Source organism: Bos indicus, chromosome 18, assembly GCF_029378745.1.
Source record: "Bos indicus isolate NIAB-ARS_2022 breed Sahiwal x Tharparkar chromosome 18, NIAB-ARS_B.indTharparkar_mat_pri_1.0, whole genome shotgun sequence".
In the NCBI taxonomy this organism is placed as follows: Eukaryota; Metazoa; Chordata; class Mammalia; order Artiodactyla; family Bovidae; genus Bos; species Bos indicus.
This window is the reverse complement of record NC_091777.1, coordinates 43,418,325-43,479,272: the sequence shown is the minus strand read 5'-3', so window position 1 is coordinate 43,479,272 and position 60,948 is coordinate 43,418,325. Positions and strand designations below refer to the sequence as shown.

Genomic DNA, 60,948 nt, shown 5'->3' with positions numbered 1-60,948 from the left:
GTCTTACATTCAGGTTTGCAACTGTCCCAAATGGTTCCTTTACTATCTGGATTAAGTGACACAACTGGTGTAAATGTAGTTGAGTTAGGAAGCAAAACAATACCAACATCTGATGGTTTTTTTCTATAATGGTAAGAATTTATATTAGATGCCTAAAATTAAGCTTTAATTCAAAGGATGATCTACTATAATCAACTTTTTTTTAAGGCAAACAATTTAAACAGGACTTACTCATACTGGAAAAGTAAGAGATAAAAATCAATGTCATAGCATTTTATGGTTCAACTGAGAAAACTGGATACAGTATATTAATATATCACCAGAAAAATGAGGTCTACAGTTCCCCAACACAACACACACTGGATTCTGCTGCACATTTAGGACTCTGGAAATGGTTTAAGCATCTTAGTCATTTGGATTCTATGATATAAATCAAAACATACTATCTATTGTGTGGCACCAATTAAAAACAGAAACGTCTCTAAGAATTTACAGGGCCAAGAATGTTTATTTTACATCTTTGCTGCTTGATACAGAAGAATCTATGTAGGTGAACACTGTGACTTTTTCTTAGGTCTGCCAGTTTAATCAACAGTTCTACATCAAGGCCAACCACAACCATACCCGACCTGAATCTGGTTCTAGGCTCAGAGAAGCTATTCATTATAAAGAAGTGTATCTGAGGCTCTTCTTTATATCCTGGATTATGCAAGTCAACTGGTCACCATGGTTGAGTGGATTAGCTGCCACAGTTAACTCCCACCACAGTGACATCACTGAAGGGGTGAAGTAGGGAAGGTACATCAGCACCATAAGGTTGTCAGGAGGAAAAGGGTACTTTTTAAAATGGCATTATTATTTAATTATGTTATTTTAAACAAATGATGTTTGGCTTTAAGTAGGGATGATGAAACACTTAGGTTGAAGTTGTAAAGTATGGGTAGGGCTGTAGAAGACTATAAATATTATAGAGGGAGAGATAATATCATTATAAAATAGTGCTATATAATAATGTTTTCTTTATAAGAAGCCTTTTTTCTTTTTCAGAGCTTTAAAGCACAGATCATACCACAGTTCTATGTCAGAGGTCAGCAAACTCTGCCAAATGATTTACTATTAAACAGATCGTAAGTTGGGTTTCATGGTGCATGTATTTTCTAACAACTATTTAGTGCTGCTGTTGTACCTCAAAATTAGCCGTATACAATATGCAAATGACTGGGTATGGCTGTGTTCCAATAAAACTTTATTTTTACAAATATGGGTGTCAGGCCAGATTCCAAGCAAGAGCTGTCAGTTTACTAATCCCTCTTCTAAATAAATTACCACAGAAAAACAAGGTGAGCCCCATGTGCAATTTAAAATTTTATGGCAGCTACACAAAAAAATAAGCAGGTGAAATTCATTTTAATATTTTATTTAATCCAAAATATCCCAAATATCATTTCAACAAGTAATCAATATAAAAAGCTATCAATGAGATACATTAAAAAAATACGTCTTCAGAGCTGTTGTATATTGTACACTTAGCATCCTCGTCATTACAAGTGCTCAGCAGCCACATGTGGCTGGTGGCTACCAAACTGCACCGTATGTTCTGGATCTTCTGTGCTGGGATTTCTACAGCTATCTGGAGGTTGGCAACAGAACTGGGATTTGGCTCTTGAAAAGACAGGGGATATAATTATGCTGCCTCTGGGAGACAGGACAAGGGATTAAAGCTTTTGGGAAGAAATATGTGGCCTCGGACACTAGCAGCTGAGGTAGCCCGTGATTCTAGGGCCATGTAACTAGACCAATGATACAGTCAGAGTAGCTCCACCGCCAGTGCAGTGAGTCAATGCACATGCAAAATGCAACTGCCGTTAAGAGAGCTAGTCTTTAGCACTTAGACTGTATCCGAATTTAAAGCATATATGGATGTGAAAGATAGCTGGGTAGCAAGGAAAAAAAAGCCTCAAAAATTAAATTGAATTTTTAAAAAGATTAAAACAATCTAAATGCTTTTTCAGTTACCTCTGTCCAACACAGTATAATGCTAGTCACCAATAGTTTAACATGTTACTAAGAGGCAATCATAACCCTTATTTTAAGCCTGGGGAAATTCTTCATTATTTAAGCCCAAATTTCTAAGTGATTAAATCAACATTTCCAAATTAAGAATGGACATAACTTTTTGTTAATAAAACTTAGAGGCAAGTGTTTTTAACAAAAAATTTATTACCAAAATACAATATTAAAGTCAATACATGACAAACTCCTGTAAAGCAAAATAAATTATTCTAACATTGTACAGTATTTCCAAAGGTAGTTAAAGAAGCGCTAAGACCTTGCTTCGCTGTTTATTGAACAGATAAACTGTTCTACCATGAACACAATCCTAGAGTTTTAGGCGTTAAGGCATGCAGCTTGATGTGCAGGATAATTTTACAAAATGCAAATCATCCTATTTTAATGAGATACAGTGTCAGAATTAACTGTAGTCTTTACATGTCAGTGTTTCGGAAATTTTCAGACTTTGGCTATAGAAGCAATGCCGTAGTGTTACACAATACTTATTTCTTAAAAAAATACATGTATTCATGTCCATGAATATCAAACTCAAATTTCTATTAAATATATTTTATAGAATATTACTTAGAGCACCTTGCTGTACAATAAAAAAAGATTAAATAAGTGTCTATGAAAACTAAAAATATAGTAAGTCTCAAAGAGAAGCCTGCTTGTCTCTGTCAAGCCAAGTACATTGCAGGAAGATACAATGTAAACGTAGGTGCCCACCATTCGCTTTGTGAGAAGAGACAAAAAAAAAAGAAATAGTAGCAAAGCCACTGATAGCTACCTCGAAGGACCAAAGATCTAGAATAAAGGCTTCAGTCAGTGTCACTACACTGCGCTGGTTGGACTCAGAGCTTGAAGTCTACAGGTCAACTGGAATACAGGCATGGTACTGTTAGAACACTGGGGATACCAACCATATTCGGGATTACTAGAGAAAGAGAAAATGATAGAGCCCTGATAAAATATTATTTATAATGATCAGAATGCATCATCTTCCCCCTCCCCACCTTTGCCTTATCCAGTAAGTTTGTTTTAAAAACTATGCTCACTACCAAATCTTAGAATTTAAGTGTTCAGCATGGAAAACACATACTGAGTTTTCTATAACAAAAGATCGAGTACCAGTAAATGTTATTCCTATACAAAGAGAATTCCTGCTGATTATTTTAATACCTATCTCTTCTAGAATTAAAATTGCATATTTAGTCTTCATCAGTACTTTTAGAAATACTCAATTGTTCTTGGTGGAGACAGTTAACTTAAGGCTTGTCACAAAACCATTATGGGAAAGTACAAAACATTTTTGGTGTATGGTTCCTCCTACAGGCCAGGAGAAAGCTTTTGGAGATATTTTAGGCTAGAGTCAGATGAATATTTAAGACTTTTGAACTTCTGGGTTAATTTTTTTCCCATGAGCTAGGTAAAATTTAAATTTGTGATTCCAAATGGAAAATTTAACAACCAATGGAAGTGGTTTAAGGAAATGAAGAAAGTTAATTCAAAAATTCATTGTTGAAATTTTGGGAACGTTTTTTAGTTATTAATATTTTCCAAATGATTATGTAAAATTAAAGCCAAGGAAAATTTATGAAACAAAAAAACTCTTCTAAGGTTGTCAGTTTTCAGAGTAATAGATTTTTATACAGAAACACTGAGCCAGAGCCACCAGTAATGAAAAATCTGAGTGAAAACAATATAATAATAATGGAACCATTTAAAATGTATCATTTGAATTTGAAATAAAATTTCACTGTGTTTTAATCCTGAAAACAGGAGAAAATGAGAAAACCGACTGTATGGGGTCTTTTTTTTTTTTTTTTCAGAGGCCTTCCTCAGGAAGCTCTGAGGGAGACCTCTTTATGGGGGAAGAAGAGGGAAACTTGGATGGCCTGTATGGGGTCTTGAGTAATGCAGTTTAGTATATAAGAATTCATCTTCTCTTTAAAAACCAGATATCAGAAATGGATTAACTTTCACAAATAAATTAAAGCTACCTAAATTAAACAGCTGCAAAGTTACAATCAATTCTGTTTGTTCAAATATCACCATCAAATGAGATTTAAAAAAAAAAAAAAATCAGACAATATTTCAAGTGCCTGGCCCCGCTTAAGTAGTTCCTAAGGCTATCTGAAAAATGTTAATTCATTTGACTCAAACCTGGACTTTGGGAAGAGAATTCTTTCCTAAAATGTGTCCATTGAGTATCCTACTCAAAAACTTCCGTTTCACTGTTTTCTAAGCTTATGAGAGTCACAGCCTTAGCTCTAGAGGATGAAGAGTCAGGTTCAGAAAGAGCACCATGAAGATGGCTCAGGGCATGGTGCACCGCCGCTTTCTGATTTGTAGGCAGAACTGACATTAGCAGAACAATGCACACACAATGATCAGGGCTACAAGAGCAAACCAACAACTGCTATCTTCACCCTTTGAAATACGCTCGAATACAAAATGTGTAATTAATGAGAAGATTTCATCTATCTGATGGCGCGTTTTCACTGGCTTCCCATGTGTCCTATTGCACAACAAAAAAAAAATGCAATTTCCTGGATAGGAGAAACCCAAATGTTTTTTGTTATTAAAAGTTTTAGAAAAACTTGGATTTTTTTACTATATTTTAGCCACATTTGGTTATACTTCGTATGCTAAGTGTAACTAAATAAAAAACTAAAGGAAATAAAATCTCAATAGTATTACTCATTTGAAGGGGCTTCTGAATTTCATCCCACTTCCCCTAAATGATTTTTATTTAACAGTTTAAACTATTTCCAAGGTCTCATGGCTAGACGCAGTTGCCTACTTCGTTGTTTTAACAGACTTTTTTAGACAGCAAGCTTGGCCTAGTTTAGAAGAGCGGATTAGAAGGCCTAGGTAACTACTGAGGAAACTGGGGTTTCTATCCACACTCTGAAAAGAATCTCTGAGAAGTGCACTGTGCTCCACGTTTTTATGAACCTTGAGTTTTGATTTGAGGTCGGTAGGAATTCACCTTTCTCCTCTTTTGCTCACAAGACATTCACTGTAAATTTAAGACAATAATTTACTTTGTAAATGGTTACTTATAATCTAGATTTGGATTTAGAGATCTCTTTTCTTTCTAAAGAGTAAAGTATTAATATATCTCAGGTTGAGTGTAGATTTATTCCTATCAATCTGGCGAAAGATTTGGATCGATCATCTCAAAGCCCTGTAATAATCTTTTTTTTCTTGTTGATACCACAAACCCTCAGACACTTGCCTCCCATTTCTCACAAGAGGCCTGTCATTCATGTTAAAATTGAGAATAAAGAAAACTAAGGTCTGCTTAAGACTGTGACACTTTAGTTAACAGTATGTTTTGGAATAGTTCCTGAAAAGCCCCTTCTTAACTCTTTTGCTTGCATTTCTACACTATAATAAGCTTTTAATAATAAATACACTCAAACTAAGAGGTAACAGAAGGTTATTATAAGGTTATATCTTTGCTGCCTCCTCAACCCACTTCCCCTCACTCAAATGCTTAAATATTATTACCCCTTATCTATTTGGAATTTCTTTTATTACATTACAAATTTGGTTCCAAAGTACCATCTGTCATTTCCTCAAGAATCACACCAACTATTTCTTCTGTGTCTAGTAAGTTGCTGGACAGCACGAAGGGCAGACTGCAGTTTAAAGGAGTCTTCCTCGGCTGGTTTCCTCTTTGGATAACAATTCCATCTAATTTGTGTTTAGAGTTGTGTTGTGGTCCTTATTCAGGATGATGTTTACAATTTCACCCTCATGCTCTTTCATATGATCCAAGAGATTCTCTTTGCTGGTAGATTCAAAACCACATATACAACAACAGAAGAGTAGAACACAGTACTCCACGCCAGGAGGGGCCAGACTGGAGTTTTTTGAGGTATTACTTGCAGGGCTTAGCTTCTCATTCTCGTTGGGACCTCTGACTTCATTGGGAGCCTGGGGAATCAGCTCTGAGGATGACACCAAATTTTCTGAACTTCCAGAAGTGAGAGAATCGGCTCTTTCTTCATTGCTGTTTAATACCATCTTTCCAGAGGATTTCCCCCGAATCCTTAAAACACATCAAACACTGAGTTGGTTATAATGTAGACTAGTAGATTTAACTCTAACTTTACAGAAAATATATAGATATGCAACAGTAATTTATTTATATGTAACAGTAAGATCAAATACCTGCCACTTTGTGAAATTGCATCATTAATAGCCTTGTTCACTTGTTCGTAGTTGTAATTTTGGTCACTGGCATGCTTCCACATGTGAGACTTCAAAGAAGGAGGATGGCTGCACACATACCCACACAATGAGCATCTGAAAAACCGAGAAGGAAATCAGATGACCCCACAATTTCATAACAACTGTTAAATTTGTTCTCCTGAGGACTTACTAGATGTCACATTTCACTGAATCTAAGATGCCACTGATTATAAGAGACATATTGATATCAGAGGCTAAAATGTCCTAGTGCAGATCTCTCAGAATCAATGAAATAAAAGTATTTTACATTATAAAGAAATGATAAGAGTCAGGACACAAACATCTCAAATTACTTTAGCTATTAAGTATTTGGAAAGATTTTCTAACATACTAACATGCTAAATCTTTGCACTAAATTATTTAACCACACACATACACAAAATCAATTCTCTATACCACTTTATTTCTTAAGAAAGCAAAAAGGAATTAAATAATTTTCAACATTAACTCTGTGCTTACTTATAAATTCACAGGAAATGTAAGCAGTAGTCCTGAAATGCTTCAACAATGTAGATTTCATAAGTAAAACAGATACTTATCTTAAAGTTTCTAGTCCAAGTAACAACTGTTTGACATAATTGGGCACATTCAGTAAAATCTGAACTGAATAAACTCCTCTTTTCCTTCTGTACCCAGTTCCTATCATTGACATCTCGCATCAGTATGGAATATTTGCTACAACTGATGAACCAATATTGATACATTATTATTAACTAGTGTCTACAGTTTATATTAGGGTTCTCTATGTTGTACAGTTCGATGTATTTTGATAAATGCATAATGCCATGAATCCATCATAACATCACGCTGAATAACTTCTCAACCTTAAACACCTTCTGGCACTCCGCCTACTTAGCCCTCCCGCCCTAACCACTGGCAGTCACCAATCCTTTTATTGTCTCCACAGTTCTGCCTTTTCAAGCATGTTGCACATTTGGAATCATACTGTATGCAGCCTCTTCAGACTGGTTTCTCTCCCTTAGCCATTTGCATGTAAGTTCTTCCATGTCTTTTCAGAGCTTGAGAGGCCCCTCTCTCCATCGATGAATAATATTCCACCAAGCTACCACATTTGTTACTGTTTTCCATTTGTTGTTCTTGTTCTATTATTTCCTTCTACTCTTTTTCTGCCTTTTGTGGTTTTCACTCAGCATACTATATGATTCAATTTTTCTCCTTTCTTAACATGTCAGTTATACTTATTTTTTTACTTTATATTATTGGTTTCCCTAGTGTTTGGCAAATACATTTACAGCTAACCCAAATCCACCTTCAAGTAACACTATACTGGCTTCATGGATAGCTCAGGTACATTATGATCAAATAAAGACATCTAGTTGCTCCCAAGTTTTGTCAATTATGAAAAAAGCTTTTATTAAACATTCATGTGCAGGGTTTTCTGTGAATATTAGTTTTCATCATTTGTGTAAATAGTTAAGAGCAGAATGTTTATCTTTTTAGGAAACTGCAAACATACTTTTAAACAGTCATTTTTATTAAACACTTAATTACCAATCTAACAAATCAGGTAACTTACCTGAACTCTTCACCACCACAACAAGAGAGTCAGCAGAGGGGTAACAGGACCACTTTGAGACATGCCAGAACATTCTGTTCTTAACAAGGTCTGCTCTCAGGATAAATTATTTAACCAGAGCCTAACCTACTGGAGTTTTATCAGAGCATAACTGACCTGAGGGAAAGAAATACTCAACTCCAGGACATTCCAGCTATCTTGTCAACCAGGGGCTGGGGAGGGAGGGGGCTGAGAAGCACAGTTGACAGCCCAGAGGCACAGGCTCACTAAAAAACTGAGACCTAGGCATGGACTACAGAACATTTTCCCTCCCTTTACTTTTAACCATCACATTCCTACTGACAGCAGAGCCTTTTACCCAGTACATCATGCCTGATTATCACGAAAAAATTATAAGACATACTAAAAGGCAAAAACCAAAGCTGAAGAGACAGAGCAAGCACATGAACAAGAGTCAGATATAGCAGGATGCTGGAATTATTAGACTGCTGATTTAAAACAACTATGATGAATAATTCTAAGAGCGCCAATGAATAAAATACACAGCATGGGAAAACAGATGAGTAACAAAGATGAGAGACGGAAATTCCAAAAAAGAACCAGAGGGAAATCAAAGAGGTCAGAACCCTATAAAATGAGAGAAAAAAAATAGATAATAGAAATTCGGAGTCCTATAATGGGCTTATTAGTGGACTGGATACACTTGAGGAAAGAATCTCTGAGCCTGAGGATATCACAACAGATAGAAACCTCCAAACCAAAAAGCAAAAAATAAATAAATAAATAAAAGGACTGGAAAAAACAGAATACACAACTACAAAAGGTGTAATCTATGTGTAATGGGAATACTAGAAGAGAGAAAGGAACAGAAGAAATTTATTTTAAACAGTAATGACTGAGAAGTTCCCTAAATTAACATCAGATATCAAACCACAGATACAAGCCTCTCAGAGAACACCAAACAGGATAAACGGCAGAAAGACTACACGTAAGCCTGTCAGTTTTGAACTACAGAAAATAAAAGAAAAAGAAAAAAGGAGCCAGAGGGAAACATAAGCAAAGAAGAATTAAACTTCTCAGAAACAATGCAAGAAAGTAGAGTGAACTATTCAAAGTGTTGAGAGAAAAATCAACCAAGGTAGAGTTATGTACCAGCAAACTTACTCTTCAAAAGTGAGCAGAAATAAAGACTTTCTCCAACAAACAAAGTTGAAGTAATCTGTTGCTGGTAAATCTGTCTTGCAAGAAAGGTTAAAGAAGTTCTTTAGAAAGAAGGAAAATGATCAAGTTCAGAAATGTGGATCTACACAAACAAAGGAGAAACGTCACACTGCCGCTGCTGTTCAGTTGCTAAGTTGAGTCTGAATTTTTGCCATGCCGTGAACTGTAGCCCGCCAGGCTCCTCCGTCCATGAAATTCCCTAGGCAAGAATACTGGAGAGGGTTGTCCTTGCTCCCTCCTGGGGATCTTCCTGATCCAGGGATCAAACCAGTGTTTCCTGCATAGGGAGGAGGATTCTTTACCACTGAGCCACCAGGGGAAGTCCCAGATAAGGTGTAAGAGAGGGTAAAATAAAAGTTTTTAATTTTAATTGATCTGAGAGATAACAGTTTGTTTAAAATAATAATAGCAACAATATATTCGATTATGTATGCTTATGTATGTGTGCACCACGTGCGTGCACGCGCACACACACACACACACTCTCTATGTATAAGTGAAATGAAAGAAGTAATGCAGATAATGGAACAGAAGAATGAGGTTATTTTATTATAATGTACCTGGGATACCCATGAAGCCAGTAATGTTACTTGAAGGTGGATTTGGATTAGCTGTAAATGTGTATGCCAAACCCTAGGAATCCATTAATGAAAAGTAAAAAAAATTAAGTACAACTGATATGCTAAGAAAGGAGAAAATGGAATCACATAACATGCTCAATGAAAACCACAAAAGGCAGAAAAAGCATAAAAGAAAAAAATAGAACAAGCACAGCAAACAGAAAACGGTAACAAATATGCAACTATAATTTCAACTATTATCAATCATCATTTAAACGTCAATGGTCTAAATACACCAATTAAAAAATGGAGATTGGGACTTTCCTAGTGGCTCTAAGTCACTTCAGTCGTGTCCGACTCTGTGCGACCCCATAGACGGAAGCCCACCAGGCTCCCCAGTCCCTGGGATTCTCCAGCCAAGAACACTGGAGTGGGTTGCCATTTCCTTCTCCAATGCATGAAAGTGAAAAGTGAAAGTGAAGTCGCTCAGTCTTGTCCGACTTTTAGCGACCCCATGGACTGCAGCCTACCAGGCTCCTCCGTCCATGGGATTTTCCAGGTAAGAGTACTGGAGTGGGGTGCCACTGCCTTCTCTGTCCTAGTGGCTCAGGGGATAAGAATTGCCTGCCAATGCAGAGGACAAGGGTTCAATCCCTGTTCTGTGAAGAGACTCCACTACAACGAGAAGCCCACACCACACAATGAAGAGTAGCTCCCACTTGGTGCAACTAGAGAAAGCCCGCATGCAGTCCCAGTGCAGAGCCCAGCGAAGACCCAGCACAACTAAAAATACAGAAAAAGACAGAGATTGTCAGGCTGGATCAAAAACAAGACCCAACTATATGTTGTCTATAAGAAACTCTCTTTATAAAGACACACATCAAATGCATAAAGAATATCTACAGTAAGCCTATAGGTAACATCATACTTAATAAGAAACTAAAAGCTTTCCTGGTAAGTTTAAGAACAAAGCACAGATGTCTTGTCTCACCATGCCTGTTCAGCATCATAACTGAAGTCCTAGTTAATGCAATACATGTGCGTGTGTGTATACATGTATACAGTTTGTTCATGTGTCATCTGATTGTCTACACAGAAAATCTTAAAGCACATGCCAAAAAACTCCTAGAGCTAGGAAGTAATTATATCAAGATTGCAGGAAACAAGGTTAATATATAAAAAAAGTCAATTGCTTTCCTATATTCCAGCCATAAACAAGCAGCATTTGAAATTAAGAACATTTAATCCCACTTACCTTAGCAGTACTGAAGACAAAATACTTAGGTATAAAACTAACAAAATATGTACAAGGTCTGCCTTTATGAAGAAAACTACAAAACTCTGATAAATCAAAGAGTTATAAATGTAGAGAGTGTCTATATTCATGGATAGGAAGATTCAATACTGTCAAGATGTTAGTTCTTCCCAACTTGATCTACAGATTCAATATTATTCCAATAAAAACCCCAGCAAGTTATTTTGTGGATACTGACAAACTGACTCTAAAGTTGACATGGAAGGCAAAAGATCCAGAAGAGCCAACACAATGTGGAAGGAGAAGGACAAAGTTGGGAGTGTGCCACCCACATCCATGGAATCAATAAAAGATGAGTAGTCACCAAGGTCTGAGTCACTGAGGGGGAATAGATAGGTGGGGTTCAGCTGACTTTTTTAGGGCAGTGAAACTCCTCTGTATGATACTGTAATGGTAGATACATGTCATTATACATTTGCTCAAATGCACAGAGTGTGCAGTATCAAGAGTGAACCCAATTATAAACTGCAGACAGCATTACAATGACGGGTCAATATCGGCTCATCAATTCTCACAAATATACTACTCTGGTGGGGGATGCTGATAACGGGGGAAGCTATGAATGTGTGGGGCACAGAGTATATGGGAAATCTTTGTGCTTCTGCTTGATACTGCAGTGAACCAAAACTGCCTCTAAAAATTAACCTATTAAAAATAAGCTGACAGTGGGGCTTCCCTGACGGTCCAGTGGTTAAAGCTCTGCATTTCCACTGCAGGGGGCATCAGTTTAGTTCAGTCGCTTAGTTGTGTCCAACTCTTTGCAATCCCATGAACTGCAGCACGCCAGGCCTCCCTGTCCATCACCAACTCCCGGAGTCCACCCAAACCCATGTCCATCGAGTCGGTGATGCCATCCAATCATCTCATCCTCTGTCGTCCCCTTCTCCTCCTGCCCTCAATCTTTCCAGCATCAAGGTCTTTTCAAATGAGTCAGCTCTTCGCATCAGGTGGCCAAAGTACTGGATTTTCAGCTTCAACATCAGTCCTTTCAATGAACACCCGGACTGACCTCCTTTAGGGTGGACTGGTTGGATCTCCTTGCAGTCCAAGGTGGAGAAGGCAATGGCACCCCACTCCAGTACTCTTGCCTGGAAAATCCCATGGACGGAGGAGCCTGGTAGGCTGCAGTCCACGGGGTTGCTAGGAGTCGGACACGACTGAGTGACTTCACTTTCATGCATTGGAGAAGGAAATGGCAACCCACTCCAGTGTCCTTGCCTGGAGAATCCCAAGGACAGGGGAGCCTGGTGGGCTGCCGTCTCTGGGGTCGCATAGAGTCGGACACAACTGAAGCGACTTAGCAGCAGCAGCAGCAGTCCAAGGGACTCTCAAGAGTCTTCTCCAACACCACAGTTCAAAAGCATCAATTTTTCGGCACTCAGCCTTCTTCACAGTCCAACTCTCACATCCATACATGACCAGTGGAAAAACCATAGCCTTGACTAGACGGACCTTTGTTAACAAAGTAATGTCTCTGCTTTTCAATATGCTGTCTAGGTTGGTCATAACTTTCCAAGGAGTAAGTGTCTTTTAATTTCATGTCTGCAATCACCATCTACAGTGATTCTGGAGCCCAGAAAAATAAAGTCAGCCACCGTTTCTCCATCTATTTGCCATGAAGTGATGGGACCAGATGCCATGATCTTAGTTTTCTGAATGTTGAGCTTTAAGGAGAGCTTTTCACTCTCCTCTTTCACTTTCATCAAGAAGCTCTTTAGTTCTTCTTCACTTTCTGCCATAAGGGTGGTGTCATCTGCATATCTGAGGTTATTGATATTTCTCCCGGCAATCTTGATTCCAGCTTGTGCTTCCTTCAGTCCAGCGTTTCTCATGATGTCCTCTGCATGTGAGTTAAATAAGCAGGGTGACAATATACAGCCTTGACATACTCCTTTTCCTATTTGGAACCAGTCTGTTGTTCCATGTCCAGTTCTAACTGCTGCTTCCTGACCTGCATACAGGTTTCTCAAGAGGTAGGTCAGGTGGTCTGGTATTCCCATCTCTTTCAGAATTTTCCACAGTTTATTGTGATCCACACAGTCAAAGGCTTTGGCACAGTCAATAAAGCAGAAATGATGAGATATTAATTTTTTTCCCTAAAGGCTTACTATTCCAGTGACTAAATAGCCTAGCCAGCTTCTTCGTATTTAACTTAGTTTGTACCTTTAAAGTTCCAAAGACCTTTATATAAAAGTTTTTTTTAAATATGAAGTTTTTATAAAAATAATATACATGGCATTATTTACTATTATTCTTTTAATCTACTATAGAAGTCTGTTTTCCAGCACTTTATTCAGTATTCCTGCACTGATAGTCCTAAGTGAGATTGGTGTATATATATAGTTTTCTGTTGCCCTTGCCAAAATTTAGTATCAATATTATTCTAATTTTATAAAAAGACTTTGAAAGCCTTTTTATAAAGGCTTTATATTAAAGAAAAAAGAAAAAAACTTCTATAAAAAGGTGAAGGGCTTCCCAGGTGGCACTAGTGGTAAAGAACCCGCCTTCCAATGCAGGAGACATACGAGGCACAGGTTCAATCCCTGGGTCGGGAAGATCCTCTGGAGGAGGGCATGGCAACCCACTCCAGTATTCTTAGCTAGAGAATCCCATGGACAGAGGAGACTGGAGGGCTACAGTCCATAGGGTCTCTCAAGAGTCGGACATAACTAAAGTGACTTAGCAGGCATTGCCATGTTCTTCATGGGAGGTTTATTTTAGGAACACAGAGAACTTAGTATTAGGAAATATATTATAATAAATCATTATTTGAAAGGATCAGAAAGAGACAAGTCATTTTCACTGATGTTACTGTAACTTAATCCAAAGAAGTTCAATATCCATCTTAAGAAAAATTTTTATTATGGACAACTGAAGCAAAAACTAAGTAGGAAAGTATAATGAATCTCCATTTCTCAACTCCAGTAATTACTGACATTTTGCTCATCTTGTTTCATGTAATCCCTCAAATTTGCCTGATTTCTGCAGAAATGGTTTATTTGAATGAGGATCCAAATAAGATCTATAGAGTTATCCCTGGGTATATGCAGGGAACTGGTTCTAGGACCTCCCATAGATATCGAAATCTGAAGATGCTCAAGTCGCTCATGTGAAATGGTTTGGTTGGCACACATCTTGAACTCTTTTAATATGTAATAATTCTTTCTTTTCCCCATCCCCCTCATGCCATTCGTATGCTGAAGACTCCAGGTCATCTGGCTCCTAGAACATTTCACAAGCTGTACTGATTACTTTCTGTTAGTGTCATGTTTCTATATTCCCCACATCTTTTTTTTTTTTTGTAAGCAGTCAGAAGGCAATGGCACCCCACTCCAGTACTCTTGCCTGGAAAATCCCATAGATGGAGGAGCCTGGTGGGCTACAGTCCATGGGGTCGCTAAGAGTCGGACACGGCCGAGCGACTTCACTTTCACCCATTGGAGAAGGAAATGGCAACCCACTCCAGTGTTCTTGCCTGGAGAATCCCAGGGACGGGGGAGCCTGGTGGGCTGCAGTCTATGGGGTCGCACAGAGTTGGACATGACTGAAGCGACTTAGCAGCAGTAGCAGTGAGAGATCTAGAAAAGTTTCTAAGCCTTTGCACTTGACATTTGGGCTAGACAATTCTTTATTGTGGGGGCTGCTCTGAGCACTGAGTGCATCAGTGCATCAGAGCATCACTTTCCTCTACCCACTAGGTGCTGCTAGCATCTTCTCTTCCTCTTGTGAAAACCAACAATATCTCCAGACACTGCCAAATGTCTCATCTGGGAACTATGATGTAGAGGTTTTATCAGATTCAGGGTTAGTTTTTTCCATTTCTATTCTTTTTCAAACATAACTTGATGGGTACAGTTGTGTTCCCTACCACATTTTAGGAGGCACTTGAATCAGGCTGATAACACCTGAACCCAATTAACACTCAATAAAATTTCTCACCAAAATATGCTAGGCAAATAATGCTTCAACATGAAAAAATATATCTACCTAAACCCCCAAAACTAGCATAAAGCTTAAAGCAGAAACATCAGAAACTTTCCCATTAAGCCCAAGAACAAAGTAAGGATGGTCACTATCCCCACTGTTATTTAGAATTGTGGAGGTACTCTGTTGCTGTTGTTTGGTCACTCAGTCATGTCTGACTCTCTGCAACCCCATGGACTGCAGCACGCCAGGCTTCCCTGTCCATCACAATCTCCAGGCGTTTGCTCAAAGTCAGGTCCATTGAGTCGATGATGCCATCCAATCATCTTATCCTCTGTTGGCCCCTTATCCTCTGTTGGCTCCTCTTGCCTTCAATCTTTCCCAGAATCAGGGTCTTTTCCAATGGGTCAGTTCTTCGCATCAGGTAGCCAAAGTATTGGAGATTCAGCTTCAGCATCAGTCTTTCCAATAGAATACTTAGGGTTGGTTTTCTTTAGGATTGACCGGTTTGATCTCCTTGCTGTCCAAGGGAACTCTCTAAAATCTTCTCCAGCACCACAGTTGGAAAGTATCAACTGTTTGGCACTCAGCCTTCTTTATAGCGCAACTCTCACATCCGTATGTGACTACTGGAAAAACCATAGCTCTGCCCATATGGACTCTGGTCGGCAAAGGGACGTCTCTACTTTTCAATATGTTGTTTAGGTTTGTCATAGTTTTTCTTCTAAGCACCTAGTGTCTTTTAATTTTATGGCTGCAGTCACTGTCCGCAGTGACTCTGGAGCCCAAGAAAATTGTCACTGTTTTCATCTTTTCCCCTTCTATTTGCCACGAAGTGATGGGACCAGAGGCCATGATCTTAGTGTTTTGAAAGCTGAATTCTAAGCCAGTTTTTCCTCTTTCACCTTCATCAAGAGGCTCTTCAGTTCCTCTTTGTTTTTTGCCATTAGTGTGATGTCATCTGCATAACTGAGGTTACTGATATTTCTCCCGGCAATCTTGATTCCAGCTTGTGCTTCATCCAGCTGGGCATTTCACATGATGTACTCTGCATAGAAGTTAAACAAGCAGGGTGACAATACACAGCCTTGACATACTCCTTTCCCAATTTTGAACCAGTCCATTGTTTCATGTCCGGTTCTGTTACTTCTTGACCTGCATACAGGTTTCTCAGGAGGGAGGTAAGATGGCCTGGTATTCCCATCTCTTGAAGAATTTTCCACAGTTTGTTGTGATCCACATAGTCAATGAAGCAGAAGTAGTATTTTTCTGGAATTCCCTTGCTTTTTCTATGATTCAACAGATGTTGGCAATTTGACCTCTGGTTCCTCTGCCTCTTCGAATCCAGCTTATACCTCTGGAAGATCTCAGCACTGACATACTGAGTGCAGCACTTTAACAGCATCATCTTTTAGGATTTAAAATAGCTTAGCTGGAATTCCATCACCTGCACTAGCTTTGTTCGTAGTAACGCTTCTTAAGGCACACTTGACTTCACACTCCAGGATGTCTGGCTCTAGGTGAGTGATCACACCATCATGGTTATCCGGGTCATTAAGACCTTTTTTATACAGTTCTTCTGTGTATTCTTGCCACTTCTTCTTTATCTCTTCTGCTTCTTTGGGTTCATACCACTTCTGCCCTTTATTGTGTCCATCTTTGTAAGAAATGTTTCCTTGATATTTATAATTTTCTTGAAGAGATTTCTAGTCTTTCCCATTCTATTGTTTTCCTCTATTTCTTTGTTCACTTAAAAAGGCTTTCTTATTTCTCCTTGATATTCTTTGGAACTCTGCATACAGATGGGTTTATCTTTCCTTTATTCCTTTGCCTTTTGCTTCTCTTCTCAGCTATTTGTAAGACAACCATCTTGCTTTCTTGCATTTCTTTTTCTTGGTGATGGTTTTAGTCACCACCTCCTGTACAATACTATGAACCTCTGTTGATAGTTCTTTAGGCACTCCATCAGATCTAATCCCTTGAATTTATTTGTCACTTCCACTGTATGACCATTAGGTTATACTGAATGGTCAAGTGGTTTTCCCTACTTTAAGTCTGAATTTGGCAATAAGGAGTTTATCATCTGATCAGCTCCTGGTCTTGTTTTTGCTGACTGTATAGAGCTTCTCCATCTTCAGCTGCAAAGAATATAACCAATCTGATTTCAATATTGACCATCTGGTGATGTTCATGTGTAGAGTTGTCTCTTGTGTTGTTGGAAAAGAGTGTTTGCTATGACCAGTGTGTTCTCTTGGCAAATTCTGTTAGTTTTTGCCTGCTTCATTTTGTACTCCAAGGCCAAACTTGCCTGTTACTCCAGGTATTCCTTGACTTCCTACTTTTGCATTCCAACCCTCTATGATGCAAACGACATCTTTTTTTGGTGTTAGTTCTAGAAGGCCTTGTAGGTCTTTACAGAACTGTTCAACTTCATCTTCTTTGGTATTAGTGGTTGGGGCATAGACTTGGATCATTGTGATACTGAATGGTCGGCCTTGGAAACGAACTGAGATCATTCTGTCCTTTTTGAGACTGCACCCAAGTACTTCATTTCGGACTCTGGTTGACTATGAGGACGACTCCATTTCTTCTAAGGGATTCTTGCCCATAGTAATAGATAATATGGTCATCTGAATTAAATTTGCCCATTCCCGTCCAATTTATTTCACTGATTCCTAAGATGTTGATGTTCATTCTTTCCATCTCCTGTTTGACCACTTCCAATTTACCTTGATTTATGGACCTAACATTCCAAGAATATTGCAATATTGTTCTTTATAGCATATGACTTTCCTTTCAGTTACTAGTCAGTACAATTAGATAACAGAAAGAATATGTGTAAATATCATAAAGGTATAGTTGAGAAAAGTATTTGCAGATAATACAATTATGAACCTGGCAATCCAACAGGAAATTAATTACAAGTAATAAGATAATTCAATAAGCGTATAAAGCTAACATGCTGTATACATCAAGTTTCCCCACATAACAATACTGAAAACTAGGAAAGGATCCAAGTTATGAGAGCAATAGAAAAAAAAAAAAAAAAAAAAGGAAAAAGCCTAACAGCAAGTGTGTGTGTAAGCAGTCCTTGCCCTGAGTATTTCTGACATGAATGGATTTTCGTTACTATGGCATATAGTTAGATGAGTCTCCTAACACCACTGTTCAAATTTCAAAGTATTATTAACTGTGAGTAACTGTAGTGTACAAACTTCACCAGGAGCTCTTTGGTCCACTCTGAAAACAATAAAACAAAATATAATCAGCGACTAATTTATGTGATTTCTTTCAAAGTCTGTCAGTGATTAGTCAGTTGCTTCTATTAATTCAGTCACAGACAGCAAAGCGTGTAGTTATGTCGCCTCCTTGTATCCCAGTGATAAATTCATGTAACAATTTACAAAAATTGATGATCCAAAAAGAGAACTGGCCAACAAAATGGAAGAACACACAGCAAGAAACCCAAAAGTGGTAATGCTGGAAGTGAAATTAGACACAAACGTAAATGGACTTAGAGAACAAACAGCTGACCAGAGGAAAGCTGATGCTGCCACTGCTGAAGCAGCTCTAGGTATGCAGCCAGAGGATCTCCATGACATAAATAAGGAAAGCTGTTCCCAGGGAAAGTTACGCCAGAGAAAAACTTCATATAACAGAAACTCTTGGAGATGTTTCATGACATTTAAAGAGCAAAGGATAAAATGTTCAAAGTTGATCCCTACTTAGAAAGGAGTATGGCCATTGGCCAGGGCACAGAAAAACCGCTCACCCTGTGCTGTAAGGCAAACAGTGAGAACACAAGCACTGTGCAAACTATGCTTGAGTAGAACACTCATTTTCAGTGTTTCTAAGTTTTAAGCTACCGTGTACTAAGTTAATATTACTTTTACTATTTTTCATTTCCTTATACATCTGTAACTAACAGTAAAAGAGCTTAATTTTTAATTTAAAAAATCACAGAACTGTAGGTTTCACAATTAAGATGGCTTTACATAATTTCAGCTTGCCAATCATGTTTACGGTCCCATACTATTGCACAAACTGAGAACTACCTGTATACTTAATGCATACATATATGTATGCATGGATATGTGCACATACAAAACAAGAAATGTTCACAATAACACAAATGGAGAAAACTCTGCATGCTTATGAAGGACAACAGATGACTTGAAAAAAATGGAAGAGCTCAAACCTTGTTTGCATAAAGTTGTCAATTCCTTCTAAATTAATCTAGAAGCTTACCACGATCCCAATACAAATAGCAACAGAATTATTTTTAAGAGGAAACTATGACAAGCTGATTCTAAAGTTCGTCTGTGCACGTATGTATTACCCAATCAAAACCTCAAACAAGAAACTGAATTATCCACAAAATCTACATACTTCACTTCCTTATCACCATTTCTCCCAAAGAATTTGGAATAGTTTGCATATACAATTGGAAAAATGATTTTTTGTTTTGCGAAATGAAAAAGAGTGGTATAAAGTGTCCATTCAATTTTACAAAATGATAAACCCTGGGTTCACAATAATTGCTTAAGGAGAAGACTACCTTTATCTTAAGACCTCTTTGTGGGTTCCTCCAAGATCTCATACCTGTTCCTCCTCAAAAGAGGCATTACCTCTCTGAATTGTGTATATGATTTGTTTACTTTCTTAGTTTTATCTTTACGTATCCCTAAAATCTAAAAAGAAATGACACAAATGAACTTACAAAACAGAATCAGACTCACAGAATTCCAGAAGTTTACGGCTGTCAGGGGGAAGGATGGAGGGAAGGGATAGTTTTGGAGTTTGGGATGGACATGTACACACTGCTGTATTTAACATGGATAACCAATAAGGACCTACTGTCTAGCACATGGAGCTCTGTTCAATGTTATGCGGCATCCTGGATGGAAGGGCAATGTGGGGGAGAACGGATACATGTATACATATGGCTGAGTCCCTTCCCTGTTCACCTGAAACTTTCACAGCACTGTTACTCCGCTATACTCCAATACAAAATAAAAAGACTTTTTTTTTTTTTAAAGAGGAACTGACGAGTCTCTTGATGAGGGTGAAAGAGAAGAGTCAAAAACCTGGCTTGAATGTCAACATTCAAAAAACTAAGATCATGGCATCCGGTCCCATCACTTCATGGCAAATAGAAGAGGAAAAAGTGGATGCATTTTCCTGGGCTCCAAAGTCACTGTGGATGGTGACTGCAGCCATGAAATTAAAAGATGCTTGCTCCTTGGAAGAAAAGCTACGACAATTCTAGACAGCATATTAAAAAGCAGAAACATCACTTTGCTGACAAAAGTTCATAGAGTCAAAGCTATGGTTTTTCTAGTAGTTATGTACAGATGTGAAGTTGGACCATAAAGAAGGCTGAGCACCAAAGAATTGATGCCTTTGAACTGTGGTGCTAGAGAAGACTCCTGAGAGTCCTCTGGACTGCAAGGAGATCAAACCAGTCAATCCTAAATCAACCCTGAATCTTCATTGGAAGGACCGATGCTGAAGTTCCAATACTTCGGCCACCTGATGCCAAGAGCCAACTTCCTGGAAAACACCTTGAGGCTGGCAAAGATTGAAGACAAAAGGATAAGCGGGCAGCAGAGAATGAGATGGTTAGATGGCATCACTCACTCCATGGACATGAGTTTGAGCAAACTCCAGGAGATAATAGAGGACAGGAGCCTGGCGTGCTGCAGTCCGTGGGGTCGCAGAGTCAGACACGACTCAGCAAATGAACAACAGCAATCCCAAAATATTGTTTATTCACATATTTTTTGAGCATATAAATATAATCACACTTTATGTATTCTTGTGTGACTTGCTTCTTTGTCTTAGCTCAATGTGTCTGAGTTTCATTCATGCTGACAGGATCATTTATTTACCTTACAGGTTATGTGCTTTACTTTGATTTTTATCTCTGTAGTTTCCCAGTTTCCCTGATAGATAAAATATACACATAAACATTGTTTTAAATATTTACCCAGCATTTTAGTCATCTTCATTGGGACAGTTGTTCAATTTTATCTAGTTCACTATACTGTCTGAAATCAGAGTCTCTGCTTTTGGATGTTTAGTTAGAATTGCAAAGCCAATTTCTGTTCTAACTCAACTGGTCAGCAAATGTGGTCTTTATTTAAACATTTCCCTGATTATATAATCTATATCCTTTACACTGTTGTTGTTGTTCAGTTGAGGATGAGTATCTCTCAGAGCTGGAGAAAAGCTAAAATTTACTGTGAAATACTACTCATGGTCAGAAATGCTCTTTTCTAACAATTCAGGGTCTATCACTTTCATTAGCTTTCCTATGTAAACAAGGCATATAGATGAAGCCTTTTTTACTTTTCAAATTTCTTTCTCATTCTACTGGATAAAGATTTATTTCTGTAAATTTTGCTGTTGTTCAATATCCCTTAATATGAGGTCCTTAAAATCTTTTTTAAGAAGAGAAGAGATAAAGCAAGAGCAATGTGCTGAACAACTAAGTCCTAATTCTATGAATACCTACCTTAGCCTGGCACAAAGGTTATTCTGAAGGAACACTTACAATGGTGAATATTCATTTAAAGATCTAAGTATAAAAAAAAAATGCAGGAACAATCTGAAAATGGTAAGCATTTACTAAAATGATTTTTAACTGATTAGAGGAGAAAGAATACGATAAGAGAACCTTAACTTCAAAGTTACGTAAAGGTAGCTTAAATCTATTTTTACTTCCTTTTAAAGAAAATATTTCTATCAGCTAAAATAGTTTCTTATTTTCATTCCTTCTCTGCTTTTCCTGTATAATTTCATGGGGCAAACCAAATTCTCTTAGTTAAAAAAAAAAATTAGAATGAACCACTATTAATTACTGTCTTGTTTTATTCACTTCACTGCACTTATTTTCTGAAATTCTAGTTTTACTTTTTTATTATCTGTGTTCTTTCATGAAGGTGTAAATTCCATGACTATGCGTTTTGCTGAGTCAGAAAAACAGAACGTTAATGATTCAATAGAAATCTGTGATATCATGATTTTTAACAATATATATTTGGTCTTCATCCCAGTTCTTGGCACAGAGCTCCTATAACCCTTGAATTCCCCAAGAGATAGTGTGATAAAGATCTTCTGTATGTTAATGAGGTGATTTGGGGGAAAGTTTCTAGGTCAGTGGTCCCCAGCTTTTTTGGCAGCAGGGACTGGTTTCATGAAAGACAATTATTACATGGATAGGGGATGAGGGAGATGGTTTCCAGATGATTCAAGGGCATTATATTTATTGTACACTTTATTTCTATTATCATTACATTAGATCATCAGGCATTAGATCTCAGAGGTTGGGGATCCCTGCCCTAGGTAACCTAAGGATGGAAGCTGATTGCCAGAGGAACCAACCATGTGATTAGAGGGTTGGAACTTCCAGTCTCAGAGGACAGACTACTGAGATTCAGTTCAGCCATCAATGGCCAATGATTTAATCAATCGTGCTTATGGAATGAAGCCTCCATAAAAACTTGAAGGATGGTTCAGAGAGTTCCCAGGTTGGTGAACACGTGAAGGGCTGGGAGAGTGGCACACCCAGAAAGCACGGAAACTCCACCTCTCCTGGCTTTGCCCTGTGTCTCTTCATCTGATTGTACACCTGTATCCTTTCTAGCCAATTAATCAAACCTGAGGAGGGAGTCACAAGAACCTTATTTACCTGACTTATGGCCAGCCAGTAGAAGCACAGGTAACAAACTAGATTTGCGATTGGCATCTGAAGTGAGGGCAGTCTTGTGGGACTGAGCCCTTCACTGGTGGGATCTGATGCTGTCTCTGGGTAGACAATGTCAAGATTGAATTAAATTTGCAGGACACTCAGCTAATGCTGCTGAGAACTGAGTTGCTCAGTGGTATGGAAAACATTCGACATCAGAAAATCCAAGGTTTCTGAATCTGGCTAAAAACTTGAACTGAATTTTTCTATAGGCTTTTTCCCATTGCTAATAGGTCAGTTACTTTAATCCCCACAGAGCTAAGAATGTGGTTACACTACCCTATTTCCCTGGCCTGGGGCTTTACTCCAGATCTGATTTAATTAGGAACAATTGTCTTGAGGGGTTAGGCAGAGGAAAGCAAAACCAGATGTCCTGCAGTACTGGAGGTATGACTTGAACATATGTGAAAAGACTGAAGTAGAAACCTTGCAATAGGATTTGTCTTACCACATTCAATTAGTTTTCTGTGCTTTTAAAGGAATACATAAACTAAGGCCCAGAGAAGATTCACTTCAAATTTTGTGATGAATCTAAGAACTCTTTGTGCCACTGTAAGAATCAAAGTCCATCAGTTCATTCTTTCTAAACAAAACACATTTCTTTTCCCTCCAAATTAAACTGTAAGCTAAACTGTTTTCCTTAAAACAAATTCAGGGTTTTCAAAGACTTGAGATTTTTCCCAAGCTAATGCAACTGATAATTCAACATGCTTTCAGATTAAAAGAGATTTAAGAAATCTGTACAGTGGAAGGCAGGCTTCCCAGATGGTACCAGTGGTAAAGAACCTGCCTGCCAACATAGGAGACAAAAGAGACACGGGTTCGATCCCTGGGTCAGGAAGATCCCCTGGAGGAGGGCATGGCAACCTACTCCAGTGTTCTTGCCTGGAGAATCCCATGGAGAGAGAAGCCCAGCAGGCTATAATTCATAGGGTCACACAGAGTTGAACACAACTGAAGCGAGTAAGCACAGGGTAGGAGGAGGGAGGGAGGTTCAAGAATGATGGGACATATATTAATATACACCTATGGCTGATTCGTGTTGATGCATGGCAGAAGCCAACACAATATTGTAAAACAATTATCCTCCAATTAAAAATAAATAAATTAAAAAAAATGAAGTCTAAGTTGGTGGAAGTGATGACATGTGACTTCCATGGGTATGTCATAAAAGGTAATACTGCTTTCATCTGCTTCTTACCTAAGCATTCACTTGTGGAACCAGCACACTTGGAAAAGGCCACGTGGAGAAATCGTGTACGTGCTCCAGCTGAGGCCCTAGTCGACAGTTCAACTGGTGAGGGAGCCCTCAGATGCCTGCAACCCCTGTCATCGCAGTTACCTCCAGACTTCAAGTCTTCCCGCTTGAGTCCCAGACCTCATGGAACAGAGACAAGCCACCCCTATAATGCCCTTTCTGAATTCCTGAGCTGCAGAATCCCTGAGTTGAATAGAAGAGCTGCTGTTTTACACCACTAAGTTGGGGGTGGTTTGGCAGCACGTCTCATGAAGAGTTCTCTCTGGCAAAGCAGATACAGGCGGAGTGGCACAGCTAACAGGAGCAAGGGTTCAAGGCCTGGCTCTGCTACCTGGGGAGATCGTGGGAGATCGTTTCATCTACCCAGCCTCCTTTCCATATCTATTAATACAACATTAATAGTAGTAACATTCCTAAGAACGGGGCTGTCATGAGGATCAAGACAGCTGACACAGACTGAGTACTCAGCACATTGCCTGGCCCATGAAAAATGTTAGCTATTATTCTTGTGTGTTAGTCACTCAGTTGTGTCTGACTCTGTGTGACCCCAAGGACTGCAGCCTGTCAGGCTCCTCTGCCCATGGAATTCTCCAAGCAAGAATACTGGAGTGGGTTGCCATTTCATTCTGTAGCCATTACCATCTGTAATATAGCTGTATAAAGACCAGACTTTTTACAATGACTGACCACATATAGGAGGCAACTCTGTCATTCCAAATGTCATTTCCATTGCTTAAACCCTTTCTGGTTTTTTTTTTTTTTTGAGATTTTTCTTTTACTTTTTGTGTCATATTATAAAACTAGGGTCATTAATACATAAGCACACAGAATTTTTGACTCAGTTAATGTGAATCCCTGAAAACAAGCATCATTATTTTATAAGCACACATTTTACCTCTCCTTTCATCATCTACCTTAATTGCATGACTATTCAGAAAAATCAGCATCAGTTTCAGAGTATAAAGATATATAAAGCCTAAGCACAAAGAAAAAGATTAATACATCTGATTACATTAAAACTAGAAATTTCTTTTTTTCAAAAGATACCACTCAGAGTAGCTTTAAGTATAGAAGATATGTGCAATACACATAATAGACCAAAAAACAAACAAAAACCCTTGCATTCAGAACACATAAAGAACTGCTGCAAAATCAGTCAGAAAAAAGCAGACCACCAATAAAGAAATGTGCAGTTAACACGTGAAAAGATGCTCAACTACATAAATCATCAGGAAATGCAAATGAGAACCACCACAACATATGTACCTACAAGAAGGATCAAAATTCAAGACTGATAAAACAAAGTATGGATGAGGGTCTGAACTGGTACAACCACTGTAAACTGGCATAACCATTTTGGATAACTGTTGACAATATCCACCACACCTCAATGTAGCATGTTCTACTGCTGCTGCTGCTAAGTCGCTTCGGTCGTGTCCGACTCTGTGTGACCCCATAGACAGCAGCCCACCAGGCTCCCCCATCCCTGGGATTTTCCAGGCAAGAATATTGGAGTGGGTTGCCATTTCCTTCTCCAAGTAGCATGTTCTATTACCCCCATATTCCATTCCTAGGTATACACCAATGGAAAAGAACCCATTTCATGAAAAAATATGTAAAAGAATATTGGCATTATTCATAATGGGGGAAAGTCTGGCCAATAATCTAAATACCCATCAAGAGTAAATAAAAAATAAATTGTGGCATAATCTTAAAATGGAATACTATACAGCAACAAAAAGGAACACATTAATCCTACACTGAATTACAGACAATGGTGCTGAATGAAAGAAGCTAGACGTAAAAGAATATGTGCTGTATGACTTTATTCACATTAAGTTCAAAAACAGGCAAAACTAATTTATGATGTTAGAAGTCAAGATGGTGGTTACCTGGTGGGGGATGGGGTAGTGAGTGGAAAGGCTAAGAAGAGGGTGCTGCTGAGAAACTGGCAATGGTTTATTTCTTGGTCTGAGGAATTACAATGATGGGTTTAATTTGTGACCATTCATCAAGCTGTATGCTTTTGATTTATGTAATTTTCAGGATATATGCTGCATTAAGTTATAAAGTCTATTTCAAAATTTTAAAAAAGAGAGACTTAAGAAACACATCAATCAAATGCAATGTTTGGACCTCCTGATATAAACAAAATAACTCTAATAAAAGATACTTCTGAAACATTTAAGGAAATACTGGGTATTTTTAGACTGGGTATTAAAATAGGATTGGTACTAAAAAATCAACATATAGTAATATATCTGGGCGACTCTTCTACTTAAGGAAGTATATTACCACATATTTATTTTCAAAACACAATAAATATATAGAACCAGAGCCATTTTATAGATGAGAAAAACTAAAGTATACAGATAACTATCAGTCATTTGAGCCCAACACTGGACTTCCCGAGTGGTGCTAGTGGTAAAAAAACCTACCTGCCAATGCAGGAGACCTAAGAGATGCAGGTTCGATCCCTGAGTCGGGAAGATACCCTGGAGGAGGGAATGGCAACCCACTCCAGTTTCCTTGCCTGGAGAATCCTATGGACAGAGGAGCCTGGAGGGCTACAGTCCATACAGCTGCAAAGAGGCGGACACGACTAAAGTGACTTAGCACACAAGCACATCAGTCATTTACTGAGTACCTAGTATGTACAGGCAGCGTGCTGAGTGCTTCAGTCCAAAGCCCACGTATGTCCCTGTCTGTCATGTTGTTCCTCCTGCCTTCCGTTTTGCCATGTAGTTTTGGAACCCAAGTACTTATATAATTATGTTTCTAAGGGAAAATGGGCTCAAAGCCACAATCAGGAGGAACCAAGAGCAAAGTGTTTTGTTGTTCCATCTCCAGCTAGTCATTCATAAAAGTGGTATCATAGGAAGGAAACCAGCAGTAACTCTAGTACCGCAATATTAAGCTAAACCAGAGACAATCTAATATCTGAAAATTTTGAATGCACCTTTAACTAATTTTGGGGTCAATGTTATAATTATCGTAAGTGGTATGTGGTTTACTTAGAATGTTCCTTAATAAAGCACTGAAAAGAACAAAGTTTGCTACATTTGGTAGATCTGACACAGGATGAGGTCTTTTTAATCTTTCCCTGTCCTAACATGGGAATGGAAAATAGCTCTCTTCCTTCTGCAGTGAGGACAGGGTTTCTGAGATGTCCTCATGAGCCAGGCCCTTCAGTGCTCCAAGAAACACGCTATCAGAAATGCACAGTGTACGCGCTCTGAGAAAGCAAGCCTCAATTCTGACCATAAGTGTGCTAGGCAGCAAAACCGAATGAAGCATACATGAAATAAGCCAGGAAAACTATGATAACTCAATATTAAATCAGATATCAAGAAGGCTATGCTTTCTATCAGAAAGTCCTAGAAACATATTGGAAAAGAATATGGTAACCCATAATGCTCTGTAGAGTGCAAATCTCATGAAGACAAAGGGGAAGTATTTAAAGAAGATTAAAAGAAGAATCACAGCATTTGAAAGTTGGAAAACAAGTGTTACGTGAAAGGTAATAATTACATGGAGGGGTGGGCATGACATTTTTTCTAAGGCACTCAGGTCAAACACAGTGAAAAAGTACAGTGTGAAAAAATTTGGAAAATAACCTACTAAGACTTCTCTGATGTAACAGGAAGAAGATTCTCACTGTATGTATTCATTATTTAAAACCATATATAATTATTTAAACCCATACACATATACTCTCTATATTAAAACCACGTATATAGAGAGAGAGAGTGAGAGAGAGTGTGCCACAGTATGGGATCAAGCAACGGCAATTTAAGGTACAGTCTGCCAGGTCCTCATTTAGATATTAATATAGTAACTTTCCCACAGTGACCTGGGTCACACCTATAAAACCTGGGAAGAGAGTTAAAACAGCAACCAAGTTTTGTCAAGGGGATAGAAAAGCTCAGGGCACTGCTGAGCACTATCGGTCACAGTGACTTGGCTTGGCTTTGACTGGAAACTCGATGTTCCCTGATGGCTACCAGTAGAACACACTGCCCTGTGACAGCTGGACAACCTTTGCAAAAATATCTGTATCTTTACTATACATAAACAACAGGTAGTTTATTCTCCAGAGGCAAAGTTTAAACAGTAATTATTTCTATTTATCAGCCTATCTTAATCAACTGAGAACACCTATATTTTCTGAATACATATTAGAATGAGCTTTTGTAAAAAATCAAGTAACAAAATTAAATGATCTTACTCTATACATGGTAAGATTTATTTTCAAAAACAGAATCTTTCACAGGGAATTTTATTGCTTTTAAGTTTTAAGAGTCTTTTGCTGGACTATTGAATACTTAACTACCGAATTATTGAAATGTACTCTAAGCAATGAAAATTGCTATGATAATTTATACCCACATGAAACTGACAGATATAGACATCTTCCTTTATTGCTACTAGGCAAAATCTAGTCAAAAATAAGCCTATCATCCTGAGACTAAAGCTTAAAATTCAAGTTCTTTAACAAACTACACAATACTCGTGAAACCAGGAAGTGAAAGTTTCTTAGCGCTTAACCTATGCTTAAACAACTGTTTCGAATTTTTAATTACTTCCACTTTTTCCTTTACAGTATTGTAATACAAGTATTAAAACTCCAGGATCTTCACACTTACCTGTAAGGCTTGTCAGAGTTATGGATTCGTCTGTGGTTTCTGACACCAACGTATGTTGTACTTGTATAATCACATACATCACATCTATACTGTTTCTGGACTGAAGACTTATTCCCTGGACAAAGCATTTCAGTTTTAGTGATGTGATTGGATTAGATTAAAACAACAATATTTACATTCCACTGTAAATGAGAATTTATACCACACAGTATTAACATTTCAATGCAGGTTTTCTCACTGGTTAATAAAGTCAACAAGCTTTACAGGTTCTCCTGAACCTGCACTTCCTGTGGATATAAAGTGAGGATCATCTGATCTGTAAAAATACATTCGGTTAGCTTCTACATAACCTTGTACAAAATTCTAAACTATAATGAACCTGATGCCAGCTGCCCTGCTGACTGAGTTGCAACTGATTTAACCAGAGATAAACTGTGAATCTGAAAGGTGTTGGTTTATAGGATATAGCTTATATAGCACATATAGGATATAGCCTTCAGGAAACACTGATCGCCAACCAGCTGTAATTTAATACTATAATCCAGTACTGTAAAGTACAGCTACAAAGCATCTACAACAAACTCAATATACAAAGTCCAAAGCCTTTTCACTCTGTAGGTTTCCTTTGTTTGTAACTTACAACAGAAGGAAAAGCAAAGGCAAATTATTAAGTGCTATGTAATGCAGTATAATTATACCCCATAAACGGACAGTTTAACAAGGACTAAGGTAAACATGCAGCTCTCTGAAATCCAGGAATCACAGATCCATGGAATTAGGCCCTGTTACTAAACTCACTCTGCAACAAGGCGCTGGGTGTGAGGGTTGGGCAGGATTCAAATCAGGGTAAGCTTGAGGCAATACAAGCAGAATGACTTGATCACAGAAAACTATTCCTGAAGATATTCAACAATTTATTTACTCTTCTGTCAGCACAAAGTTCATAGGCCATTCATAGCCTGAATGCTTTATATTCAGAAACAGAGCGAGCATAGAAATTGCAGAACAAGGCAGAACAGGAAGAAAGCTTAGGTAGAACACCAGAACCCGCTGCAGAAAAGTAAAATTGGTGATACAAAAGAACTCCCATATGGAAATTTTAACAAAACAAAGAAAATCCTTAGGTTAAATTTAAGCTTTCTAAAATTGCAATTTTCTTTGGCTAATAACTACTTTTGCCAGGCAGAACAAAAATGTCCTAATTTCCTGGTATAAATCTGTAACATTAATATACACACTAATCATAATTATAATCTAAGCACTGCTCTTAATTGGTGGGTTAAAAAGTTGGACTTGATTATAAGTGGCACTACTCCAGATATAGTTTAAAAAAAAAAAAAAAACCCGAAAAAAAGAAGTGTGAAATATTGTATAATGGTTCTGTGTGAGAAATATTACAGATCAATGACAACTAATAAAAATGACAGATGGGAAAACTTAATATAGCACAGAATGAGAGGCTGTGTTACTTCAAGCAACTGTTTCCAACGGAAAGAATACTAGATTTAAATTTCAAAAACTTGGGCTCAGTCCCTGCTCTGCCACTTAGTATGAGTGTGATCACAGGCAAATTATTTCCCCTCTTGAGGACTTGGTTTCCTCATCTACAAAATGGAAATACTGGAACCTCCTGCATGGTTTGTAAGCCCAGGAGCATGCTTTACTTCACCGCAGTCTGTACGTTACCCGTGTGCTGGTGTCAGTCTGACCCGTCACTAGCTGGAGCCTCCCTGAGGGCAGGGATCTGCCTGTTCTGCTTACATAAAATCCCCAGGGCTTGGCAAATCACAGGTTTACAATAAAGAAGAATTAAGTTTCGTTAAGAAACTCCATATGAAAGTGCTCTGTCTACCGCTCCTTGAGTATCTGTGGTGTTTGTTAATGTACTCGTTAATACCGTTGTGTGTTCCTCACTGGGCTGGGCCCCTCAAGGGCACTGACACCTCGACTGCACTTCAAGCACTTAGCACAGAATCCAGCTCACGATGGGCACTCCTTACCTTCTGGCAGGACAAATGTCTGAGGTGCTATTACACTGGGCCTCTGAGTCAAAAATGAGCTACAAGTTACCTGGGCTATCGTGACAGAGACTCGAAGCCACAGAAATATACATCACCCCTCTTGTTTAATAAGTTTATTAAATGGTTAAAAGTGTTTGGATAAAATGTGAATCATTTTCACCTTCTTTGCGAGCTCAAAGCTTGTTCTTCAGCCCAACCACCAGATTCTGAAATATCTAATATTGAATCAATAAAGCATCAGTGCAGATTAAGCAAGCAGGAATTCTCAGTCATCTGAATTGTTATCCTACCAGCAAATAGAGTTAAATAGGGGGTAGGGGGGTGAGGCATGAAGAAGCAATTTAAAATCTATACATGTAACCCTAAGAAACAAGAGTTTGAGCCACAAAGGAAAGCTGCTGCAAAATGGAATGTGGTGGAGAGATGTAATGCTATGAAGCCCAAACTGGTTATTTTAATTCTGAGCTGACATTTCAATCTTTTTAATTCAAATTGTGGGTTTTAATTTGTTAACTCATTTGGACAGTTTTAAATTATTGCTTTTGGAGATGGGGCTAGAAAAGACATATTCCACCGCTGGTAGTAACCGCAGGTGGTACCAGTGAGTAGTACTTACTTTATTCCTTCATTAGGGATTTATGGTCCAAAGATATCAAATGTTTTAATGTCTCCTTTAAAGGGGATATGGAAACATAATGAATTAAAATAAAAGGAGGCAGTTAGGGCTATTTTGTACAAAGGAAACAAAACAGTTTCAGCTCAGCCATCTACTGCGGGAACAGATGCTATGTCATAAACTCCTTTTGTTTTGGATAGTTTTACAGGGATGACATCTGTTTGACAAGGGAATTTTGGTGCTACAGTGGTGTCAAAATCAGTTCTTTCAGAAACATTCTAGAATCAGTTATGCTTTCTGGGGTATAATTTAATGAAACATTATGGTAAAACATTTTACTCTGCAGTTGTTTCTAACTTTAATTCTGAGGAAATCTAAAAAGGAAAGTCACCCCAATATGTTTTATTTCCCATAAACGCTATGTACCACAATTGAGACATTTAAAGGATATCAATTTAAGTGAGCTGATGCAAGGAAGCACAGCTTATTACACTTTATCCCTAATTCTCCGGATGTGGCATCCGCCTTTTCATGGAACTCTAATTAAATCTTTTGATTCTAATATTCCTATTAGCAGAAACTCGGCCGACTGGCACCTAACTGGTACATAAAAAGAGCCTGTGTTGTTTTTTTTTAAATAATGCAGATGAAATCTGGCAGTCACACTTGGATAAGAATAAGATCACAGCAGGAAGCCTCAGTTAAAGTTTGAGGTGGGGGCCTACCATCTGCAAAAGCTCCGTTCTCAGTGGGTCAACCGGTGCCGAGAGAGGGAGGAGGCTTTCCTTCCGCGCTGCAGCTTCCCTGGCTTGCTGGCGTGTTACCTCAGGGTTTCTGCTGTACCTGGCTCTTACAGGACAGCGTGAATTTCAGAGTACATCTACCTACAGTTGAAGCTGAGTACTTCCTAACAATATTCACTTAGTACTCAAGAGATAAGAGATAAGATTCACTCACATAGTATAAAAACAGAGCAGAAGAGACGCAGCCTTAGTCCTGAAAATAACTCACATGACAACAAAGGGCATTTTTTTTCACTTCGTACACTAGTCAATCTCATCTATATATACATTAAAAAAAAATGCACAGATACCTTCCTGAACACATTTTCCATCAGTTTTATCACTGGAAATTCTGGACTCATTAGAAGTTGCTATTGACAAGGTATCTGGAAGACTGTGTTGCTCCCTCTCATGGTTCCTCAGTTGACTCTAAAAAATTGAGAGAAATTAATATGTAGTTTTCAATAAACACAGTTGCACAGTTATTAGGAGGCTACAGAAAGGAGTGAACTGCTTTCATTACCAGTATTTAAAAACCAAATGCACTAAAAGATAACTTGACACATTTGACAACTTACAGGAAGAAATACACTAGCGAAAACACAATCTTATCAAAAAGGCAAGTTAGTTCCTCTTTCCACGGTCTCTGAAAGGAAGCCACTGCTGTCTTAGGGGCGCTTGTGCAGAGTGTGTGTGCGCTTCCTGAACCACTGCTGAGTCCAGAGGAGGAACAAGCAGAGTCTTCAGAGTAACTCAATACCTTCATGAAAATCAATCCAATCAGTTAACTTTTGCACTTCTGCCTTTAAATATCAACTAAATGTGTAAAAGAGACTTCACTGAACTGTGACTCCAAGGACCTCTTCCTCCTCATCCCCACCCCCATGAATCAAGTGTATCAGCAGAAGAAACTGGTACTTGCCTCTGCAGCGCATCTGTATGGGCTGCTTGTCCAATGGCCAGAGGCCACTTCAGAATTACATGAGAGCAATCCAAGTGAGAGTAACTATCTCTGACTCAGAGGCTCTTTTTAAAACTCTTGATTACCTATTAATTACCAGTGGACCTGGACCCCAAGACTGGCTAATACAAGAGCAAAATTCTACACCTCAGTTACCCCTTTAGGGATACATTCCCTGCCCCACCCCCTCACCAGTCAACTGGCACACTGAAGAAAAGTTCTAAACCAGTGATTCGGTGGATGCAAATTTCCTTTACAAAAACAGTACTTCATACTGGTTGCTGGTTTTAGGTGGCACATAAAATGAAAATCAGTCAAGGTAATCCTTGAAAGTCCTGTAAACTTCCCATAAAATATAACACACATGGCTCTGTTTCCACTGCACTATCTTTCATTATATCTCATACAGTCCATTTCTCCCTGTGCAATGGTATAAATCACCCTTGGCTTGTCGTGTGGCAGCTGAAGTGAATGACTTGCATTTAGGGGCCACGTAAGATTAAAAATAGGCATTTTTTTGCATTGATGACATAAGGCTAAATGTGAGTCAGATGTGTGTACAATGTCCCTCCACAGTACATCCCCTTGCAATTTCCCTGCACTTTAAAATCAACACAATTTTAAAAAGATATACACATGAAAACACTAAAGCAATAAACACAGGATCTGTTAAAGACGGGGCATGCGGGGAAAAAGAATCCTATGCCAGACATCCTGACGACCCAGATTCCAGTCCCAACTTTAACATTAATTAATAGGCATGCCCTGGGCACATTACCAAACTATTCTGGGCCTCAGTTTCCCTATCTATAAAATGAGGTGGGTGGACTGTACCTAGAAAGCTCCCTCTTTGCTCTAAAACTCTACGGCTTTCTGAAGGACTTCATGAGCCCATGCTTACCTTATAATGGAAGGAGTCTTCACACTGCTTGCACTGGTATATTCTTGTTTTGCAGTGGTTGATCATGTGGCTCTCCAGGTCTTTGCTGTTGTCGGCAATGTGCTCACAGATGGGACACTGGTAGGGCTGTCTCTGCCGATGGACTCGCAGGTGCTGCTTGATGTAACCCTTGTTACCGCTGCTGTAGTGACAAAGCCGGCAGCGGTAGGGCCGCTCGGCGTTAGGGATGTACTCCACCACACTGCTTCCCGACAAACTCGCATCGCTGTTGGGTTGGCATTGGGCGTTATCCTGCAACTCTTTCAAAATGTCATCATCGGAAGCATTTTGGTCTGTCCTTTCCCGTAACTTTTCAATCACAGTGAGTAGGGACATGCTGATGCCCGTCTTAACCTGCCCGTCTGCCAGCTCCTGCCTACCCTCTGGGAGTGCTACTAAGGTAGAGTTGCTTTGGTTGAAACTAGCTAACCCCTCAGGAGAGTTTTTCAGTGGGGACATCATTTTAGAATATGCTGCCACTGCCCCGTCTACTTGCCTTTGTCCGGTGTCCGGGTCTAAAAGGTTTATGTTTCCATAGTGCCCAAGGTTGGTTCGTGTTAGTTCTGCAGCTCTTATGGGCATTGTAACCAGGGCTTCCGCAGCTAAGGAGTGTAGTCTAAGAGACTCAGAATTTGTCCTTCTTCGGCCTGGTGGAGCATTCTCATCAGTAGCCAGTCCTTTGTTTATTAGCTCGCTGTCTTTCTTCTCTGAGTTGCCCCAGCCTATGATCAGCCCCCCGATATCAACAGTGCATTTATCAGCGTGATAGACTTCACCTCTTCCTTCACACACGAGCTTGGCTTCTGCTGGGCTCAGGCTTTTCCCCTCCTCGATTTCGGCGTTCATGAGGAAATGTTTCTGTGAAAGCGTTTCTTCGGCACTTGGCAGACGCTCCACTATCACATTAACATGGCCTTTTTTATTTGGGCTGCTGCTGATGATTTTCTGTGCTGATGAAAGCAGGCTGTCACCAACCAGGCTCTCCTCGGCATCAGAAATCACCTCAAGCATTTCTTCCTCATTAGGGTCAAGGGTAACTGACTGACTGAGATGAACCCCGCCTTCTGCACTCTGCTCCAAAGGAGAGGAAGACGACAATGGCTCTGAGCTGCAAATCTGCACCTGCACTGACGGCCCATTGTGGATACTCAGTTCGTTGTCTCCGATGGCAATGACTACTGCGTGGACACCGCTGGGTGCAGCAGCCACTGAAGAGTCCAGTAGGCCTAGGGGCTCGTTCTCATTTTCAAAGATTGGATAGGAGCAGTCGACCTCCCCGGCATGTTTCCAAGCATGTGTTTTCAACATTCTCTGCTGCCCACAAGTGTAACTACAAAACAAGCATCGATACATGCCATACTGTTCATAGGCATACCATTTCCTCTTACCTATTTCTGCCACGGACGCTGTTTGGACAGTATGAGTCTGTAGGTTGTCCACACTTGCTGGGATGTCAGGAATGGTTTCATTCTTTCTTTCTGAGGTTTGGTGACACAAGGGGTTGGTGGGGCTTATGCACTGTTGGGCTTTGGATTGAGTGTGGCTGTTGGCATCATTTTCATGGTCATTTACCACGTGAGCTTCAAGTTCCTCTTGGCTTTTTGATGTAATATGGCACTCTGCGCACATTAATATCACTTCATTCTGCTGACCGTGCTGCTTGATATGATCTTTTAACACAGAAAAAGATGATGACAGAAACTTACAAAGGCTACACTGGTAAGACATAGCCTTCCCATCACTCTGGGCAGGAGAGTCAGGGGTAAAATGTATTTGAGACATCTCAGCCCTTCTAATATCAGTAGCAGGTGACTGGGTTACTTTAGCTGGAATCTCACAAGATTCTTGACTTTCAAGAAGAGAGTGTGCTGCAGCACTAGAACGTGGCCGTTTTTTGCCAATTAAAAGACATTTTTGTGACTTTTCATGTTCCACTATCTTGCTTAACTTCTGGATAACATGGATTAATGGATCTGTTTTAGCTTTTCTTTGTTCATCAATTTCCAGTGATGAACTGATGACAGTTTTGGCAGTCAACATAGCTTCCTGTTCCCCAATATCTGACACCAACATGGCAACACTGCTGCCTTCTTCCATATCTAAAAAAACAGAATATATGACAGAAACACCAGGTTACAGGATCATTTAGGCATATAATTCAGGAAATCTAAACTACTCTTAGGAGTTTAAGCTGATCTAAGTATTTTCTAACCTGGGAGCTCCATACTGATATACTTGGCCATCCTCAGTAGAGACTTAAATTGCTTAGAAATTTTCTTTGGAGTGTTGTCCCCTATTGAGACGGATGATCAAGGTCTTTCAATCCTTCATTTCTTTCTTTGTAAATGAGTTAACGACATCTCCTTTTTTCTTGACTTTCTTTCCCCTAAACATCTAGTTGGACCTAATCAGTACTCCTTTTGTACAATGCCAGAAAAAAAAAAGACTGCTATTCCATTATTAAAGGGCTACAGTCATTCTCAGGGCATATGCAACCACCTCAAGTATTATGAAACACCATTCTGTAAATTCAACACATGAATGATGCAATTCTCAGGACACAATTTCTTACACCAAGTATAACTGTGATTTATTACTAAAACCATAAACTTTTTTTGCCTCCCCAGATCTTTACAACTGTGAAAGTATGGGCATGTAACTTTATGTAAAGGGCTTAGAGAATTTTGAGAAGTATTATACAATTGAAACTAAATAAAAGCAATGATCCAGTTCCTCCTTTTATTTATTTTCCTGAAGATAAACCACAAACTACGCTGTGGTTTTTTTAGAGGTCATATTAGTGGTCAACTATTACTCATACACACACACACTCAGATACATATACATTATATATATGGTTTTTTTCTGAAAGGGAAAGGGGCAGCAGAGAAGGCAAAAATTGATATCCCAGTTGTGTTTTAGACCTAAAAAAGCACAGAGGCCTTAAAAGGGGTTATCTGTAGGTTCAAGTAATGTGTCATGGCCAAGGAAGGCATTCAACATGAAATGCTTTATCTTTTAGCCTAAATCTTGAATACTTTATTTTCTGGCAGAACTTTCAAGCATTTCCTTTGGCTTAAAGTGAGATTAACTTGTTGACTTGGAACACATTTTTAAGTTTAGGCTTTTTTCCAGCACCAAGTTTTGTTTTTCCACATTTTAGGTGCATTCTGGAATCTTACTCACAACATTCAGTAAATGCCAGCAAAATTACAAGAACTAGCTACAGGGCCAAAGATCATATTCTTAAACCTCCGTACAGGCTCTGAATTCATTTCGGAAGGTGAAGCAAGGCTCCTCTTCCTGCAGGTGGCTGAATCAACTTTTAGGGGCCCATTAGCTGCTGCCAAGATGGTACCTGAATTCCTATAAGACCTCACCAGTCCTCTGAGCAGTTTCAGGCCCTTTCCTCCCCCATCAGCTGACAGCAGTTATGGCTTTCCTGCTCTTATTTTCTACTCTTTGTGGCACACTAACTTTCTTTTTTTTTTTTTTTACACACCAACTTTCTAAAGCCAGATCCATATCATGCAAAAAGGCAAGCATTCTACTCTGTTTCTTTAGTACCACTTCTCCCCTCCGTCCTGACACTCTGCCTTGCACGATGGGGTTTTTCTCTCTCCTACTTCTAGCTGCACTCCCAGCAGGGTATGCATTCCACAGCCATTACAGCAAAGACAGCTATGCCAGCTCCCCAAGGCCAGTGGCCCTTGGGTCACTGTCCCCCTAAACAATCTGAGAGCATTACCTCTCAAAAGACTATTTCCCTTATATTTCTCTCAAGCAGGAAGAACAGGGATGTTTTTAAATCTCTACAGTCAATCTTAAGTCACTAAAGAAGGGACCATTGGGAGAACAATTTGTTTCTTTAGAAAAATCCTTTGTGGCTTCACAGTGAAAATCAAAGTGTTAGTCGCTCAGTCGTGTCCAGCGTTTTTGTGACCCCCATGGACTGCAGCCCACCAGGCTCCTCTGTCCATGGGATTCTCAAGGCAAGAATATTGGAATGGGTTGCCATGCCCTCCTCCAGGGGAATCTTCCCCACCCAGGGCTCGAACCTGAATCTTGTCTCCTGCATTGGCAGGTGGGTTCTTCACACTAGCACCACCCGGGAAGCCTGCGCTGCCTGACAGGTCCACATGTGTAGGCCAGGGGAGCTTTGGCTCTTCAAGTGATTGCTGATTCCCTCTAGGGTCATTCACTTACGGTTTTATTTCTTTCAGTTCAATTGATTAATGCAAATTTCTTAAATAATAGTTACTAGGACTCCTTGAACATTCCATTTCTTACATAAGATTTGGTGCCCTACTACAGATGGAAGGTCTCCTTCCCAAGAAATGAGACAGCTACGTAGGCTGATTGATAATCTGGAGGTTAACAAGTGAATATTTGCTCACAGACTCTGCACACCCACAGGGTTACAAAGGTGACTCATATTATCCTTGTACTATTTAATGACATAATAGGAGGGAGACAGAGCAGTGCAAATTGCTCCCTGAGGATATTTCAGCATGTACCTTAAAAGAAAGTGAAATGAAGAAGAGGAGGAGCTCATCTCATCGCAAGAAAAAGACTAATACAAAAGAATCTGACAAAACATTCAGATTTTAAAGCTGTGTCTGCTCAGGCATTAAGAGCTAATGGAACTTTGCAGCAGATGCTCCAATTTTCCCTGAACATTTATGCAAGTATCTCATTTTAGAGACTGCATACATTTGGGGATAAGTACAGAAATGGCACCTATAAAACAGATATCACAACATAAAATACATCAGGAAACACCTGAAAAACCAGTTTGGGTCCACATGGCAAAGTCGATGCACAAGTCTCATTATAACAAAAGCCTCTGTTAAAAAAGGTTAGATAAACAGCTCATAATAAAGTATACTAAGAGAGGAAGTTAAGTTGAATACTGGCCAACTCCTAAAATTTTCACAAAAATTTCACTTAGGCCACCAATGTGCATGTGCATTTGAGATCACATGTCCTAAGATAAAATCTGCATAATAAAGGAGATAAAAATAAGGACGACAAATACAATCCCAGTGGCTCAAGAATGCTGACAACCTGGATTAAGATAATCTGCATACTATCCATGGCCTCCAAGAGATCAAGGTAAATGCAACTTTAAAAAAACATCACCAAGGGTGGAGGGGTCGGGGCGCTCAGAGAGGTGACAAATCAAGCCAGAACAGCAAATTTCCTAACTGCAATGATGAGTACCCTGGAATTCATTATATTATTCTTTCTACATGTGTAAACTTCAAAGAATTTTAAAAGTTATGCACAAGGCATCAAGCTAGGTATCAAGAAAAAAGGGAAAAAATTTTACTCACACAGTTTAAAACTGAGTTGAGTGGGAAAGACTCACATACTTAGAAGTTAAAAAGAATTAACCACTTTTAAATAACCCAGCAGTACCCAATGTGAGAAGGTCAGTTTTCATTCCCATCCCAAAGAAAGTTCAAACTACTGTACAACTGTGCTCATTTCACATGTTAGCAAAGCTATGTTAAAAATCCTTCAAGACAGGCTTCAGCAGTAGGTGTACAAGCTGGGTTGAAAAAAGGCAGAGGAACAGGAGATCAAATTGCCAGCATTCCCTGAATCTGGAGAAAGCAAGAGAATTCCAGAGAAACATCTACTTTTGCCTCACTGACTACAGTAAAGCCTTTAACTGTGTGGATCACGACAAACTGAAAAACTCTTAGAGATGGGAGTACCAGACCACCCTACCTGTCTCCTGAGAAACCTGTATGTGGGTCAATAAGCAACATTTAGAACTACACATGGAGTAACTGTTCAAAATTGGGAAAGCAATACAAGACTGTATATTGTCACCCTGCTTATTTAACATCTATTCAGAATATATTATGCGAAATACTGGGCTGGATGAATCACAAGCTGGAATTAAGACTGCTGGGAAAAATACCAAAAACCTCAAGATATGTAGATGATAGCACTCTAATGGCAGAGAGTAAAGAATTAGAGAGCCTCTTGATGAGGGAGAATGAAGAGAGTGACAAAGCTGGCCTGAAACTTAACATTCAAAACACTAAGATCATGGTATCCAGTCCCAATCACTTCACAGTAAACAGAAGGGGAAAAGTGGAAGCAGTGACTGATTTTATTTTCCTGGGCCACAAAATCACTATGGACAGTGACCACAGCCATGAAGTTAAAAGACGCTTGCTCCTTGAAAGGAAAAGCTATGACAAACCTAGACAGTGTATTAAAAAGCAGAGGTCTGTATAGTCAAAGCTGTGCTTTTTCCAGTGGTCATGTATGGATGTGAGAGTTGGAGCATAAAGAAAGCTGCATGCTGAAGAATTGATGCTTTTGAACTGTGGTGTTGGAGAAGACTCTTGAGAGTCCCTTGGACTGCAAGGAGATCCAACCAGTCCATCCTAAAGGAGACCAGTCCCGAATATTCATTAGAAGGACTGGAGCTGAAGCTCCAATACTTTGGCCACCTGATGTAAGGAGCCGATTCATTGGAAAAGACCCTGATGCTGGGAAAGATTGAAGGCAAAAAGAGAAGGAGGTGGCAGAGCATGAGATGGTTAGATAGCATCACCAACTCAATGGACATGAATCTGAGCAAATTCCAGGAGACAGTGGAGGACGAGGAGCCTGGCGTGCTGTAGTCCATGGGGTCGCAAAGAGTCAGACATGACTTTAGTGATTGAACAACAATCACCCAAGGCGAAATAGTTAGAAGGCAACAGCCTATGGCCAAATCCTAACAGACTGAACTCATTTCGGTCAGGAAGGGAAACAAAGGCTCCCTGAAGAGGTAAGATGCATACTGCATTCTGACAGAAGAGCCTTCTGGATGTCACCCATCTGCCCCTGTGGGCTCACTGACTGATTCTCCACTCTGCTCTCTATTCCAGGAGGAATTACATCATTAGGCTCCCATGCCCTCTGGCTGAGTTATGCCAACGGGGAGCCATAAGAGGAAATCAGGAGGAGGCAGCAAAGGGAGATCAAAACATTCATTTTTTTGGTTCCCTCCCTCAAGGTCACCTTTAACTGGCTGTGATCCTCAACAGAAGGCTATTATCTCCAGGCAGGCTGTTCTACAGGACTCTCTTTTCTCCTGATGCTGCTAGCTCCAGATAACTGAATGATTCCTGGGGCTTGACTATATAGGTCCTCCATCTTTATAAGTATCTTTTAAAATACATCCTCCCTGAATTGTCCTAATCTGAGTGTGCCTGCCATTTGCTTTCTTGGAATTTGGTGACAAGAAAGCAACCATAACATCAGTAGATTTTCAGAAGACAGAATAAGCATGCTATCTAGAGATTAGAGAAAAGACCAGTATGGCTGAACAGTAAGGTTTACTAGGATGAGCAAACTACTACTACAGGCACAGCAAAACAGGGTGTTTCTCATTTGAAATCTTTAGACATAACATTCGACCAAATATATCAAACTGTATAAGTAAATAAATGTTGTATCCCAAACCAGAAATGTTCTACAACCTTCTCCACTTTCCTAAACAATAGACTCCCACAGGCAAAAGCTTGTAATTAATGTCTTTCCCAAGAAAAGAGCCAACTTATATCAGCTGTCTTTATTTCCTTACAATTTGCTATTTGGCTTATTTGTACATCTAATTAGTTCCTTTTACTTATAGCAGTATGGTTATCATAAGTAAAATCAAGTTGAACAATTCATGTGGGCCTGGGTGGGACTGGATAAAAGCTGTAATTTTCTGTGGAAGAAAAGGCAGTTCAGTATGTTATATAAAGCATCTTTTCTTTCAGACTAAGATTGTTCTTCCAATTAGAAAAAAAATTGTGTTATAGAAGTAATGGTCAATTCCTCATTTTTCCACACTATTGTAATTCTGAAAGAGAATAATATTTATTTTGCTCTAGCCAAAAGGTGGCAGGGGGCATAGCTCATGGGTTCCTCTCCTAGAGGAACCTCAGTTGTGTGACCTTAGGCAAGTCACTGTTTCCAAGCGTTTTACATTCTGCAGCTGTAAAACTCCAGAGTTGTGCTGGACAAATTTTCATGTTTCTGGGCTTTAAACTGAAAAGTTACTTTGAAAATGCTTACATGTTATTTGTAGATTTAACTTACTAATGCCTCTAACATACTTGAGTTAAAATCTCCTTAGCTTAATGTAATTAACTGCCCACCAAGAAAAAAAAATGACTGTAAATATTAAAGTATGTCTAATATTCCTTAGCTGGCATCTAGCCTGGGAGAATATTCAAAGTTGGCAGCTGCAATTAAGACATAAGGCGAAACTAATGTTAACCAATATTCAGATTTAACATTCACTGAGCACCTATAAAATGCCAAGCAGTGTGCTGGAGACTACCAAAGTAAGTAAGAGGGAATCTGTGCCCTTGAGGTGCTCATAGACCAGAGAACAGTGCCAGTACAGATTCTTGTATTACTAATGTACCTGGGAATAGTGGCCTCTTTACTTGCAGATGAGGAAACTGAGGCTCACAGATGTAAAGTAATAGCTAGCTTAAGAATTAGAATACAGGTCTATCTTATTCTAAATCCATCGTTTCTCAGTTCAGTCGCTCAGTCTTGCCTGACTCTTTGCGACCCATGGACTGCAGCACGCCAGGCCTCTCAACATACCAATTTTCCTCTTAATTCTCAGCGTGAACAAAAAAATGTACAAAGTATAAATATTGAAAAGAGCAATAGCCCCTTACAGCTAGGCAGTATCAAACATGTATGTTTGAGCTTCATTAAGTCTCTGGGACAGGTTACCTGGGTGTTACATAATTCTACAAATAAGGAAACACTCAGTGCAGTTTAAGTGACTTACCCAAGGTTACATGGCTGTTAAGTGGCAGAGCCAGTGTCTTTCAAATCAATTCCTGAAATTAATACAGTCCCTTGGATCAATCTTCAAAATCCAGCTGTAGCCAAGAATGAAAGTATATAGTATCAAACATTTCTCTTTCTTGGTGAAACCAAGTAGTAGTTCTTTTTTTTTGTGGGGGAGGACAGTGAAAAATTACCCAATATTTCATGTAAAGAAATTCAGAGGAATGTTCATTGAACCCAATTATGTGATGCAAATTTACAAAATTTACCTAACAAGCAGACTTCAGGATTTGGCACAAGTTGGAAAAAAACAGCTGTGGCAATTTCTCCAATAATCGTATATTTCATATTTTAGCTCAAAATTTATCTAATTGACTCAAAATACTATTGGCTTTACTGATATAACTTTCTAATGAATAAAAAGCAGTAAGTTGTACACTGCCATTTTAATCTTAATCAAAAATACAGTCTAAATGGTTGATTCTGCAAACTTCGAATAGTTCTACAACTGAAAGGCAGCATGAACTGATAAGTCACAGTCGACTGTACTACGTATATCATCTAAGGCACTTTCTTGCCCCGGTCCTACATTTCTTTGCTATTTCTTATACTAGCCAGAATGAATTTAAAAGATCAAAGAATAGTATTCATTTCACCTATAATGCAACTTTATCGACTATGGTTAAGTAAACCGTTCATTGCCAGGGCAAAAAGCACATATTTGGCTCTCCCCTGAAATTAATTTTAAACGAGTTAGTGGGGTAAAGGAACGCAGGACCAGACTTTCTCTTTTAATCAATACTACAACCCATACACTGAGTCACAGCAAAGAAAGTACAGACTGAAAGAGGTGATAAATCCAGTAATTGCCGGATAAGAGAGATGCAGACCGAAAGCAAATTACAGCCCACTGCGGTAACTAAAAAGATCGCCTGCGGGTTGGGATGGTGACCTCGGCCTAATTAATCATCCAGGCCTTCCACACACAAACTGTTCACTCCGGATGCCCCCAGGTCGTAACGGTGGGGAGCTTTTCCCAGTGATTTCAGTGACTGATCATTAGAGAGACCACTTACTTCATCGAAGTGGTTCGAAATAGGTGCAGAGACAAGAATTGCTTTACCACTAGCTCCTCCTACATCAAGCAGTGGCTGAAGGGCAGGGGCGATAGATAGGGATTGAGAAAAGTAATCAAGAGACGTGGGGAAGACACCGTTTTCGCTTCATCCCGCCTAGGCGAAGCGGTTTCACCTGTGCAAAGGGAAGGACGCGACGGCCGGCGAGCCTGCTTGCGGGCCAGGCTGGTGAGAGTTAAGCCGGGAGCAGCAGGTTCCCCCCACCCGCAGCTGCAGGGCAAGCCTGGGGCCTCCACAGCCCTTGCTGTGGACGGGACAAAGGATTGAAAAAGGACACGAAACTTGGGGCATGTGGCGAGCACCGGGAGTGTCGACAGGCTGAGCAGGAAGCCGGCGCCGGTAGAGGCCTGAGGGGAGGACGCACATGGCCGGCGGTGGCGCTAACAGCGGGCGGAGGGACGGCCCGGGGACGCGGTACCTGCGGTCGGGCGGCGGCTGCTGCTTCCGCGAGCCTCCTTTGCCGGCCAGGAGCCGGCCGTGCCCTCGCCCTCGTCCTCGCCCAACTCTCTCACGGCTCTTTTCCCTCTTTTACGCCGCTTTCCCCATCCTCATCAGGAGCTCCAAAATGGCGGCGCTGGGGACGGATCACGTGAGCTGCGGGTAGGTCAGGTGACCCGAGTGGCGGGCGGCGAGGGCGGGGCGATGCTCAGGCCCCGCCCATGGGCATCCCGGGTCCTGGGGCTGGGCGGGCGCGAAGGCGATGCCACTCCCTCTCATTGCCATCCCGGCTTTTGGATGGGTTTAAGGCGCGAGTTGTCGGACTCCTAAGGTACCATGGCGAGGCCTTGTCAGCGGTCTTTGGTTCTTGAAGTCAGTAACTCGTCACTTTGGAGTCTCCACACGTCGCCCAAACCCTCTGTGGGCTGTCTTTATCACCCCATCCTCTCCCTCACTGGCTTTCAGCAGTGGGCCTTGACATTCTTTCAGCCCTATCCTTCTGAGTTTGCTACTGCTTTTGGCTGGGCTATACTTTTTTGTGGTGTTCTTGGCTAAAATGTAGAGGTCATACCTAGGTGCATGGCTGGACTTGAGGTGTGCCTGGTGAGGAGTAGAGCTGGCCCTGGGAAATCTATTTGCTGGTCAGACTGAAGATTTTCAGGAAAATTCCTGGGCTTGTAGGACCAGACTTGGTAGCTTGCTTGACCAGTAGCACAACTGCAGTCCTCTGAGGGCAACATAGTGTTGGTCATTTGGATCTGTCTTATGGCATACACACCAGCTTTATAAGCAATCCTGTTTTGTCCCTGGCTAACAGAGTAAAATGCAGTGTGAGTGAAGCTTTCTGCCCAACTTCAGGAGTGCTGGGCAGGTCGAGTGTCTTAGCAACTCAACAGCAGGGTGGTTGGATCCGGACTGAGAAGGAGGGCCATGAATAGTAGGAAGGGAGTGAAACTGAAGATTCCAGTCATAGTAATGCACTTTTTCATTGAGATACAGGTGTACCTGGAGGACAGTGTGGATTTAACCATTGCACTAAAGTGAGTCACATGAATTTGACATGAATTGGTTTCCCAGAGTATGTAGAAGTTATATTTATACTCTAAGAGTATGTAGAAGTTATATTTATACTCTACTGTGGTCTATTAAGTGTGCAATAGCATTGTACCTAAAAAACATTATGTGTTGTGTTGTTTAGTCGCTAAGTTGTGTCTGTTCTTTTGTGACTATACCCCATCCCCCCGCCCCACGCAGGCTTCTCTGTCCACAGTATTTCCTAGGCAAGAATACCGGAGTGGGTTGCTGATTCCTTCTGGCAGGAGAGGGAGAGTCTTCCCAACCCAGGGATGGAACTCATACCTCCTTCATTGCAATCGGAGCAAACACTGTTGAAAAATTGGCACTGATAGACTGACTTGATGCAGGGTTGCCACAAACTTTCAATTAGCAAAAGATGCAGTATCTGCAAAGCTCATTAAAAGGAAAAAATAAATGAAGTGCAATAAAATGAGTTATGTCTGTATCTCTTGGGGACTTCCAGGTGTATACAGAGACCTTTGCAACCGGCTGGGCCCTCAATTATCAAGTGGGAGAAAGGTCCAGAAAAACCTAGTCATTGTGCAGACAGGTCAGTGATTCCTGAGATGAGGTATCTGAGGATACAAATTCACCTGAATTGGGGGCGTGGGGGGAAGGCAGGGGGAGGTTGGGAAACCAGCAAAGTGAGAATTCTGCTAGTCCACAGAATTCTTTGCCAGTTGGACTAAATAGCTAAGAAGAAGGAAAGATAAAGGGGTGAGTAATTTTTTCACTAAAAGAGATTGAGCAGGAGACTAGCATGGAAGGGTGGAAGGAAAAATAATTGAGGAAAACCAGAATGCATAAAAGGAAGAAAGTGAGAACACTTAATGGGCAAATTTCTTTCTTTTTTTTCTTCTAGAGCTACTGACACGAACAATCCTTGTTTGTAACTATTGGAATAGAGGCTTTTCTTCAGTACTGTCTTAACTGTAATGTCCATGAATATAAAAATGGACAGAACAGAAATCAGCGTTATTTTATCAGAGTATGAAAAAACGGGGAGAAACTGTAAACGGGGGAAAATAAGGCAATTCTAAAACAAGTGAGAGGTTAAAGTTCCTGAGGTTGTCTTTTCTAATATTCACAAGCTATTTCCCAATGTTCCCCTTCCAGCACAAAGTAAACTTCCTGGCTCAGAGGTGTGGCCTGTGCCCAGTGTTGGCTAATGAATTGTGTTGCAGAAGTGAGGGCCACCTCTTCTGTCCTGGGGCATTTATTGCCACGGCAGTTTCCTCCAGAGTGCCCTCTCCCTGCTGGCTTTATGACCAGCCAAATAATGAAATGGTTTGAAATGGTGGCCACCCTGTCAGCCCACATTTTATGTTTTTTGGTCATGCCTCACAGTATGCACGGCCTTAGTTGCCTGACCAGGGATAGAACCACTGCCCCCTGCAGTGGACATGTGGTGTCTTAGCCACTGGGGGACTGCCATTGAAGTCCCCCAGTCCACATTTTAGAGTGGTGGTGAGGAGCTAAGCTTCTAGTTGACCCACTGCATAAATGTAGAATGAGGAAGTCACTGAGGTTTTGGAGCTGTTTGTTACCACAGCACCACATGGTCACTGCTGATTGACACTCCTCTTCCCTACACTGAAGCAACTGGAAGAGACAGAATCAATAAGAAGAAACCATTACAGGCAGATAGGAATGTTAATAAAAGAATTAGGACCTTAATTCCTGAATGCAGAGAAGGTATGAGACACAAGTTCAGTTCAGTTCAGTAGCTCCAGTCATGTCCGACTCTTTGCGACCCCATGAACTGCAGCACGCCAGGCCTCCCTGTCCATCACCAACTCCTGGAGTTCACTCAGACTCATGTCCATCAAGTTGGTGATGCAATCCAGCCATCTCATCCTCTGTCGTCCCCTTCTCCTCCTGCCCCCTAGTCCCTCCCAGCATCAGGGTCTTTTCCAATGAGTCAACTCTTCGCATGAGGTGGCCAAAGTATTGGAGTTTCAGCTTTAGGATCAGTCCTTCCAAAGAACACCCAGGACTGATCTCCTTTAGAATGGACTGGTTGGACCTCCTTGCAGTCCAAGGGACTCACAAGAGTCTTCTCCAACACCATAGTTCAAAAGCATCGATTCTTCGGCACTCAGCTTTCTTCACAGTCCAACTCTCACATCTATACATGACTACTGGGAAAACCATAGCCTTGACTAGACGGACCTTTGTTGGCAAAGTAATGTCTCTGCTTTTGAATATTCTGACACAAAGTCCAATAGAAAAACATAGGCAACTTCAAAAACTCAGTGGAGCAAAACTCAGTGTTTTGCTTTCCTACCCAAAAAGCTCTCCAGAAAATTGCAGTAAACATTTTTAGGTCTGGGAACACAAAGACATTCAGGTGTAATTCAACTGAACTTGTGGACATCTCACTGAAATCTCTTCTAGGCACCTTCCACTTGCCATAGAATACCATTTGTTATGATTTAATTAACCAATCCTAGAAAGATTTAGGGTTATAGATAGGAAACTTGCTTACCCAGTTATCTAGTACCTACTCAGTGGAATCCTATGTTGTCTCCAGACGAGAGATGACCCAGATAACTGAATCCTGTCTCCACACATCTCATTATTCTACTTTGGAGTCATTAATTAGCTGATCAGCTTAAGGGTTTCACTTCTACGATCGTCAGGGGTCTGTATCTTTTAAAGTGAATAGGTTGTCTGATAATACATTGTGTGTGCTTGACAACTTAAGCCAGAGCACAGTTTAAATTTGGGGAACATTCACAACAGTGCGGTGAGCACGTTGCCAAGGTGATGTCTGGTTGTAAACTGAATGAGACGTGGAACCAGTTGAAACTTGAGGAGAAGACCAACTTGTTTCCAGCCATGATGTTCGTGAAGGACATCTTGTCTTTGGTGTAATAGGATTAGGTTAGATTTCTTTTAAAGGGATGATTATAAGTCTTTGGCACAGCACAGAGTTACAGGAGACATGTTAGCCTGCGTTTCTTTTAGTTGTCATTTTTATCATGACCTTAAAAAAATATACTTTGGATGAACTGCCTCAAAAAAAGGAAAGATTAATAGACCCACAGACATAGAAAACAAACTTATGGTTCCCAAAGGGGAAGGTGTGAAAAAGTGAAAGTGTTAAACAGCTCAATTGTGTCCGACTCTTTTTGACTCCATGGACTGTACCAGGTTCCTCTGTCCATGGAATTTTCTAGGCAAGATTACTGGTGTGGGTTACCATTCCCTTCTCTGGGGGATCTTCCCGACCCAGGAATCAAACCTAGGTGGTCCTGCACTGCAGGCAGATTCTTTACCATTTGAGTCACCAGGTCAGGGGAAGGTGGGGGGACTGGTAAATTAGGAGCATGGGATTAATATATGCATGTTATTGTATATAAAACAGGGAAGCAACAAGGACCTATTGCATATCACAGGGAGCTATACTGAATATCTTATAATAACTTATAAGGGAAAGATTCTGAAAAAAGAATATACATATGCATATATATATATATATATATATAATTGAACAGCTGTGCTGTACATCTGAAACTAACACGACACTGTCAATCAACTATACTCCAATAAAAAAAGGGAAGATTGTGGGAGGGTCAGAGATGGCAGGGGACTAAATGTGAGGGGAAAAAGATATGATGGTGTGAGTGGAGAAGGTACACACAAATTTTTTCTTGACTTTCTATTTAGCCATTGTGGGGCTGTGAGCAGGTGGGCTGTGTCTTTCTGGTGTTTCCATTCTGTCTGTAAAAGAAGTTCAATTTATCCTCTTCTTTAGCTTCAAATGTCTGCTATATGGAAGTACAGAGTTTAATTATAGGAGTCCTTTGGGTTCAAAATGGGACTTCATCATTAAGAATAATGGCAAGGCTTGATTTTATTAATGAATGAAAAGATTGCTTGATGTAAGTCAGAAGGAATGTAAGATTAAAAGACATGATATATTATTATATATACAGCTGTCAGTAATAAATTAACATTAGCACTAGGTTCCTTACACTTTGCATCCTGAATGTACACCTAGAAATACTTCATAATTATAGTTCAGGTCTCAAGAATCATCATAAATTATCCATCTGTCATTCATTCACTCCTAAAAGCCACAGACCTACATCATTTCAATAGCAGACTGACATCTAAAATCTCTGGTGCTATGAGGCACACATATTAATTTATTTCTTATTGAGGACTGGATTAAACTAGAAGGATACACAACTAATAATGACCAGGAAGAACCGGAGGAGGAGCAGGGGGCATCTGTTTGTGAGAGTGGGGCTTTGTTCTTGCTTAACTTTCAACTCAGCGATTTTGGGTCTGAGCTGTTAACTGGTTTAGAAGAGGTCCCCGAAGAGCTCAGACTGTCACAACATCTGAAGCAGCACTGTGGTGCAAATGGTGATGGAATTCTGTATGGAGCTCCCTTAACCCTGGACCGTCTTATACCAGCATCTGTGAGTGAGGACAGGCATCAGTGGTGGTGACATCTAGTGGCTCACCTGGGATGTTGCAGTCAAGCCACAGAGCCCTCCAGTGGGAAGCAGGGAGTTTGCCTTCTCCAGCTCACCCAGGCCTGACCCCTGGGGCTCTGAATCAGTCTAAGAGTTTGCTTTCTGACAGAGCTGCCCTGCATTCATGTTGATTTATGGTTGGGGTCCAGGAGAGGCACAGGCAGGCTAAGAGTGGAGGTGGAGCGGGGCTGTTCAGGAGGGTGTCAGGAGGCTCCCTTCAGTCTGGTCTGCATACGCCTTGGACTGTGGGCTGGGCAGAGCTGCGTGGAGGAGCAGGGAGTTGGTTTCCACCAGACTGTCTCTCTGCTTCAATGCAGACTGGTTATTGGAGCACTCAGGCAATTTTCAGTCGTCTTTGTCAATAAAGTCTTTTCCACCAGGGGAATGAAAATGAGATTTTGAGGCCTCTGGAGGGCTGTCTCCTCTGGCCACTTTATCTGCCCAGGAACCTCAGCCGAGTTGGGTGGCAGCTATTTGCCGTGTCCACAACCCTGTTGACAGATAATACCACCTGCCTCTGAATGAGACAGTGTGATTCTAATAGGGCACCGTTAAATTCTTCTCACAGAAGCGGTTTCCTTAACGCAGTGACCTTTATTGATGAGAGGGGTAGAGGAAGAAAATGAAGAGAAGGAGATGAAGAAGGACACTAAGAGGAAAAGTAGCTGCTAATCAAACCAAGAGAGTCTGGCTAAAGGATAATCCCATGACCTCCAGATGTGTCATTTGTTATTTTGACAGGTCCTCTCTAGGTGATAGACTGGGAGAAACCGGCAGGGAGTGTCACCTCTTGCTTCCTTAAGGCATTAGTAACTGGATAACCACAGACAGTAAGTAGACCTCCTTCTACGGTCCTCCAGTCTGAGCTCTTCATATACTATGGGAGACCATGCATAAGGAATGTTATTTGATCTTCTGGGATGTTTCTTTCTTTGAGAAAAAGACATGGGTGAGAAAGGGAAGGGAAAATGCATATAGTGTCAGCCCCCTCTCCTCATTCTGCAGGCACGGACCCAGGATGAAGGAGTATATAGCACTCAGAGATGTTCTACACTGTAACTGTCATGCCTTTTCTGGCAATGAGGCCAGAACTGGTCATCAATGGCTCCAGCAAGCTGTAAGATTGGGAGGACCCACCAGAAGTCTATTGTGAGATGGGAGTGGCATATCCAGGGTCAGGCATGGTGTGAGATTGCAGGGCACATGTGAGTTTCATGAGCAAGTTTCCATGTCATCTTCATGCAGGGCACAGGTGAGCATCATGAGCCAGGCTTCCATGTCATCCACCTCTCTTGCACCAACATCTCTCCCTCAGCTTACAACTCTGGGCCCCAGACAGGGAGATTCCGTGCCCAGATTATGGGAAGGGAGAAGCTTGAGCTAAGGTCTTGGTATGTGGAAGGATATGAACCAACATGAATGGAAGTGTGAGGTGAGGGTGAACATCAGGCATCTGTCTGGATTGTGAAGACACCTCTGCCTGACATAGAGGGATTGGAATGGGGAGTAGGGAGATCTTTGGTCTGAAAGGCACACTGGGGTTGAGGCTGACGTAGGCAAAGACAAGCAGTGAGCATCTGTTGGGGGATCTGGTGGTGTAGGGCCCTGTGTTAGGGGCTCTGCTTGTCTTGTTTCACACGTCTTTGTGGACTTGGCTCAGCGATCATTAATTACTTACATAATCTCTGCCTCAGCATCTGTCTACCTTGGCAGGGAATGAGTTCCAAGAGCCCAGGGAGCTTGCCAGTCTTGTGCATCAATATTCCTTGTGGCCTAGAATAAGACCCTGAGTGTAGTTATACTCAGTAAACACTCGTTGATTGAATGAAAAAGTGATTTCATTCAGCAGATGTGCTCCCAGACCTGAGATTTATTTGAGGAGCTACTTGAAAGCTGTGTTTGGGGAGCATTCAATTGAGAACTAGGGGCTTAGGAGGGTCCAGGAACTACTTGGCCTCAGCGAGGTTCTAAGAATCCAGGCTGTGGACTGGGTATCATCCTGAGCTTCCAGACCTATTGGCACTCACTGGCTGTGTGATCTGGGGCAAGGAACTTAACCTCTCTACCTCTGCTACCTCATTTGGAAAATGAGGATAGGGACACCTATCTGGCGAAGTTGTTGAAAAATTTTAAAGGACATAATGTATAGGAACCACTGATGTGCTCAATGGATAAACAAGTATTATTATTGCAAAGGTTTAGACTAGAATAATATGCAGGAAGAGATGGAGGTGGGACTCTGATCAGAGAACATGTAGCATTTGAGGTTAATTGCAACTAGGGTATGAAGTGGCAGGCAAGTGATTACCTCTTGGGAGGTGGGAAGGACAGACAGCTCTGGGCTCCAAGACCCGTGACAGAAGCAAGCACAGAAGTCAGAGGACACGCGGAAAAGAAGAGGCCAGAATCAGCCAGCTACTCTGCAATCAGCGCATCAGTTGTTAGCCCTGTTTGTCATGTCACATACGACTACATGGGTTTCCAGCCTGTTTTTCCTAAACGCAGATTTTATTGGCAACAGAATGTGTGCTGACACCCTAAGATTTTGTTACATTATGGTTAAGAAGTCCAGAAGACTTTGGACTTGGCTTTGAAAAATTGAAAGTGAATTGAATTTGCATTATTTAAGTGGCTTATTCAGATTAACACTGCTATTTCTTCAGATTTAGAATTTCAAAGACTCAAGATTTGATATTTCAGCAGCAACAATGACATCTAGGGGTTGGTTTGTACAGGTTTAATCTTAGATATATGTCCTCTACATTTTGAAAAAAAAGGGGTGCTCACACATTGATTCCATCCAAAGTGTCTGGACTGTGTGAACTTGGTCGGTGGCCAGAGAGACACTGATGGATCAAAGTAAGCAAAGAGCCAGAAGTGGCTTCTGCTTCATCTGAGAAAACCAGTTCCTTCTAAAACTGCAGCACCTCTCGGCTTACTGAAAATACTCGTTTCCCCATGACCTTTTAACTAATGATATAATAGCATCCTTCTCCATTCTCCTGCTTGAGTCTCGACTGCTCTTCCTGGGAGTGACAGAACTGCCTTTCCTGCTTGGAAAGGGGCTGGGACCACAGGTTCTAGCTCCTTCCAGTTTTTTCCATTCTTTGATTGTTCACCTCTTTCTACCCTATGATTTTACCAGATTCTTTTTAATGCATCAATCTGTTGACTTTGGGGCTTTGACTGTCAGACTCAGAGGGAGCTTTTGGTCTGTTTTCAGGGAGTCAGTCAACTAACTGTTGATTGAGCACCTTCTGGGTAGTCTTATCTGTGTGCACACCTGTGTTTGTGTGTGTGTGTGTGTCCCGTGGGATTGATAGGGGCCCAAAAAGCAATCCTCCTAGATTAAGTCCTTAAAAAACATAGTTTGTTTAGAGGACACCAAGCATACATGTTAATAGGAAATAAATTATACATGAAAACATCTATGAACATACTGGAAAAATTCACAAACATTCAGATGATGTTTAAAGTTCCTCTCAGCCTGAAAATTCTGTGATTTTGTGCAGATTAAAATTAGTACCCTGTGACACTGATGCATAATAATGTTGGTAGCAACACAAGAATTATAGATTTTTTTTTATGTTCTAGTGAAAGCAATGCAAAATTGGAGCTGACCTTCATCATTATCAGGCTGTGAGGCTCACTTCTGATTTGCAGACCTGTACAGAGTGAACTGAGGCTTCCCAGGTGACTCAGTGGTAAAGAATCTGCCTGCCAATGCAGGAGATGCAAGAAATGTGGATTTAGTCCTTGGGTCAGGAAGATCTCCTGAGTAGGAAATGGCAACGCACTCCAGTATTCTTGCCTGGCATGGACAGAGGAGCCTGGCAGGCAACAGTCCATGGGGTCTCAAAGAGTCAGACACGACTGAGGACGCATGCAATGACAGGGTGAGCTGAGGGTTGGGAGACCTGGCCCAAGTGTACCCCTCTGGAAATGCGCACCCCGATTGTTTAACTTTCTGATTATCTTAAGATGGGCCGGGAAATCCTTTTCTTACCAACCTTTGCTGTTGAACGTTTGTCTCTTTAGCTTATTTGTCCAGTTTCCTGCCATAGCCAGCAGAATGTATAGAACAGACTGTTAGGCTGTCAGTTTCACGTTCCCAAGAGTCCTCGAATATTTCCCTTTCTGATGGTGCCTCAAAGTCTCTGGTGGCTCCTGATAGAGATCCAGACCTTTCTCCTGTCTTCAAGGTCTGGCCTGATGCCTCTGGCCACTGCTCCAGCCACAGTCCCATCACACCTGCCCATCCTCAGGTGTACTTTCTGGTCTCCCAGCTATACCTGGTGTCCTCCAGCCTCTTCCCACTACTCTTCACATGGTTATCTCTTACTCTTCTTTGGTCTCAGCAAACAGCCGTTTTCTCAGGGAGGCCTTCCCTAACTTTCACACCCAGGTTAAGTCCTTTTACCCTCTCTCAGAGCCTTGTGCCCTTCCTTTGATCACAACTCTTGGCATTGCTGGAGTTTATCGTATGTCTGTTGCCTCCTTATCAATCCCCCTTCATAAACATTGTATTCTGTGGCATCAGCCAACGTGTTGTGTTAGTGTAGTGCCTGGCACTAATAGATGCTAGTGAAGAAATAAACTGAATGAATGAATGATGAATATGGTGGAGTTTGTTGTAAATGACTGAGATTCTTATAGTGTTTCAGTTTCATCAATCCAGTGTCAAATCACTCTGATTTAGCCCATTCCCATTCCAGCTGCTATCACAGAAAGCCATAGACTAGGGACTTATAAACAACAGAAATTTATTTCTCACAGTTCTGGAAGCTGGAAGGTCAAAGATCAAGGTGCCAGCAGATTTGGTTACCAGTGAGGACCCACTTCCTGATTCATAGACAGCTATCTTCTTGCTGTGTCCTCACATGGCAGAAGGAGCCAGGAAGCTCTCTGGAATCTCTTTTATAAGGGCACTAATTCCATCCACTAGGGTCCCACCCACATAGTCTAAGTTCCTCCCAAGAATCCCACCTCCAAATACCATCACACTGGGAATGGGTTTCAACATGTGAATTTCGGGGGAGCACAACATTCAGTCTACAGCACTCCATTTGATTGTACAAAATAGAAAACTAGATGGTAGATAATGTGGGTTGTATGTATGTGAGTCCTAAGACCCACTGAGGAAAATTTGATTTGAATGAATATTTCACCATGTCTCAGTGCTGATATAGAAAATCCTAATCACTTGAGTCGTCTCATTGATCAAAGGTCCTCCTGAATATTATCAGTGAGATGCTGTACAATAAAGAGGCACTGAGGACTTCCCTGGAGGCCCAGGGGTTAATACTTTACCTTCCAATGTAGAGGGAGTGGGTTCAGTCCCTAGTCAGCGAGCTAAGATCCCACATGCCTAATAATCAAAATGTAAAACAGAACCAGTGTTGTAACAAATTCAATAAAGACTTTAAATATAGTCCATGTTAAAAAAAAAAGATATTAAAAGGGGACACCCCGGGCTTCCCTGGTGGTCTAGAGGTTAAGAATCCACTTGCCAATGCAAGGGACACATGTTTGATCCATGGTCTGGGAAGATCCCACATGCCAAGGAGCAACTAAACCCATGCACCGCAACTACTGAGCCCAAGTGCTCAGACTACAGAGACTGTGCCCAGAGCCCATGCTCTGCAACAGGAGAAGCCATCACAATGAGATGCCTGCACACTGCCCCTAGAGAGCAACTGCTGCTCGCTACAGCTAGAGAAAGTCCTTGCAGCAGTGAAGACCTAGTACAGCCATAAATTTAAAAAAAAAATCTTTTTTTAAAGAGGCACCTGGTATAACTAGTTTTGCTTTGATGAAGTTCATCGATGTTTTGTTGTTCAGTCACTAAGATGTGTCCAACTTTTTGCAACCCTGTGGACTGCCGCACACCAGGCTTCCCTGGCCTTCACCGTCTCCTGGAGTTTGCTCAAATTCATGTCCATTGAGTCAGTGATGCCATTTTTGTTATCAGATGGCCAAAGTACTGGAGCTTCAGCTTCAGCATCAGTCTCATTGATGTTAGTTGAGATTTCTTGGGATCCAAACCCAGGTGGAGTCCAAGAATGGGAGTTGCATTCTCACATCCTGAGGGAAGAACTCCTTCCACTCTCTCTTGGAAAGAATTTTCTAAAAATCTTTTGCCTCACTAACCTCAGGTTGGAATCTCACTAGCCTCGGGTTGGTATAGTCTTAATGTTTTATCTCTAAGGGAAAGATGATCAGGTAACATCTTAATTTGGAGCGGAGATTTGTCATTGGTTATCTATTTTGGAAAAAATAAGAGTAAACTCAGGGTGACATAGTGTTAGTATCCAAAGGCTTTTCTCAGGGTATTTTCCTAATTGTTTGTGTATTTATCCTAGATTTCAAAGTCAAGAAAAATGGCATGCATAGAGTTTAAGGGCACAGAGTCTGGGCCATGCCTGCATCTATTTCCTGGATCCATCACTCACTAGCTCTCTAATCTTGGGCACATCACGTTGACTCATTGTGTCCTGATTCCTAGCTTTCAACATTCAAAGAACAACATTCCAGATCTCACAGTCATATCATGTGGGTTTTATGACTGAATACCCTGGAGAGTGCTTTAAACATGCCCCGGTAGAAAACATATTTCAGCCTTAGCTACTACTCTGTATGAGAAGTGGAGGGAGTTGTGCTTTTACCTATTCCAATGCATGGATGGAATTTGTGGTTTGCAATTTCTCACCCACTTGTTTTGTTTTAAAGCACCTAAGGTATGTGTGGTGCTAAATAAGATGCTATTTCAGGGAAGTTATCACCTAATTGGAGAGAAGGGCCCTGTAAGCACAATTGCAGAATGTACTGAATCCATTTATTCAGTCAACAAATATTTCTTGGGACTTCCCTAGTGGTGTAGTGGTTAAGAATCTGCCTTCCAGTGCTGGGGACACAAGTTCGATCCCTGGTCAAGGAACTAAGATCCCACATGCCCTGGAGCAACTAAGCCTGCAAGCTGCGATTACTGAACCTGCACGCTCTAGAGCCCGCATGCCACAACTAGAGGAAGCCTGAGCTCCACAAGGAAAGACCCTGCAACAAAGTTCACCTGTACCTCAACTAAGATCTCGCATAGCCAATAAATAAATAAGTAAATAAAATACAAATATTTCTTGAGCATCTGCTGTGTGCCAGGTGTTATTTGAGGCACGAGGAATATGGCCGTGGAAAGGACTGACCAGGTCTCTGCCTCTGTGCGCCTTATAATCTAGTGTTTTTGCTCAGTCTCTCAGTCATGTTCAACTCTTCGACCCCATGGACGGCAGCACACCAGCATCCTCTGTCCTGCACTATCTCCTGGAGTTTACTCAAATTCATGTCCATTGAGTCAGTGATGCCATCCAACCATCTCATCCTCTGTTGCCCCCTTCTCCTCCTGCTTTAATCTTTCCCAGCATCAGGGTCTTTTCCAGTGAGTCAGCTCTTTGCATAAGGTGGCCAAAGTATCGGAGCTTCAGCTTCCACAACAGTCCTTCCAGTGAACACACAGGTCAACAGGCAGACCAAGCATAGCATGGCTGCAATCTAAGAAGAAATAAGAGTGAAATGAGAGGTTAGAAAGTACAGGGGAGGTGCGAGTCAGTCACTGTTATAGACAAATGAGGTGTTCAGAAGAGGCTGCCCAGAGGCAGACCAGAGGGATGAAATCTGGGAACTGATTGTTTCAGGCTTGGGGGACCACAGAGTGAACAGAGCCTGGACTGAGCTATACCAAGCACAGGAAGGCCAAGAGGAGACCCAGACAATCTTGAAGAAAATGATAGGCATGGACCAGCAGAGTGAAGGAGGAAGGCATTTCTGTATTCTGTTGGTGGGACCCAGACAAAGGGCTCCCTCAGGGCAGTGCTGCTTATTCCTCCCTGACTGCTGGGAAGGACATTGTTGGGACTCTAAGGTTCCTAGAGCTCATGCCCCAGTGCCCAGCACTTGCCATTTTCTGCAGCTGGTGCCAGGTCCATCTGAACCCTTTCTCCTCTCCCTCCCAGTACTGGGAAGCTGAGGCAGGTGCAGCGACGCCAGCCGGGAGCCCAAGAGCAAATGGGATTTTAAAGTTGTTAGGGCATTTTGGCATCCAGTTCCCTGAGATGAACAAAGTGTCTTGTCTGGTAATTGCAATTAATGGCTCTGCTATTCAAGCATATCCGTCAATAAATCTCCTCTAATAACCGATTGGGCACAGTCGTTGCCATAGTTATGTCTCTAAATTGAGCCCAGGGTAGTTGGCCATGACACTGACCTTACAGGGGTCAGGTCTGCTTCCTGACTGTATGACTCCATATCCCAGGAATTAAAGTTACCCGCCGAATGATTGGCTTCGGGCCAGCTGAGAGACAAGCTCAGCCCCTTGCCTTAACTGCCTGGAGATTTCCTGTAAATCTCTTAAATGCGGAATAAAAATCTTCGAAACCCTATAACGTCAACAGCTGTACTCATTAATGCCATCCGACCCACTTTTGTATAATGCTGGGATGTAGTTAGCAGGAGACCACCCATCACATCTGTGATCACCGGTGTTATTCATGGCAGGCCCTCACCTCAGCATCCCTGCTGTTGAGGTCAGCACCCCGCCATGGAGTCCTTGTCTTCAGGGCCTCTCTTCTAGAGAATTCCTTCCCCCAGCCTCAGGTTCTGTCTTTAGAAGCCTTCCCTTTCTGTGGGCCATTATTCTGCAGCCTCCTGGGTTGGCTAGTTCAGCTAAGGGCTTGAATTTCTGAGCCTCCTGCCATTACTTTCAGAGACCAAATCTGGTCCTTTTTCCTCTGACTTATGGCACTCCTATATCTTTAGGAGATCTTGGATTTCTGGAGCGCCATCTCAAAACCGAATTGGGAACACCTAATGAGGTGGGGGTATTTTTAAATGTGTCTATTTATATGTTTGAGATGATTGCTGTTGATTGCACAGAAGGTGGAAGAAGGGACCTGGAGGCAAAAGTACTCAGTAAAATGTCTCTTGTAATTTGTATCTGTGTAAAACCCTGTGTGAGGGAAAGGAAAGACAAAGAAAACTTATTTTCTGACTCTGGCTGGAGTCAGATTTAAGTGTGTCTTGATTTAAATGTTCAAAGCTCCATTTTCATTGTTTCTGATTTTTGCTTTCTTTCTCTTTTTTGTTTGTTTATTTCTGGCTGCGCTGGGTCTTCATTGCTGGGCACAGGCTTTCTCTAGTGGCAGCAAGCGGGGGCTACTCTTTCCTTGTGATGCAAGTTGCTTCTCTTGTTGAGGAGCACCGGCTCTAGGGTGTGTGGGCTTCAGTAGTTGTAACACACTGGCTTAGCTGCTCTACAGCATGTGGGCCATTCCCAGACCAGGGATCAGACCTGTGTTCTCTGCATTGGCAGGTCTTAACCACTGGACCACCAGGGAAGTCCCTGTTTTCTTTCTCTTCCATCGCTGTTAATTTCAGAAAGAATGGTATAGGATTTTAGGGCTGGAAGGATCTCCAAGATGGGACAAGTAATGAGGTCGTGTGACCATGGGGCCCAGAGAACAGAGGCGGGGTCTCACTGGTCCTGCCAGGGGCCCAGTTTCTACACCACCCTCCTTTCTGAGGGATCCCCCTCACATGATGAGGCAGGGTTTAGTATGGTACCTTCCCTTGGCACCTCTCTCTGAGAAAAAGGGAGAGGAATTTATCTATACCAGCAATCTACAAAGGTAGTCCCTCTAAGCTAAAATAGTCCCAGTTTATTGTTTTGCCTCTAACTTTTTCAGTAACCTTCAAATATAATAAAAATAATGGTGTTTTCAAAGTGGATACATTTTGCAACATTTCATGGGTCAGTGCAGGAACATTCCTAATCTTTTGAACCGTGACACTTCAGATTAATAACTGAAAGAAAATCACACAGCCCAAGTGTGGGTTCAGTGGGAAATGCATGGGCTTTTATTTTTTAGTTATTTATCTACTTAATTTTTTTTAATTGGATGAAAGATTCTTTGAATACTACAGTGTTCTGGAGTTTTCAAAAGTTTCAAAATGTATGTGCTTTTAAGATGCTGCCTATCAGTATATCAGTGGCTTAGTGTTTTGGTAGATATTTGATGGAATTTGAATTATTAAGCAATGTCAAACAGAAATTTGGCTTCACTGTTAATGATGTGTCATTGAAAGGAGCTACAGAAATAGCACAAGATTTGCTTTATTAAAAGGGAAAAGGGAAAGGCAAATGAAATCCAGTAAACGAATGGAGCTGAGCAGGTGGAGGCACTCACTTCCTTTCTTCATCTCTGTTTTCTCTCTGCTGGGTTCTCTTTACCACCTCGACTGAGATAGTTCACAGACAGCCAATGAGTGCCCGGTGACCCTGATCTATGTTCAAGAAATGGTGGGTGGACTCCCTACCCAATGCCTCCTCCTAAACTGTGAGACATCTCCAGGTTCCTAGATTCTGTACTAAATGCATTTCGTCTGCATCCTGGCCAGTACTGTTCAGTGGGCAGATATAGTGGTCATCCTCGTGGTGTCTGGGCTTAGAGAAGAATCAAAATGCACACAGTCTCTGCTGTGCTTTGAGTTCCAGTTGAGGGCAGGTGGTCGATGGAGGTGTCCACTGCCATGCTGCTGCTTCACGTTGTGTGTGTCCAGAGTGAGCATGGAATGTCCCTGGCAAGCCTGGCCACATACTGGCACAACGAGCAGGAGGGCTGCTTCTTGGCCTCCTCATACTGGGGGCTATAGGGAGTGAGGATCCCTAGAGAGAGAGACCAAACACAAGGAATTGCAGAGAAATTGAAATGAGAATTGACAGCTGGGAGAAGAATCAGAGGAGAATGAACAGAATGGGGAGACTAGAGAAAAAATGCTTCCCTGGTGGTGAAGAATCTGCCTGCCAATACAGGAGATGCAGGTTCGATCCCTGGGATGGGAAGATCCCCTAGAGAAGGAAATGGCAACCCACTCCAGTATTCTCCATGGATGGAGGAGCCTGGCAGGCTACAGTTCATGGGATCACAAAAGAGTGGGACATGACTTAGTGACTAAATAACAATAACAACAACAAAGAAGAGAGATGCCAGTTCAGGCTGGATCAGAGCAGAGGAAGAGTCTAGGGGAAGGCGGCACCTCCAGCAGGCCCTGACCCCAGCACACCTTCCCTTAACCCTACTCCTTCCTCTGACCTTCTT

General features: G+C 41.0%; 1 protein-coding gene across 3 annotated transcripts; it reads right to left on the bottom strand.

Annotated features, from left to right (window-relative positions):
• Nucleotides 1-1,401: 1,401 nt before the first annotated feature.
• ZNF507 (zinc finger protein 507) lies at nt 1,402-44,384 on the bottom strand. Of its 3 annotated transcripts, XR_011561527.1 has the most exons (8): nt 44,215-44,384; nt 42,659-42,752; nt 33,811-35,948; nt 32,260-32,377; nt 28,530-28,644; nt 6,238-6,372; nt 3,951-6,115; nt 1,402-3,853 (listed from the first exon to the last, which is right to left on the bottom strand). XR_011561527.1 is itself a non-coding variant. In XM_019979518.2 (7 exons), exons 3-7 carry the CDS (start codon nt 35,944-35,946, stop codon nt 5,758-5,760), a joined length of 2,862 nt encoding a protein of 953 aa, XP_019835077.2. In that variant the 5' UTR covers nt 35,947-35,948; nt 42,659-42,752; nt 44,215-44,384; the 3' UTR covers nt 1,402-5,757. The 3 variants fall into 3 exon arrangements, 2 of the variants coding, with proteins under 2 accessions (XP_019835077.2, XP_019835078.2); XM_019979518.2 differs by having other exon boundaries at nt 1,402-6,115; XM_019979519.2 differs by lacking the exon at nt 42,659-42,752 and having other exon boundaries at nt 1,402-6,115.
• Nucleotides 44,385-60,948: the final 16,564 nt, after the last annotated feature.

What these genes read in the sequence shown, in the direction of transcription:
- ZNF507 (XM_019979518.2), bottom strand. Translation starts at nt 35,946, where the DNA reads ATGGAAGAAGGCAGCAGTGTTGCCATGTTGGTGTCAGATATTGGGGAA. An exon ending in AACTCTGACAAGCCTTACAG is followed by an intron (nt 6,373 to 28,529) that starts GTAAGTGTGAAG and finishes TCGGTTTTTCAG; the next exon opens with ATGCTCATTGTGTGGGTATG. An exon ending in GCAATTTCACAAAGTGGCAG is followed by an intron (nt 6,116 to 6,237) that starts GTATTTGATCTT and finishes ATGTGTTTTAAG; the next exon opens with GATTCGGGGGAAATCCTCTG.